Source organism: Cornus florida, unplaced genomic scaffold (genome assembly GCF_030987335.1).
Source record: "Cornus florida cultivar Cherokee Brave unplaced genomic scaffold, ASM3098733v1 CherokeeBrave_3.0.0_Hap2_Chr04, whole genome shotgun sequence".
Taxonomy (NCBI): Eukaryota; Viridiplantae; Streptophyta; class Magnoliopsida; order Cornales; family Cornaceae; genus Cornus; species Cornus florida.
Genome location: NW_026775574.1, coordinates 3674458 through 3726896, shown reverse-complemented (window position 1 = coordinate 3726896; position 52439 = coordinate 3674458). Strand labels below are relative to the sequence as shown.

The following is a 52439-nucleotide window of genomic DNA, read 5'->3' as shown; positions in this document are numbered from 1 at the left end:
TTTTTTTTCATTTAAAAATTGTTTTTTTATTATTTTTTTTTTCCAAAAAAAATAAAAATAAAAATAAAAAAACAATTTTAAAATGAAAAAAAATCATATTACAAAGCCTTCCATGACGGTTTTAAAATTAACAAGTCTAACATAGATATCATTAACAACTGTAGTCAATTGGTACTTTTTCACAGGGATGGACCTACATACAGATGAGAGGGATAATTCATCAACGGCTTTAGCCAAGTGGTACTTCCTCACAGGGATGGACCTACATACCGATGATGGAGGCAATTCTTGTAGTCAAATGGTACTTCATCACAGAGACGAACCTACATACAGATGATAGAGGCAATTGCCCCCATGAAATTTTATTTATTTTTATTTTTAACTAATATACCTTGCTAAATTGTTCTTTTTCAATTATATATCCCTAAAATATTACTATTGCCTCCCTTAAAATTACCTTTAAAAAAAATCATTCTTGAGTTAATGGTCTGAATCGTCCCTACTTCCTCACCTTCTAAAAGAAAAAATATAGGATTCAAGTCCCTATATAATTTAATTAGCAATGAAAGTGCCTCTGTACTAATAATAGGTAACAGTTCTTTCAAATTAGATCAGAGTCATCAGACAATGTGTGCTCCAAAATGTCAGAAAGAAAAGATGCTTGTTTTAGTATTTTAGAAAGGACATTACTACAAGCAAAAAATGTTATGTTGCAACTGTTTGAATGGGGTCCTAGGTCACATTCAAGACAGCCTCTTTTTCTTTTTCTAATTTTTTAAAAGAAGAAAATCATATTACAAATAGCTCCACCGACGATCTTAAAATTTTACATCAAGGTCTGTTGGAGTCTTAAGGAAGTTAGGCAGTCTAATAAAAAGATTACTAGGTCACAAGATGTGTTGGTAGACTTTTCAACATATAAAACAAAATAATAGAACTCTTGCGCCATCATTTGATATCACAATGGCAAAATTGCCCCTCCTAGAAATGAATTAATTTTATCTCCATTCTTTAAATTGTCCTTCCCAACTCCAAAATGTGGTCTGGTTTGAACATGATTCAATGCCAATTACAGTAACAAAAACAAAAACAATTAAGCACGGAAAGGGTTTAACTGGATGAACAGGCCCATGATACAAAAAAGACATATAAGGGCTGTTGGGCCTAATGTACTAGAAGCACTGAAATCCCCAAAATAAGGTTGGCCCACAACAATTGCTCAACCTTCCTTATTTGGATAGTGGACTGCGGTGACTTCTAAAAAAGAAGAACTCAAACAATGGCTTTCGAAGAGCAGAACTTGAGTCTGGCGCCTTAGACCACTCGGCCATCCTGACTTTTTGTGTATAATTTCTTCCTTAGAATTGGACTATCATTTTCTTATTAGCCCAATATCATTTTAGTTCTCTTAAGAAGTTTGATTGGCCCAGCTCTCCAATATGCTAGCCAAGTAAGGCCCGCTACATGATAATATTTTACATTTAAATAAACAGAGTCTAAATAAAAAAAAAACATGAATATGATCTAGTTGGTTACATATAAACTTTAGAGGTAGCTTAATTACAAAACTCTAATTGCGTCTTAGAGTTTGAAAGTTCGAATTCTTTTGGAAATACTTCCAGAAAATGTTTCAATAATTGGCACATAGAGGCCGGTGGTGAAATGCAGCATGTTCTAAGAAGTCTAGCTCCAACATTGTAGATCAAAAGAAGAAGAAAAAACATATATGTAGGTGCACAAAATCTCATAAGCTCTGGGTCTTACGCGTACAAAAGAATTGTTTCCTTAGAACTCCTATTTTTGCATTACAAACATTGTTTCCTTATCCTTGTTTGAATTGGCCAAGGAATACGTTTGGGCTGACTGGGCTTTATGGCTCTACCTGTCACTCCTCGGCACACTGGGCTGCTCTGGTTACTTGTTGTTGGGCCGTTCTTGGCCACCTATTCGTTGCTTTGTTTTGGTTCTTCTAACGCATACGCGTCCACTATTGATTGGAAGGAAAATTTTCTGACTCGTGTATATATTTAGGTCTCGTTTGACATGCGTTTTATTTTTTCTGTTTTTGTTTTTGAGTTGTTACCGTGTCGAATTTGGCAACAAAAACATGTTTGGTGTGGCTTTATTTTATTTTACACAGTACTAAAACACTTCGTGAATAGTGACCCAAAACACTAAAAAGTTGTTTTATTTTTTATTTTTATTTTTATTTTTATTTTTTACAATTATTCATTACTCAAAACTATATTTTGTATGTTTCTATTTCTGACATTTCTACGACAAAATATTATTCTTAAATATGTTTTTAATTTTTTTTCAAAACACTATTAAAATAAAAAATATTATTTATATTTTAATCAAAAATAAAATATTCTAAAACATAGCGTACGCGAAATGATCCGAAAATAAATTTTTTTTTTTTTATTAGATTCTCTCTTCATAGTTTTTTAGGTCTATATATTATGTTTTTGATGACTTTATTCAATTTGTTTTTGGTGAGACATATACTTTTGTAGTAATTATTGCGGCAGTAAGTAGGGGACCGAAAGAGAACTGCAGTTTTTTTCGTCATATTTGACTCACATGTGCAGGCATTTCTGTGCACCACCTTCACTCTGGATAAGAAAGCCAGAGAGAGAGAGAGGAGAGAGAGAGGGAACAGGAACTCTACGGTGGACCCCTCATTGAAAAAGCCTAATCAATAATATCACTTCCTATTCTAGCCACATGTTTGTGGGTCCCACTTGGACCAGCTAGCTAATTGGCCCCACACCATCACCAACATTTCTTCTGTGTGTGATGCGCGCTTTTACACACCACTGCTTATCATATACCAACTCTGTTATTTTATACAACAAAAAGGTTACCAAACTTACCATTCACCACGAAATGATTATGTTTAACGTATCAATTTTTAAAAATATAAAATACGTGTACAACATGAACACGATCATATATAAATATAAATAAATTAAATATGTTGAATATGGATACAATTATATATAAATATAAACACGTATGTCCCGACCTCATGCTTGGATCATACATGTACCAAAGGAACACAACTCTGAATGTGAAAAAACAAAAAACACTAAAGGGCCTATCCATTAGGACCGAGTAGTCTAGTCCTTCAATCAGTTAAAAGCCCACAAAGAAAATCATGCAATAGACTCATATATATATATATATATATATAGAAATGGACCAAGTTTGGAAAGTTGTAAAAGATGAAAGAAGCAAAAGGAGGTGCAATGAAGGATGAAGGAGATAGGGTTTTGACAAGAAAATGTGCGTTGTCGTGGCATGGTTTGTAAAAGGAACTTTCTTTAGCACTTTCTCTCTCTCTCCCAATCACACCCTTAATGGTCCCAGCACATTATTGGGCCCCTCGTACCAGGCCCATGTCCGTGGTTTGCCCAACACTGACCATGACTCTCTCCCATTCTCTCTCTCAAGCATTCATTTCTTCTTTGTTTCCATGTATTTATTCTCATCTGAACCACGGCTTAACTTGTCCGGGTAGAACTCCAACTTGCCAAAATTTTAATACAATCCAATCATGTTTTTTTTAGATACATGAGTTGGGTCAATGTTACTGCAAACTTACACCTGAATATAGTACATGTCCAGTTTATATATATATATATATACAGGTGCGGCTTTAGGAAAAAAAATAAAAAATAATCTTTTCATATCATAATATGTAATATATTAAGTATTAAATAATAATTAATTAAAAATTATTGTTCTTACTTTTTGAGATGTAAAATTACTAATTAAATTTTTATATTCAAGTGTGGTTAAAGTATCTTTTTCAATAGATAATATAGACAATCTATTTAATTTTCTTGTGACATAGTTGATCGTAGATATAATTTTATCAACTTTTTGCTAAGATTTAATTATTAGTTGTAACAAATTTATCAATAGCTCCCTTTTGAGATCGAATTAGTTTATCTATTCTTCTCATTTTTCTTTTTCTTTTTTTAAGTTTTTCAAGTCCTAATTCATACTTTTTAGTAAACATATTCAATTGTATAATATGAGTAAAAATAGTCACAACTCACAAAGAAATATACAAATATATGAAAAATATAGGCATATACAAATTTATAATAACAAAAGTTAGTAAAACTAAAAAATAATTAAAGAAAAAGAACAATATAACCTGATTTAGAAAGTCCCAATTCAATGCTGCAAATTCTTCAATACAAGAAAAGTGCGTTCAAATTGAGACTAAAAATTAAGTTGAGAAGAAAGAAAATTGTAAAGTTGTAATGAGAGAGAACTGAGAAGGAGATGATTTGAAACTTTTGAGTTTGCTGAGAAAGAAGAGAATGAATGTGGGGAATAAGAAATAAATAAATAAATAAAATAAAAACTAGAAAAAGAGAATATGAAAAGTTTCTTCACTTCCCTATACAATGACTAACATCTTTAATATTTACTGTGGTGTAATTTACGGATATGTATATATATATATATATATATATATATATATATAGTGCTGGTGTAAAAAAAAGTGTACAAGATATATAGAGAAATAAAAAAAAATATATTATTTAAGAATATAAATATTTGGGCCAAGTGTGTGTATTGGTTAGGGTTTACTAAGCAATCATGAATAAGGAGAGAGAGAAATTGAGAGAAAAAATAAGTTATTTTAGGAGATAAATTTGGTTAAAAGTTTAATTAAAAAGCCGTGAGATGATGAGGAGAGAAGAAGTTATTTTAGGAGATAAATTCTTTGAAATTAGTGTTTAATAATGTTAGGAAACAATTACAATATAACTTATATAAGGGACTATAATATTTTGGAGTCTTCTTATTGGCCGGGGCCTTTGGCGGCCGTTTAAGTCGTCTAAGAGCATCTCTAGCGGTATGTTAAAATTTTTTTTTGTGTAAAATACACGCTGCCACATATGATTTGTAATTTTTTTTTAATCTCCAACAGTATGATACACTGCCACATCACCAATGTGTAAAAGGGTTGTGTATTTTACACAGCCACATAGGCATATTTTCTCTCTCCTCCCTTTTTTCCACTCACAGTTCTCTTTATTCTCTATCATTCCTTTACACCTCTTTTTTTCCCACTTTTCTAGAGCACTATAGAGAAGAATCTATAACTGGCAGTAAGATAAGAACTGCTTGACCATCTTTTATTTTATTATTATTATTTTTTTAATAAACATAGTTTGATTCATCACTTTCGTTTAATCTTATCTTCTGCAATCATCGTCGTAGATTCTAGGGTTTTTTTAGATTTTTTTATCCTTTTACATTATATTCTAATGAGATAAATATGTACTAGCTAACAAAAGATTGGATATATATATATATATATATATATATATATATATATATATATATATATATATATATATATATTAATCACGTTTTTATATATATAATTGTTGATATAAAACTTTTGATTATGTAGTTTCTACATACTTGAATCTTATTTTATTATTTGTTATTAAGTTAGAATTCTGGTGGCGACAGGAAATGTTTGCTATTGGCGGGATGGGGAAGTAAAATATAGGGGAAAATTATTATTTTTTTCCTAATTGAGGAGGGTTGGGATGTGAGATTTAATTGCGAAAAAGTAAAGTGAATCAAGTAGGTTTGTAAAAGTTATGTATGGTTTTGGGTATGACATGTAGTTGGTTGTTATTAGGAGATTTTTTTTTTTTTTTTTATTATTATTATTTTTTTTACACAAAAGGTATAAAATAATCGCTGAAGCTAAAAATAAGCAGTACAAAATTTTTGTGTAAATCTACTATGACATATCAGATTTACACAAATATATACACAACGGTTTGAGATACTCTAAGGCTCGAGCCACTCCTACACACACACACACACACACACACACGTGCATTACAACTGTTGGCAATTGTTACATAAGGCCGGTATTAGTGGGAGGGGATTAAAATTAGGAAAATTATACTGTGTTTGGTGTGCATAAATTTAATGCTCATTTTCACCATTTATTTATTTGGTACGCAATTTAAAGTGGGAATGTTTATTTTATTGGACTGAAAATTCATTCCATAACTAAACCTACAGAATGATCATTCCATTCGTAAGTAAATTTTTTTTAAATTCAAATTTCTAAAAAACTCTCGTGTTTCAAGTCCAAAAACCACCACCACCACTGCCCTTCACCACTACCACCACTACCTCTAAATTTCTGCCGTTACCACCACCTTCCACCAGAACCACTGCCACCTTTATTACCTCCCACCACCATTGCTATCACTGTCACCATTGTTGCCGCCTTCAACCACCACACTGTCACATCCTCAACTGTCTTCCACCATCGCCACCGCCTTCCACCACCACCACTTTCAACCACAACCATCTTTATTGTCTTCCATCACTGTTATTGCCACCACCACCGCTGCTTCCACTACTTTCCACTGACTTCCACCACCGCCACCGCCTTCCACCACCACTGCCACCTCCATTGCCTTTCACTGCCACCGAATACTAGAATGGTAATATTATTATTTCATTCATACTCATTTCATATTTACAACCAAATAATAGAATGAGAATGATCATTCTATTCTATTCTCATTCTCATTCCATTCCATTCGTGTATACCAGCAGGATACTTAACACTATTCTTTTTTTAAGATTTGGACAAACTTCATATGAGTAAATCGTTTAGTCTTTATTATTTTGACCTTGAGATTTGCCACGAGTGCTCAACGATTCTTTCTATCAAACTTGTTGATCAAATTTTATAAAATGATCATTTTACCCTTCCTTTATATGAAAATCCAGGTATTATTGTCTTTTCATATTCAAAGTCAACCTTTGGTAGTTGGCGAACGGATTTAGGGGAGTCAAATTTTAAAGGAGGTCAGCATAGTTTATCCTTAAAATAAAAATGAGATGTATTAAAAATAATTTTAAAAAATTTAAAATATATAATAAAAAGAATGAAGACAAAAAATTCATGTGACCAACTCTACTAAGTATAAAATTAGAAGTATGATAAAGATGACTTAGTTAAGTCCTCCCATGCATGCACTGCATGATTGGTAACAAATTCATTTAAAGAACCCTCTTGGAATTACTTGCTAAACCGAATCATCTAATTGATTAGGCATGGTCCCCGCGCGAGAGGGAGAATAAAGCCACGCACACGGGGCCGACGTCGACCTGTGCTCTTCCTCTAGTTCGAAAATATCATTGTTAAATAAGCCCTCTAATGTTCCATGATTAGGATAATAATATATATGTATATGTATTTTTCATGTACGTGTATTAGCAGGCATTAGGTTCCTTAACATTGATTATAAAAATTAACGAAAACTTTTGTATGAAATTGATAGTTCTTAGCTTATATAATTTGTTAATCTTGTATATTTCAATGATGCAGACCCTTCACATGTTCACAACCTTCCACATTATCTGGTTCCTCACATGTGACCCTATCGATGCTTTGCAAAATAAACACACAAATATCCAAAATAAAGCCAATAGATTGGGCTTTATTACTTTTTAATGCAAACGTTTTCCTTTCTTCTTTATTATGCAATAGCATGGTCTACGCAACGGTTGGTTCGTAATATTTTTTTTTTAAAATAATTAATACTATTACACATCCGGGTTCGATGTAAATCATAATTAATTACTTCAATAAATGGATATTGATGGAATTTTCTGCAAATTTTTTCCAAATGGAACATTTTTCATAGAAGACCAAGAATCCTCATAAAACCATGTATTAAAAGATTCCAATCCTTGTCATTCTCTCATATCAACCTCACATACCCCTCCTCTCTTTTTTCTTTTTTTTTTTCTTTTTTTTTTTTTTTTCTTTTTGTGGGTAAACCACCCAAACATACCCTAGCTAGGTTGAAACTCTGCAAAAATGTGGGACCTAGGAGTAGTTAATTTCAAAATGCATGGGTCCATATATGTGTGTGTGTGTGTGTGTGTGTATATATATATATATATATATAGCTTTGTTTACAAAGAATAAAAAAGACTAAAAAGAGTAACTGCAAAGTCCACACCCTCTGCCAAACTTGCATCTCATATAGTCCCTACCTTGAGTTGGATCCTATCTTCTCCAACCTTCCTTTCTCTCACTGCACCCCACCTGCAATAATACACACTACAACGCCATGTTTGGCTCCAATCACCATTTTCAAAACCCTAATTACCACCACATGACCATGGTATGGGCATGCACATGAACATGGACCACTCAATGCAAGCTTTGGCCACGTACGTTGTGAGTCGATCTTCAACTGTGTGTACGATTATGATTTACCACCACGTGGACCAGACCCAATACCATTGTTTACGTTAAACTAGCTTGTGACACGTGGATCCGGTCCATGCTCATACACTTTTCGTGTTATAATATTGATTGATATATTAATCGTCCGATCTTTATCCAACGGTCACTGTTCCTTCTTTTTCTGTTGGTCAATGCGAATAAAGGGTATTCAAAGACAAAGACCATCAATGCCCTAACACATTGACTATTTTAGATGTTTGTTTCAATCTAAAATAGAGACATTTTGAAAGTCTAATAATGAATAGTTAATTTAACTACTTAATTTTCAAAAGTAAAAACAGTGAAATGATGATGTTCGGGTTTTAATGTGGATTGAATAATAGGATGTTAATTTCTTTTCTTTTTCTTTTTTCTTTTTTTTTTTTCGTTTTTTTCAAAGGACAGATGGTGTACGAAAATAAGAGCATAATGGTGAGACATTGAAAGGGACCATAGTGTCTCTAGGGCAAAGTACAATAGAGAGCAAGCCCAAAACATGGAAATCTAGAGATTATCCTCTTAGGGTTCAAATACAATGTACGTTGGGAGCTATATTAGCTTTGAGAATCAAAAAATGCAAAGGAGATAAATCACACTGAAAAAAGGATAAGAATAATGATGCGTAGTTCGAAAGTTGAATGTATACGACTAATTTACATAAATAAACGGATGATATTATCGTGACGTCTTTCTTCGCTTAACATAAAATTTTGAATGGATTTAGTTAAATTGATAATTAATTATTCTCTCCATTTCAAAAAGAGTGTTATGTTTGAAGAACTATGACTCATAAGAAAACATGTCATCTTTACATAACATTATAAGTTTACGACCTTTGTCATCACATTCAACCTGCGACAAAAAACTTAACACTTAGTTTAAAGTACTCATTTAAACTAATTTATTATTCTACCTTTCGAGTTTTGATGTAAATTTATAATATATATTTCTCTCTTGTGAGTTACTGTTCTCCAAACATAACAATTTTTTTTTTAGAACGAAAAAAATATATAAAAACATATCTTTACGTAGCATTATAAGTTTACGACCTCCTCCTTCATCACATTCGTCCTGGGATAAGAAACTCTAACACTTACAACCTCAATTAATGTATGTCAGGTATGTAGTCCTTTAAACTTGTTTATTGTTTTCTACCTTTTCGAGTTTTGATGTAAATTTATAATATATGTTTCTCTCACATTAACAACCATAATTATGTATATATATATATATATATATATTGATGGTATTATATAGACGTTTTGTCCGGATGCTCCTACAAACCATGTGAGACTCCGTACTCGGCCGTCGACTCGGGACGTCGTAACGCGCATCAACCAGTCGCTTTCTTCTTGCGAGGTATGTTGGTTTTCCCATATTTTTAATGGTCGGTCCAATGCCCGCCCTTTTTGCTCAACCATAAAAGTAAAAAACTTGGACCAATGCCATTGCTCATTTTACAAAAACCACCCTTTGTCCTTGCCGGAACAGTCCAATTAGTTACCGAGCCATTTGTCAAAAGTTCTGGATAAAACAGTCTTTAACACCATGAATTAACAAGTTCCCTTATCTTATCGGTTCTCTAAACCGGATCGTTCAACCGACCCGCTCGTGTGGACACCTCTGTTACGAAGTGATATGGTAGTGTATTGCGTATGTTCCCCTTTAATGGACACCAAACGTGTTTTCCCTTTCTCAAAATTGATTTTACCAAAAATTAAAACTAAAATCAAACACATTTCATTATATTTATGTAATATGATGACTTGAATGTATTTGAAAGTTATGGAGCGATCACACTTCAAAATTAGTTTTACCAAAAAAAATTAAGATTATGATAACACATTAAATTATATTTATATAAATAAGAAATAACGTCATAATAATGACATTTGAATGCTTACATTATTTTTTAAAAATTAATTATCAAATTTAATAAACAAATATTTAACAAATATAATTACTACAGATTAGAAGTAAATTTGGTACTAACTTTTAAACTCGATTCTAATCCGATTAAGTGAAAACTAAAAGTACTAATTTATTATTTTACAGAAAGAATTAACAAAAAAAAAGTTGTACTTTATTTTTCTTAGCTAAATCCACACAAAAAAGTGAGATATGTGTAAAAAGTAGATGTCGAGCATGATGTTTCCTCAACCAACATAAAATTCAATTTTTTTCCCGAATAAAATAAAAAGTAAAATTACAGAAATTCAATTCCTTGACACATAAAATGCATTTATTCTGTTGACTTATTAATCTATTTATTTGAGACAGCATATGTGTGTGTAAATAGTGTGTGTATACACACACACACTCACGGTTTTGAATGATGGAGGACAGTCTTTAAGGTGATGTCTTGTGATAAGTTTGGTAATTGAATGGAAGTGACTGTGATCACGTGGTAGCAATTTCCCAAATAAAGATGGCCTCTCAATTGAACGAACCACTCACTACTACACAGTACACATCCCCTACTTTTTGATTGACGGCTCTTGGTGTGTAGGGTATACCTAGAGTTGTGGGCACTTCAAAAGCCTAAAAGCAAAAGTCCTCAACTTTTGACTTCCACCTGCTTTCTCCTTTTTCACATCTCACGTTTTCTCAGCTGCTTTCCGCTTTTCTTCTTCTCACATTTCTCTCAACCCCATGACTTCTCTACTAAAAAGTACTTAAACCCATTAAGCATTTATAAAGATACTGTGCTTTCACAAATCCCCCAATCTGATCCCAAAGGTATTTTAGATGGAAAGAGTTCTCGGAACCATTAAATAGACGCGTTGCGCTACACTGCAGTAGACAACTTATGATCCCTCATATCGTCTTTATGGTATATCGTGCTGATTTTAAGTTCAGAGTGATTTCTTTAACTTTTTAAAAAGTTAAAATTACATAACGGTATGATTAAACCCTTTTGATGATCTAAAACTACTCTAAAGTAATTACATAAGCAAAGTAAAGAGAATACGACAAACGAAAAATCGGTATCAAAGAACAAGTAACATTAATGCTTGAAGAAAAAAAATAAATGGATGGACGGAATGAATAAGGTATCTCAAAAGAATAGATTATGTAATTTTTTCTTTTTGTTCTATTAAATTGAAGAAAAAAAAAATTCATAATTTATTATGTTCGTTAAGAGATAATGAAAGAAAAGATTTTATAAGAACAAAATAAGAAGGAGATACTTCCTTCCGTTCTATATCACTGACGTAAATCAGTTGATGTTGTCCCATTATAATCTACCAAAGTGAATTTTCAAATAAAACTTTACATTATATTATAAAAAGAGAATACAAATTAAATTAATGAGCACTTCTCTTTTCCCTGTTTTCCTCTTCTTTTGTCCCCCTTCTACAAGACGATCCCTCTTTCTTTTTGTTGAAGTAGCCATGCCTTTACTTTAAATGGGGGCATGATCCTCCAATTAGGGCTTCACCAAGTCAAAAATATGTGCACCAAATCTCTCGAATCCTTCGAAAATTCTTCGCTTAATCACCCTCTATCGTCTTCAAATCCACGGCTAGTTAATACAATATTTGCAGCCATCGATGCATCGAAGCTTGACAAACATCCAACATTCAATATTATTTTATTTCCTCTAGGTATTTTGGTTGGTTGCTTCACAATAATCCTCACAATCCAAGAGCAATGTAGTAGACTAGAGTTATTGGCAAAGCTATCAACATCCCAAAAATAACCCTGCAATATTTAAAAAAAAAAAAAAAAAAAAAAAAAAAAAAAAAAAAAAAAAATTAGAAAAAAAAAATTAATAGTAAATTAATTGGTTTGAATATTTTTTTTGGGGGTAAAGTTTCACTTACCCAGTGCTAAGAATTTGCGGGTGGACATTATATTCTTTGGCAAACACAAATGGAACAATCCCTTGTGGAAGTGCAGCCTATTGATAAGAATATGTCAGATAACTTTATAAGTGCTTTCAATCATATATACATACATACATACATATATATATATATATATATATATGTATGTATGTATGTATATGTGTGTGTACAGGTGAAATGTATCATATTATGTGAATAGAGTTTGATATGGAAGATTCATGTTATGGGACATAAACCTACATATATAAAGTGAAAGGAAATTGGTACCTGTACAATTGCGACATGGAGGAGCACACCACGCAGGCCAACAGCAATGGAGGCTGCAGCCATTACTGCTGGGCCAGTGAGGAACCTTACGGCCATGGCAAACGCGGCCACTGAGTTCCCGCATGCGATTATCTTAGGTTGAAGAGCCATAAACAGACCTTAATTTCACAACCGTAACAACAATTCAATCAGACAACCCAAAACGACAGTAATCAATTTAGTTTCAACTTTCAACTATCTTTGCCATTCTGTGCTTCTAGGTTCGGATGTCGACACAGTTGGGACCACTATTGACATTACTAGCGTTCTCACTGGTCGTGTGGTCAATCTAGCTATCTATAACCGATTTCTTTTAAGAATTGGGATCTCTGTAACATCTTATTTTTATTTTGCGCCACGTTTTGTGGCTCTGTGTCGTTATAATAACTTCACATTTTTTATACAACAACTACATTTGCACTAGTGATGTAATAACACATGAAACACGATGTGAATATGTTGCATGCACACCCTATGACTATGTGTATAAAAAAATGTATATTTGTATATATATACAATGTTAATATAAAAATTAACACCAACTATGGTATAATAATGTTATTAGATTCCAGAGTTGGATAACTAATGTTTATATTAAGATGGTAAACACCAGGGCATGAAATATGACCACTCACCTAAGCTGAACATAGCCATTCCAAGACCAGCATCAGATAGTATAGAAATTGACTTCACTATTATTTTTGGCATTGCCACATTCCACCTGCAATGTAAAGTGACAAAAGTGAACTTTTTTAATTAAAAAAAAAAAAAAAAATTAAAACAATTAAGTTTCAAAATTTTAATTTGCTTACCTAAATGCGACGAGAGACCAAATTAGACCAATGAGGCTGGAGTATGTGTTGGGGTTTCGGATAAGCTTACGCCAAACCATGATTAAGATCAGACGGGTCATAACGCTCGCCGGAGGCATCTGTTTTCCGGCACCGGAGTCATGACCTAAGGTGAGTTTAGGGTGCAGCTCAGCAGTGGAGCTGGATCCCAGCTTTGAGAGGGCAGTGGGTCCCTCCTTTCCTCTCTCATCATCTCCCTCTCTGCCACCACCTCCAAAGCTGAAGTTTTCCCCACCAAAGTCCTCACTTTCCGGAACAGCTTTGAAATATAATTCACAAACATATCAAAAAATTATATAATATATATATATATATATATATATTATAAAATATTCAATTAATGAATGACAATTTTAAGTGAATTGTACCTTTAGCTTCCCCATTTTGGGGGTGATCGGAAACCAACATCCTGATTTCCTTGGCGCCGTGATCGGACCGTCCTGATTGCTCGGTGGCACTGAAATCAGCCGCAGCGCCGAGTACGTGGAGGCCGCCGCCCTCCGAGACAGGCGACGCACTTGAGCTCCACACAAACATGTGAAGCTCCTTAGCATCATGGTTGGCTTTACTCTGCGACGTGTTTTGCGGTGGTTGTTGTGGCGGCGGCGGTGGTTGATTTTTGGCGGGTTTTGAAACAGTGGACGAAATTTCAGGATTCGGTGCCGGGTAAGAAGTGGGTACCGTCTGAGCCGGATAGAATCCGAATCTCGGTGAGCTCATATTCTGACCTACGGGCAGGCAGTTCTCTTCGCAATTCGATGGCCTCGCCGATTGAACCGAATAAGAATCACCCGCACCGAAGTTTGACAGCCTCCCCTGAAAACCCATCATCGAATAGAAGTCGGAGTGATTGAAATTTGAACCTCTCGGAGTCGGGTTTCTCGACGAGCTCAAGCTGTAAATCTCTGCTCCGGTGAGGTTCGACGGCCGAGGAGTCAATGCCGAGAACGAACCCGGCCCGAGACCGAGAGATCTCCTCGACGCGTTCGACTTCCTCACTGTCACGTGAAGCTTCCCGTCATCTCCGATTTCGGCGTCCGTCTCCAGAAAGTCTTGTCCGTCGAGCGAGACGACGTCGGACCCGACCTTGAACGAGACAATGGACGCGGCGGTCTCCGGGAACTGCTCCATAATGAGCATCTTCGCGCCGCGATATTCGAACAGGAACAGGAGGAGAGTGTACCAGATAATGCACTGTAACACCACCACCTGAACCATGAGGCTGCCGGAGTAGTCGCCGTACATGGCGATCAAGAGCGGGATACCCATGACCAGAGTGTTGGGCAGTGTAGAGACAGAAAATATCGTAATCATCCATTCGAGACTGCCGTTCTTGGTGAATTTGGTCCAGATGCCGAGCACTACGAGCATGATGATCTTCTGGAGGGTATCGGCAGCAATGAAGCGGAAGTTCATGGCGTACGGGTTGTTCTGGGAGATGAAGTGGAAGGACAAGAGAGGGACGGCGAAAATTGCCACGAACCGGTTGATGCCGGAACACTGGTCGGGAGAGAAAATCTTCCACCACCGGACTGAGCCGTAGGCCAAGATCATGGCAACGTAGAGCGGAATCACAGCCGTTAAGACGGTGTAAAGATCGTTCCAAGAAATCATGGTGGTTGAGCTGAGATGTGAAGAAGCCTAGTTTGTTTCAGATCCAGAAATGGAGGTTGTTTTGATGGGAGAGTCAATGGCAATCAAAACTAAATTTAAAAGGAAAAGAAGGGTAAAATGGGTATAGAAAACCGTTTATAACTAACTGATGGATATATGTCCTCTGCCAAGTTTCTGCTCTCAGCTTCTGCAACTCTCTGCTACTGTTGATGGAACTAAACAGGAATATCTAGAGAGAGAAAGAGAGGAATATCTAGAGAGAGAAAGAGAGAGAGGGGATATATGTATGATGTTTAGAGAGAGAGTGGGATTTACCAATGGCGTGTAACTTTGAGGTTTAGATATATAGGAGTGAAGTGATGCGTGTAATGGGTTATTGTACTGGGTTGGGCCTAGAAGTTGGGACCAGTGGACATGAAGTTGGATTCAGAAGTAACCACCTTCCATGGTTAAGTTAACCTTACACCAGTTACTTTGTACAAGTGGCAATCAAAGATGGCAAGTATTTTCTGATGACGTGGACTGTCTTTCTCTTCTCCTTTTGCACTTTCTTTTCAGTTCTCTTTTCTATCGAAGTTTGGAGCTGTGAAAGTGGAAAATCTGAACCTTCTAATGCTGATTTTGAGGGCAAGCAAGTGGGAAAATGACTTTGGTTTTAGATAAAAATGCTACACCATGTTTGAACCAAATATAATCCCTCCGTCATAAAAAGTGTTCTTTTTTAGGAACCTGTTAAGAGTGTAGTTTTAATATTTTATTTATTCATTTATTTACATTATAGTAGCGTGTAATGAGTTTTTTTTATACACTCCTGATAAGGTTACAAACCAGACGAATTTGAGATATAACTTGAACCCAACCCACTGTATGAAATATTAAACTTAAGTTCAATCTTAATCTTATCTTCAACTCTAACTACTTAACCCGATCCCAACTCGTCCTTCTACTTTTAAATTCGGGTTCGCAACTCGGGCTTAGATTTCGAATTAAAATTTCGGGTTAATTCGGGGTTACTCATGTGGCTAATCTTCACACCAAAAATATATGATTTTGGATTAGTTTTTGATTAAATTACTATTAAACAAGAAAAAATTTAAATATTTTTGTAAATTTTTAATAATTACAAACAAATTCTTAATAATTAATTCTCCTAAATGTTAACATATAATAAGTTAAGATTTGACAAACAAAGTTGAAAAGTAAAAGAGTAATCATAATTTAAATATTATATATAATGTACTTAAAATTAAAAATGTATATGAAAATAATATTATAATTCAGGTTCGGGTTAGCTCGGGTGGTTAGCAACTTAAACCAAGCTCATTAATCCTAATTAAATTTGGGTTTAAAATTTTCAATCCAGGTCTAACTTTAATTGTAAAAATGATTGCCCAAACCCTCGAAAAATCGAGCTCGGGTCAAGTTGAGTTCGAGTTGCCCAACCCAAGTTGCACCCCTAACCTTCAATGGTGAGTCAATATGAGATCTTATCAAATTTAGTTGCTTTTATAAGTTTAAGGCAAGGTGGGTAAATTTGTAATATTAAAAAAATAGTACATTGAATCTTGAAATTGGATAATTATTTTGGAACAACTAAAAATGGAAAGGTAGACATTTTTTATGAGATGGAAGAAGTAAGAAAAACAATACAAAATTAAACAAATTTAAGATAAATTTTGTGAAAAAAAAAAAAAAAAAAATGAGTTTAGTCAAATATTTAACAATCATAATTAATAACAAAATGTTTGAATAATTTAAAATTATCATAAAAAAATTAAAAAAAATTACAACTAATAAAAAATATTTATTTATATGTTAATTATTAATATGGGCTGATTCAGGGCTTTGAGGGGTTTTAACTCCCTCCCCCAAACTCCATTAGGACGATCCCAAACTTGTATAGGGGCAAACGGACAAAGGTTTAAATACAATATGATTTGTTTTTTAAGTGGTATAACATTTTATGCAAGTAATTTTATTATTTTTATTTTTTATCTTTTTCTCACCCGTATATCTACCCTATAACACATGCACCATTCAAGTCAAAAGTGAGATTCGAAAGCGAAATTCCAAGAACTTAACTCCCGATCTCTGTTAACGTCGCTATGCCCCTGGAGACATATTGCAAATATAAGTAGAGCCTATCATTATTCAAACTATAAACTTAAAGTTACAATTCAAATCCTACTCATTTAATTAGTAAGTCGAGAATACTCAATGAGCTAAGTAAAATTGTTGATGAATATCTTGATTTAGTGCATGGATCCATTTCTTTTGATTGAATGGACCCTAAGAAAGTGACATAATTAAATTTATTATGTCTATATGTACAGTACTTTTTCATAAGGTATCTATCACAGCCTGTTTCTGATACACAGAAAAAAAACGGAGTATATGTGAGCCATTCAAATTACAAGATTAAACGACGACAAGGGATAAAATGAATTGTATTTTAGTGTCCATATTTCACATGCAACACTTTGTTTGAATCTCTTTCGGTCCTTCACATTGCTAGGACCACAATTGTGGTGTTATGCTAGTTAAATATATAATATACCATTACCCAATTAATTTTTATTATATTTTTTTTATCGCTTTTTATTCCTGTCTTGAAACACTAGAAATTATTGGTTGGATGAAAAATTAACCTGCGTAGCTTGTCTTTATATATCTCTCTATATATATATTCATATACATATTTGCATGCATGTCTAATAATATAGTGTTCATTTGATGTTTTTATAACTCAAAATTCATCTACTCCATAATTTACAGAACTTAATTAAGAAGTATGTTGTTAGTCAACAGACAATAATTGATATATATATATTCAAAATTTCCAATAAAATACACTCACATGAACACACACTGTATTCTGTATACGAAGGAAGTAACTCTTCGTTCACACAGTCAATTGAATTGGAAGCAGAAGCAATAACCAATTGGAAGCATTTATATATCGATTTATGTAATTTCTACGCAAATTATGATAAGTCAAATTCCCCAAAATAATGGTATTTTTATATAATCTTAGAAAGCTGTAGGGGAAAAGAAATGAAAGGCAAAAGGTTAAAAACTTCTTAAAATGTGATCATTAATTTTTCTTAAATTGAGCATTACTTCCCAAATGAGAATGTAATTATATTTATTAATGTATTTCTGCTCCTTTTTGTCTCTTATTTATTTAATTACTTACTTTAAGCGGACAAATTATCTTCATTTTCCTTCATTACTATAAAGTTGTTGAGAAAAGAACATGCAATTAACATCACTTAATAGTTAAAAGAAAATAAAAAAACCAAGCATGGATAGTGATGGATGCTTTCGTGGAATGTAATGTCCCTCACTTTATTTAATAAAATATTATTCATTTTTGGCTCCTCTAACTTCGGAGTTTTGATAGGTGACTTTAAAATGCGTTGTATTATAAAAAAGTGATGAACCAACATATAGCACGTCGATCTCCTCTTTTAGGAATGTGGGATCATGATACCCTATTGATTGCTAGTATGGTAGCTCATTTAATGTCTTGCATCCACCCACATTACACCCACATACGAATGTCGTTACAATCTCTCCCCATGGGGCCAACGTTCTTGTTGGCCACACTTTTGGCTGGGCTCCGACTATGACACCTTTTGTAACAGTTGTCACTGTACCTGACACAATATTGTTGGCTTTTGGTCATTTTACCTGACACAATATTGTTGACTTCTGGTGCTCCCTTGAATTTTTTATTTTTTTTTTACTAATATACCATGTTATTTTTTCCTTTTTACGATATATATTCTTAAAATATTGCTAATGCCCCCCTGAAATTATTACAAAATTTTAGTTTTGCCCCCCTTACCTAAAGTTCTAGGTCCGCCCCATGTCACCCATCCTGATCCTACTACTCCAGGTTAAACACGCATAACTCTAGAGTTCTGATAGGTTCAGAGTTATCACGCTTTAAAACGCATTGTGTCATAAAAGGGTGATAAACTTATATATATATCACGTCTCCTTCCTTAAATGATGTTGGATCATGATACCCTATAACTTACCAATGTAATAATCCGTTTAGTGTCTTGCACCCTTGCCAACTTCCACCCACAGAAATCGTGCAATAAAGACTAGGCAAAAGTGTGAAGGCCAATCCCACTATGTTGCAAGCAAAATTTTATCTTTACATTCACATGGAGTAAACATTTCCTCTTCAACAAGATTAAGCTAAATTCTTTTTGTTCAATTCTTTTTTTTTTTTTTTTTTTTTTCTTAAATATGCTTATATCTCAATGATCACCCTTCAAGTAAATAAATCTCTTCTAAACGGGTAATTTATCACACAATATGCATTCAAAATGAAAATTTAGTCCAACATGCACGTAACATGTTTATCGAAAAATTAAAATTTATTACAATAAAGTTTTTCTTTCACTACTATCAATCGCTTCTTTTCATATGCAATATTTTTGCTTCAATTAGAGCTGCGTAACAAACGCTTATAATACCCTGTAAACTATATGATTTTTCTCCTCATTAATCAAATTCTATATATATATATATATATATATATATATCTTCTGCTGTTTTTATCCAAAATAATTCATTTTTCTTCCTCTTGCACTCATGAAAACTTAGGAAGATAGCTGATTTCCTTTCCATGATGATGATAGTGACTTGACTTAATTCATAAAGAGCCAAAGTGAAATCAGTCAAGAAAGTTGCATGAGTCAAATCTATATATATTGGGAAATCTCAGCCGCCCCAGCTTTCTCTACCACCTCTCTCTAACTTTCTCCCTCTAACAGCCAGCTTCATCTTTTTAGTGAGAAAATGTAGGCCGCCTCTCACCGTTGTAATAAACTCAGCGTGTTTTAATAAGTATATTTTGTAAATATCTTTTTGCTTCGCTTTTTTTGTATTTTCTTTAGCTAGATCTCTTCTTGTTCGATTCGTTTTCGAATCACATGGGCGGATGTATTATTTTCTCCGATTAGATCTCTGGTTTAGGTCAGTTATGGTTTTCCCCACCTCGATTTAATCTTTTTCTTCTTAATTTGATCTTGTGCGGGTTTTTTGGGTGTTGGAGTGCCTTGTAGTTGTAACTTTGGAGCGGTTACAATGATGATGACCAGACCTTTCGGTCTCTGCTGTTTGTTGTGTTCTCTCATGGTTGTTCCGTTTGCAGAGTGTTAAGCTTTATTTTCTTTACAAATTTAGAGCATGTTCTTCATTTATTTACTTTACTTCAAGATTTGTATGCCTTTCTGACTTGACTTTATGTCTCTGTATTGCCATCTTAACTATATGCCTTGAATGACACAAAAATAAAAATAAAAATAATAATTAAAAAAAAAATCTATATTGACCCACAGAAAAATGTTCACTAGCTAGGTATGTATTTATTTATTTTTTTGTCGGTAAATGATTAGCGGGGGTTGCGTAGAAGCAAAATCTCATTTCACTTTACCATCATTGTCCTCCTCCTCTTTTTTTTTTCGATTTAGTATTTTCCATCATGAAAAAACTGTTGATTAATCAAGATTTTTGTATTTGTTTTCCGATGACTGAACTGAGCTTCCCAACGGCGACATTGTGGTCGAAACATAACCCACGTCACATTCTAATTAATAATCATAGTTACACAATTTAATGGTGGTTAAAAGTTAAAACTTAAGTCATGTAAAACGCGAGCGATAGCGAAAAAGTGGCAAAATTAAGTCATAAATAGTTAGAACAAGAGTGAGAGCGCTCCTGAGCGACCCCAGTTGAAAAAATTTGTGTAATTTAGGCTAAAACATTGAATTTGGGGACATATATCTAAAGTTAGTTATGATCATTGTTAATAAAAAAATTCAGAATAGTCATAGAGATATATAATCGCATCGAACTCTTGAAAAATGATTAAGAACTAGTCTATACACTGTTACAACAAAAAATGATTCGATCATAAAGAATGAATAACATCATATACATCTGATTCTCAAACTATTTATTATTATTCTTGATGATTGAACTCCACTTCCAAATGGTAACATTATGGTGGAAACATAACCCACGTCACAATGGGTGGTTAAGAGCCGAAAGATGGAGAAATTAGCGAACATGGATGAAAATTGAATTTGGAGACGCATATATTAAAGTTAGTTATGATCATTATTAATAAAAAAAATCCAGAATAGGGCCCAAAATAATCTTTTTGTTCAAATGATTTGGGGATTCCTAATGATTGATTAATTTCGTAACTTTTGGTAATAAACACAATCAGTTGTTAGACGCCTAAAATATCAGTTATGTTTGGCTATGCATGATTAAATTAAATTATCGATTCCACGAATAAGTGATACCTTTTTGCAGTGAAGCTTACCCACCATAAAATTCCTCTAGAGGACGACAAACAAAAAGGTCTGTTTGGGACATCAGTCAGACCAATGCAGATTCTGCATAATTTACCACATTAAATTAAGGGATCTTTTAGATTACAACAAATCTCTCTGTCTTTGTCTCTGTCTCTCTCTATATTATATATTGGCATGTCCCAAATGAACTCAACGATTATAAATATGGGAGTCAAAGTATGTTTTAAAACATAATACATAAGATTATATATTTAGAAGTTTAATTAAAGCAACAAGCATGAGTACTAGTTTTTATAATTAGTTAAGTGATATTTTCATATCCCGGTAGGCTTTTAGTGCGAGCCAGAGAAGCAAATGTTGTTACCACAGTACAAATAATTCTAATTCTTTAAATCACATCTCTACCCGTTGCAATATTTTTCAAAATTTTGGGGGCCACGCCCCTTTATGTCTCCATGAGCGAATTTAATATCCGTTATTAATTACATTCATTCATTTGAAATCATATATTCAAAATAAGAAAATAATCTCTCTGCAAACGAAGATAGAACTACGTACATTTAATTCTTTTTAAACTCTACAATAACGGAAATTTCGTGCACTTAATTTGTCCTTTTACTAATTACATTCGTCACAATGAATAGTCCCAGCCATGCACGATGCTACCACCGTGAGGACAATGTTGGTGCGGGGAAGGTGGGTGGTGGTGACCAAATTGTGAGAGTGACAATGCCAGTGCTGATTGCAGTAGTGTAAGCATTGACAATGCTAAACATGGGTGTGGGCGATGGTGGTGTGACACAAACTTTACTTGGGACAAAAAATGAGTCCAGTACTTGTTAATGAACCATTAGACTCATAACTCATGAGGTTGGTCCAGTGGAGCAGATGCATGAAATATATATTTTTGAGGAGGAGGTTCATAGTTTGACACTCGAAAGACATATTAAAGATAACATTATTCTTGAATTGCCTATGACTTACCGGGGGACTGGCGTGGGGTTGCACCGTACCAATGCCCCCGTGGTTTATCACCTGGGGAGGGTTCCATGAATATTAGTCACTTCTCTTACCATATTTAATTCTTTAAAGTGATTTCTTATTACTTCATTTCAAATTACTTTGGCCTTTTTTGGATCTTTTTTACTTTCTATTCAAACCAATATACCTCTTCTTTCACGTAAGCAAAGGAACATTTTGAGATTCTACTCTTAATTTCATAACAGAATTAAACGAATTATTGTATTTGGCATTTGTCAATAGTGTTCAATCTCTTTTTGTGTTTCTTTCTTACAAGCTCGAAAATCATCATACTTTGCACAACCTCACATTTTCTATCTTTTATTCGATCAGTAACTTTACCCTTTCCTCCTTTCTTTCTCCTCTTTTTGGGGAGGATAAGGTACCAACCAAACTTCCCACTTCACGTTGTGTACTTAAAAAGGCTACAAAGAACTTTAATCAAAGAATCTAAGATCATGGTTCTCTTTAATGCAAGTGGAAAAGAGAAAGGAAAAGAGGAATGCAAAATTTGACTATACGTAACAGTTGACAGTTGGGTGTCTCACAATGTTGTTGTAGGACTTACAATATCGTGAGATATTCGAGGTGTCAGCTAGTGTATTACAGTGTTCACAACTTACAATTGTTACAACGGGGCTCACAACGTGAGACACCCGACTAGTTAGGTGTTAGCTAGTGTATTACATTGTTCACAACTTACAAATACTCCAACGAGACTCACAACATTTGTGAGGCACGCGACTAATCAGTGGTCTGTAAGTATATCACGATTCTATACACATACATGTATGTCCTTTTATGGGAATGTTGCCCACCAATGATCTTCATGTTTAGTATTTTGATTATTGGGCTTAGCTGAATAAGCCCATACTCTGTAGGAACACAATTGAATATGCACTCAAAAGTGTAGCCCAAGTACACGGGCGGCCCATGAAGACCACAACTCTTCTGTACTCTGACTTTTCTTGGAAAATGTTTGAATTTGGGTGCACCAATGTTTCAATCAAGATTTTGTGTTTTGGGCTTGTTATGTCATGATATAGATATAGATATACTTTACTGACTTCAAAGCCAACCATGTGATCAAAGAACATTCTTTGAAGATGATAGAGTATATGCTATTCTTCTCTATCTCTTTCTATCTCTAAATTCTCCAAAAGGTTGAGTTTCCAAAAGACAGCTAAGGTTGTATCGTATTCAACAATCTCATCTCATGATCTCTTTGGAATTTCTGAAGATCATCATTTTCAAAAAGGGAACACACATTTCATGGGCCTCTCAGACATGTTGAGATTATGTTCCACATTTCTGACAATTAGTTTAGTGGAATGGTGATGAATTTATTCTGGGTGTTGGGTGGTGAGGGAAGTCCCCTGTTAAATTATTTTTTGTTTTGGAAGTACCGAGATGACGACGACGATTTCTAGGCCTTCTTTCCTTCTATTTCAATATTTTCTTATGCACTTTTGATTATGAGCTAGGAATTATGGTTCAATACCGAAAATGATGGTGTCTGGGTCTCGTATTTTTTTTGCCATTTTGTTTCAAAAGACATGTTCCCTTCTATGGTTTTGTGCTGTTGGCTAATGGTATATATGTTACATTTGATCATTTTTGGTTTTGGGACTCAAAAAGAGTTGTAACTAGGTAGTATCATTTTCAAAATTAACATTAATTAAAGGTTAGCCTAGTTGTCGAGCGACATCAGCCCAACATTGACAGAGCCAATACTAAATATAATGTTTCTTGAGACATCAAAGAAGGATGAGAACATTAATACCATGGTCGATCATTGCACTTGCAAGTGATAAGTTGATAACGAGTAGCTCAATATTCTTGTCAAAAAAAGTTAAATAACACACAGACACAGCAGGGATCCATCATGTTCGTGTGGGCACCATGGTGCAGCAACATTATTTGCTGGCAAATTCACGGCTCTGATCGATCGTTCTCTATTTTTCCTTACTGAATCATGTAGTTCATAATAGCCTCAAATTTGTGCACGTGATTGATTCTGAGCCAAACATTTTTATCTATTTGATGTAGTGAATGAGATCATATTTGATTTTATACATACTATCACTTCTGTTAAACAAATAGGTTAAAATAGTCAGTGTAAATATGCAAAAGTCAAAATCCACACCTAATTAATTAATAAAATAAGTCGTCCCATGGCCTAAAGTTGGGAAGACTCCATTTAGGGCATGCCCTACAGAATAAGATTAGTTGTAAGGTATGATCCTTGTCTAAGACAGGAAAGAAGGTGTTCCCTGGGCTTATGTGAATGGGGATGATCGATCTATATATATATATATATATATATATATATATATTCCACACATCTCAAGTACATGCCTTGCCCAAAACTCTTTCATGATCGAAGAGTTCAGTGGTCCACCATTTTTGCTAATCTTTCTTCGATCTCCTTTCTTGTCACCATCCGACCTCGACTTTAAATTCCAGTCTGTAATGATGTTTGTGTATATGGCATCTAGGATCTAGCTAGCTAAAAAGGAATTAATATCACCAAATAATGGACGTCTCTTAGTTACTTCTTAAATTGTTTTCCATTTTCATTTTATTTTTATTTTTAAATTAAAATGTATGTTATTTAAGTATGCCTAGTATAATATTCGGTTTAATTGTTGAAATTCCAAGATCATGTAGATTGAATGCTTTTCTTTTTTCCCATCCAATAAATATATATTCATCTTACTTTCCAGGGATAAAAAAAGTGTTTATCTTTTAGAAAAATTCTAATTAAGTTCTAATCAAGAGGTTCAAGCTGAAGCTATGGCTCTTTGAAACGCTATGCTATGGGCCATGTCTTTGTGTTACGATCGAGTTTGGTTTGAATGTGACTTGCTGGTGGTGGTTTAGGCACTTCATGGTATGGATGCAGGTCTAGTGGAGATTCATTCGGTTTCTTTCGATATGCAAGTGCTTTTGGAGCGGTTTTCCTATTCTCGTTTTAGTCATGTCCGTATGCATGGCAATGAAATCGCCCATGCGCTTGCTAAGCTTTCTCGGCCTCATATTTCAAGTGATATTGCTCTTATTCATATTCCAGCTGATATCTTGGAGCTAGCAGCGAAAGATTGTTAGCTTTGTTTGTTCTTGTTTTTGTTTGCCAGGAAAATAATAATAATAATAATAATAATAAATTAATTAATTAATTAATTAATCATCTTGATCAAGTTAAGCAGTTGAATTAATTTAGCTTGCCCTAATTACAAACAAGGGACAATTACACTTACCTTCCTCAAGTTTAATTAGGCCTAATTACACTGGTTTCCCCTCCCTTCTCAGAGGTTCTAATTATGCATGCACCATTGAATTTAAAGCTCAATTCACTCAAGGCTCAAGGAGTTTTTAATCATTTGAAATATACGAATCTTTGGCCCCAAATTAGGTCGAAAATAGGTTGTATTCCGTCTTCATCCTTCCACTCTAGGCAAATTTGCAATAAGTTAAGTTACATTGACAATCTCCTTTATGTCAAACTTTTACCATTATGTCAACCAATGTGTGTAATTTTACTTAATAGCATATATAAACAAGACTAACCATACAACAAAAAAAATGTCTAATAATTGGCAAATAGAAGAGTACTATATATACAATAGCACCCATATGATGAAGTACTAGTACTAAAAATATATACAATCTAAATATATATACAGTACCATGTTAGTATCAAAAGTACATTGCAATGAACCCTATTACTACTTTGAACAATTCTTTAACCATCAATTCTTTTCTTCCATGGGGCCATAAGTTAGGCTAGAAGAAGCTAGCTAGTACCCGCCAAATATGTTAGACGACAAGGTGGTGGGGTCGGTTGTTGGTGGTGGTTTTGGTAGAGCCATTGTCTAGGGTGGTGGTGGTGATCCGCTCGCAGCAAGGACACATAGTAGTGTGGTGCGAAACCACGGAGGATGAGCCTACCTTCATGGCCCTCAGCTCCTCCACCTCCTTCTGTAGCCGCCGGTTTTGTTCCGTCAGTGATCCAAACCACCTCTTCAAGTACTCACACTCCATCTCAGTCTGCTTCAGCTTGCTCCTGTATAATATATATATATATATAACATTAATTCAATCAACATTATTGAACTAATCAACATGCCTAAGTCAAGTTTTCTTAAATAATTAATCAAAACGCGCAAACGTCTATTCTATTAGAACAAGTGGATCGATGCGACAAATTGCAAAGCCAAAAAAGACGGGCATATTCAATTTTTGGAAGGAAACCTAACTTCAAAATTTTTACTCCTTACTAAATAAGGAAATAGGTTATCACTTAGTGCGCTTAGTGATTAATATGAATTAATGCAACCCTCTCATGTTTTCAAATATAACATCAATCACTTTACAAATTGAAAGTCATGTATGACTATGATCATACTGTGTGTGTGTATATATATAGATAGATAGATGTATAGATATAGTAGAAAGATTTGACAAATTATAAAGGTAGGTAATTAATTATTAGTCAAGTAACATTATATGCATTCAATTATAGAACATGTTGGTGGTCTAAATAGTAAAAGAGCTAGTGTAACTCATGATCTGATGGACTTGACTTATAACCAATGAATTAAGTCTAGAAGAGTGTAATATTGATCTAGAAAGCTACCACATGAAACCAAAGAACACATGGGCATGAATGACTCTCTATCCATCAAAATTATTTCATACTATCCTTAATTATTGATAGAATATCTTGGGAGCTGCTAGTTCTATAGCCAAAATGTCTCCTGCACATGTGTAGGGACCAAATTAATATATCAGGTATGTATTTTTATTTTTTTATTTTTTATTTATTTATTTTTTTTTTTACCTTTGAGAAGTTAGAAGCTGATACCGCTAGATCACTGACCCATTCGTGATATGTGCTTCTTTCCGAATTTAGAAATTGTAATTTTTTTTTTTTTTTTTTCACTTGGTAAATATAGGCATACACACGTGCCCAAACATGTCTCACTGTCCCTTAAAAACTCCACCTTTGGGAGATGGACATAACAATTTCCAAACTTGACTAGCTATTTTTTTGTTTCTTTTTGGTCTTCCAGGAATTTAAACCTTATGTTATTGCTCCTTACAGGACACACACACACAAAACTATGTGATTGCTCATAGTGTTGATAGTAACAGTCGAAGTTTCCTCTACTAATGGTTTAGGGTATATAGCCAACTCAAATAGGTAGAGACACCAACCCTGTTTGTGACAAGTCTGAGTATATATATGTAAATACATAAACAGATTGTATAAATATATTGATAGACATACACATGCAATTTATAGGTTATGGATGTTGGTATAAAAGCATATATGGGCTCTTTGTGTGAGGCTATGTGCATGCTTTGACCCTTAAGTATTTGGACATACATCAATGTACTTTCCAAGTTTAGCACCAGAAATTTCGGATTCTTGCACTATAGTTTCAAAAACCATGGGGCTTAAGTGGGGTTACCTCATTCACCAAACAATATAGAGTTGTGATAGCAAGGAGAGTTGGACATATTCGATCGCCCAACTTCACGTGAGTAGCAAATAATGTCCTTTTTAATGTATAAAGATTGAATCATTGAAAGAAAATGAGAATTTTGAGTTAAACTTTTTCGAGTTTCCTTTGAGCCTCAATACCCATGACCGAGATTAGGTTGTCCAAAGCACCATGGCTTGAAAGGATCGAGATGAAGAGTGGTGGAGGAGGTGCGAGGGAGATAGAGATTAGGTTAGAGCTCGGGAAAAATGGTGCTTATGATGGCATCTTCCCCGTTCATATAAAAAAGTTAAATGCATCGGACTTTCAACCACTACTTATCATTATTCAACAATATATTAGTAGGAGCTTAATTCAAAATTCATTGCCCTTTATATTTAAATATCCCTCTTCTCGTCAACATGCTATTTGTGTACAACATCTGTAACAACGAAATAGCAACTGTTAATTAACTTTCTAATTTTGTTTCTAATGTGCCAAATACACTGCTCCTATATACTATATGATTTCAGTTATATTCGTGATTTCCTCGATATATTAATGAGTTATGATACAAACTCCAACTGTCATATTAATCCGACTAATATTGAATAGTCGGGCTATTTATATATATATATATACACACACACACAAAGGTATAATAATTCTACAACTAGCATGTGTAGAAAGCAGTGAGCTGTGATGTGGCCAAATGAAGGACGGAGCGTTTTCAACTCTTTGTACTTTAATTCAACACCAACATTATCATTAATGCCCCCCAAAAATTATGTTATACACCTAACAACACAGTCGAGCACTATTACCCCTTTCTCCCGAATAGGATGTCGGGAGTTCAAACCTCGTGGAAGAGGCAGTGTGTGCATAATTGTTTTAACTTAAAAAAAAACAAAACAAAACAGTACAAGTGGTCGTCGTACCTTGCTCTACGGTTTTGAAACCACACCTCAACTTGCCGTGCCTTCAGGTTCAATTGCATTGCCAATGCCTCTTTTTCCTTCTGCAAATTTTAAAATTAATTCCAAAATCATTAGATAAATTATACATAAATAGGCATAAATAACATGCACATGCTTGTTTAATTTTATTAATTAGAAAAGAGAGATATAGGGTTAATAATTAATTCAAGAGTAAAGTTATATATATATATATATTAAGATAATCTATCTCATGACAAGAGTTACGAGCTCTCTCTTATTTTTTATGGACGCTTACATGATTTAAGGTCTGGTTGAGTCGAAAACCTTCTTCAAGAAGACGAGATTGTTCCTTTGTGAGACGAAGTTTCTTACGAGGAGGACTCCCACCGTTGTAGTTGCTTTCATCATTTATGGTCCATTCCTCTTGGTCAACTCCTGATGATGGTATTTGATTTATGTCCAAACCTTTCACTAATCCACCATATTTGTTTCAAATGTTCACATAAAAATATATTAGTTGTATTAAATTTTCATATAATACACATAAATTCCATTTGAAATACCAAAATATTAGTTGTATCAACCTATAGTTATGGAAATATTATCCCTTAAATCAATGGCATCTAGTCCAGATGATAGAAGGAGATGATGAGTGTTCGAACTCTGACGGGTCAAAATATACCATGCATGTGTGTGTTTGCTTAAACTTTCCGTCAAAATTGAAGAAATCATATTCCTAAATTCCAGAGAGAGAGAGAGTCAGAAAAAGACCATACCAGAGGAAGGAAGAGATGAAGATGAATTCAAGCCTGGAACGGATATGGTTAACTCCAAACATGTAGAGTTTGTCGGTAAAACGGCCATGAAAGTTGCAGATGAACTAAGAATCACTAGAGGAAAAACAAGATATATATATATATATATATATTTATTCGTGTATGTATCGACTCAGAGAGAGAGAGAGAGAGAGAGAAGGGGGGGAATGTAAAATGGGAAGGTGACAAGAGAGAAGATGGAAACGGTGACAGGTGAGAATGAAAAAGGTCAAATAAATAGAGAGAGATAGAAAGGATGGAAAAAGTAGAGAAGGAACTTAATAATGGTAATTAATGAGTATTCATATAATTCTTGACTGTGGTCGTCAAGTCAAACATCTTGACCTGTGTATGTACAACACGTGTTTCTGACTGATGGATTCATATATGTATGTATATATATATATGTGTGTGTGTATAGGCAGGTATAACCAGGTCCACTGTTTGAATCTTAGGGTTGAGTCCAGGTTGTCGGTCCACAAGTCATCTGGCAAAATGATTGGAAAACCCTAACCCTCATTCTTCAAGTTAATGCACTCTTTTATTTTTCATTTTGAAAAATGATAAGTAATTAGAGAGTTGTATAAATTTATATTTTTATATGAAATAGTCACGACTTCAAATATATTGAAATGTGTCCAACATTTAAGCCTCTCTATAACAATTTTTTCATTTTATGTGCACATACAAGTTATACATTTGATAACTTAGACCTAAAAAAATAATTAGGTGTCTCACAGCATGTTCTAGATAGCTATCATGATTCGTCGTATTTGGTTTGCAATTTTTTTTAAAGAATCGATATCGTTAAACATCTATATAAATTGATTGGTTTACACTAATATTCGTTTGAGTTCGTTACATTACGATTGGAATCGTTATTTTAATCGATAATGTGACTCCAAATCATGATATATATATATATATATATATATATATATATATATTGTTATTATATAGTATATACATATATGTATATGTGTGTGTGTTTGATAGTTTCTCACACTCGATTCGATTCATTATTACGATTCACCGGATCATATACAGTGTGAAGTCATTTCATGTGGAAGTAATGTGCATTGATTGAGAAGTATTGACGGTTTGGATAATCAATAATGAAGCATTTAAGGCTACTTTACCTGCTTGAGGGTACAGAGGAATTGTAACGACCATTTAACATTAAATGCAAAGAAGAAGGAAAAAAAACACGTTAACTATGTTTGGGTATGTGTACACAAGTTTTATTAGGAGTTGTTATGTTGGTCCATTGCACTAATCACTATGCAATTAAACACGAGTTTATGATAATTAAACGTTTTTATTTATTGATTTTTAAGTTGTCTTCAATCCATTTCACATGGTTAATCTAGTCAAATTAAAGCAGTCAAATTGTTATTACTTTAGTGAAAAAATGATAAAACTAATTAGCTGACTTAATGTGACAAGTAAACGCATTCTATATAAATCTCTTTTAATCTGTCATTTTTTTTTTTTTTAATGACTGAAACGTTTCAATTTATTTAAACAAAGAAGTCAAATTAGAGTACACGGCATTGCTCCTGAAGGCATACAAAATGACAATCATAGCCTCCATCGTTAAATTGAAATAATGTGACTGAGATGTGATTTTGGGAAATCTATAGCTGCGTAAATGATAGGAGTGACAAATTACTACACGACTCACTAACACAACACGATATAAATAAGTTTAGGTTGACCTTAAACGGGTTTGAATCATAAACGGGTTGACACGATTAACTCGTTTACTTAACCGTGTTGGGTTAGAGTTGAGGGATTTAACTCATGTAACCTGTTTAACTCAACATGTTATAATCGTGAATATGATCTATATAATATGTTACTTGTTTAAATCCAATTACTATGAATAGTGAAGTCAATTTTAATATAAACATTGTCTACGTCTTATTATTATTTTTCTTATTTAGAATACTTGAGTTAATTGTGACAAAATTTTTTATTATTTATTATTTAATTAAATATTAAATGTCTTATTTTGATAAACATATAAACGGATTAACATATTTATCCGTTTAATAAGTGGGTTGGACTAGCGTTAAGGGTTCTTGACACAATTATTAAATAGGTTAAATTTTGATTTACTTATTTAGTATAATATTCTTATATCGACACCATACAGTTATACTTATAATCATGAATTGCCACCCCTAGTAAATGACCTATAAATCAATACAGAGATCAATAAAGTGAGACCTAAAACTCTATTTTCTTTGGCAATACTCTATATAGTTTAAACCTACATGACTGTATTGCTTTAATGATAACACAAAGTTTTAAGGGCTTGGGTTTGATTTTTTCGGACAAGTACCCGACTAGGGTGTGATTTTGTGGTTTGATTGACAATTTCAGTCCAGACAATCAATCATTCAATATACAAGTTGAACTATGGACCTTATGGTGTCCTAATCATTTTCCATTTATTTTCTTAGACTCCAGTGCAAATTACATAATGTATCCAGTGCAAATTACATAATGTATCCGGTCTCTTCGTGTAGTATTGTTATGTCTATTTAACTAAACGATATTTGAAGAGATATGATATATAGGTCAGAAGATTACATTCGAATGGAGAGTTGAATGCTCTCAATTTCAATAATCGAATATAATTATTTATTGAAACTTTTTAAATAAACAATAATAAAAAAATGATTCTATACACTATAATATTAAAAAAAAAAAATTCAGGGTGTGATTATCGAAACTTGATGAGTTGGGGTTATACTTGTCAATTTGTATTCTAATTGACAGTATAATTTTATATCTTTGGACTGTAGTTTTCTAGTAGTAACTTAATTGGTGAAGGAAAACTTAGATATATATGTTTGTTTGTCCCTGTTGTCTATTGTTGTCATATAAAAAGGTTTAAGGCTGTTGGAAGACAACTCTTGGACTTGAAGGTAGTTTCAAAGACTAATCTTTTAAGAAATTCTCAGAGAATTCTAAGGATTTTTTCCAAAACCTAAACGAACTATTTGGTTTGATCATCAATGAATGCAGTATTCTTGATTTTCACGAGTTAGATCATTAAACATAAAATTAAGAACTATGATAATCAGATGTATTATTTTATCTTGCATCCCACTTGAATGTATTCGATATTCGGTTAAATTTATAGGTGTAACTATCATTTTCTTACATGGAAAGACATGCTTCCCATAACCTCATACATAGGCACTATACCATTCATGATCAGTAATTGATCTACTGCAAATTTGCCCACAAATAGTTTGAGAAAAGAATCGGATTGAGAAACATTACTATTCTTGGGATTTTGTCATATGAAAATCAAATAATACATTCTTATGCTATTTATAAGTGGACCTTATGACTCGCCTTCACATTATATATTATTCCTTCCGTCTCAGTTTAAGTGTCGTCATTAGAAACTTGTGAGTCACAAAAATTGTGAGTCACATATCCCAGTGACGACACTTATAAACCGAGACGGAGGAAATATAATCTTTCTAATTTTATTTTCATAATAAAATTATGTAAGTGAGTCTAATTTACTAAAATATAAAAATAAATAAAATATGAAGGACCCACCTAAGCAAGAAAGGTGGGACCAAGGTTGATGAGTACATTAGGAACAACGCACGGAGACATTAAAGTAATGGAGTCATTATTGTACGAAGATTAGATGGGAACAACAACCGTGTGAGGCGCTTGTCCGATGCGTCGAATTGCTAGTCCATCATACACCATGCTGTGTAGTCTCGGTGGATAACACGTGGGTCCAATGTCCATTTTACCCATGCTGTTGGCATGTAAGATTTGGATATTCGTCACCTCATTCGAGGAGGGCATCAGTCTTACCTTCCGTTTGGTTGTATGGAAACGCTAGTGATATAAATAAAAAAGAGGGAGAAAAATATTAAAACTGGTCGTGGTGGGAATGGAGTTTGTATCAAATCCATTATCCTTTAATAAATCAAAGTAACTATTGATTAATACAGTGAGTCGATACCTCTGTCATGCTTGAGTCATTCATCATGACGGTGTCGACGACTCTCACAACTCTTACTCTACATCTTAGAGTTCATCTTTTTTATTATTGACCATGAACCATTTATAATAACACAAATCCTATAATTCATATACCGCATGTGACACTCTCATGTGCATATAAATTACTTCCTTAGTTAAGTGGACACCACGATTCAAATACTGAACCGATCAACACACATCATTCACTAATTGAATATAAAGTATCATATTAAACCACAAATTTATGGGACACAAAATGTCTTATATAATCCATAAATTTTTTATATTAGGACATACAAAACTAAGGGCGTATCTTGGTGGGCTTGAGCCCATCTTTTACTATAGTCAATTTTAGCTCACTCAAAAAAATAAATTAAAAAAAAATAATAATAATAATTATTATTACTAATATTAGTCCACACCATTGACAATTTCTGAATCTACCAACAAAACCAACCGTATATTCTTATAATATAATCATATCAAGAGTAAATATTCATTATATATTTTATAGAATAGTTCATATTTCTTTTCCTCCTCTCTCCCATCCAATTTTGGATCGGATAAAATACCTTACTTAACTAGGAAACTCTATTCTATCTTTGTTAAGAGCCTTGTAATCTAATAGTCTTTTTTCTACTTTAAAAAGTGAATGGTAAATATCCAAGTCTCGTAAACAGATATGTGAATTTCTTGTATCTTTCTTATCGGCCATTCTTCCTCAATGCTTACGGACGAGTTTACCTTCAATGTTTGCGGCTCACTCATTTGGGAACTCCTGGCCCAGAGTCTATAAAATTTTGGGTCAGGCCTAAGAATTGGAAGTAAACCCGGTGAGACTCAAGCTTGAGAAAATTGGGCCTCCTGGCCAGCCTGACTAGGCTTTGGTTGAGCCCGTTTCTTCATTACCCTACTTTGGTCACTATAAATACTTTGAGCTAGAGAGTCATCTGAAACATTAGGTTAGGAGTGTCTCTCTTTCTTCATCTCTCTCTCTCTCTCTCTCTCTCTCTCTCACACACACACACACACAAAAACACAGATGCGATTTTGAGCTTAAACAATACTGAAAAGGGCTTGATGCAAATAGGGGGAGAGTTTTATGCATTAGCATATCCATGGCTCTGTAAAAACTCGTAGGTTCTCTACTGGTTGCCCCGCTACTTTCAAGCCCTAAACACCAATTTTTTCCCACTTACTTTCTCGGGAAAATGATGGCATCATAGTACGGGTTTTGTGCTTTTAACTGGGTTTGTAGTTGTGAAAGAAGTCTTTGGTCTCGACCAAATTTCCTTTCGCCTACTGCCCATTTAGCCTTCGTCATAAACCCGCCTCCAAACGCCATTACATCTTTTTCTTTCATTTCTCTGTTTTATTTCTTGTGTGTGTTTCTATATATATATATATATATATATATATAACTTCGTTCTATATTTTTGTGTTTGAAAAAAATGTTGCATTTTGAGAAGAGATCTCAAAAATTAAGAAAGGAAAAATGAATTTGAAGGAAAAAGATGCTTGATTCAGAGGGAGAAAGGAAAATTGAATTTGAAGAACTTCAATCTAAAACCAATCCAATTCAACTTCCTCAATTTGGATCCTAACAGGACTCAAAAATTTAGTTGGTTTAGAGTTAATACCAATACATAGATGATTCTGTTTTAAAATTACAAATATTAAAAGAAATTCAACTAATAATTCTTCAATAAAGCCTTTTTACACAGTGCGTTACATTCTTATAATGCTGGTTTATTTCAAAATCAAAATATTTTCAGCATCTTGAACTAGCTATTTGTTAATTTGTTATTGATTCATAATTTTCTGACATTATTGATATATCACAATTAATTAAAATTAAAAAAATACTATTCTCCCCAAATTTTCATTTGTGATTTGAGAAGTGCTATTTAAAGTTGCGCAAACTAATATAAAAGACAATTAAAAAAAAAAAAAAAAAGAAAAAAAAGAGAGGTTAAATATACGTAACAAATGGAGCACCTGTAACAAATGAAAGAATGAAGGTTATTAGAGCACCTACACCGCCCTAGCCAAAAGCCCATTTTTATCGATTTAGAGGCCCAAATACAGTATGGGCCCACAAGGGCTATCGGACCGGCTCTCGGAAAAGCGAGATCCCGAGCCTGATTGCGGAATTTATTTTTAGCAAAATTACGCTGTTTTGGCGCAAACAAGTTTTTGTTTTTAACTCTGGCACCTAAGCCCCGAACAGGCACTGTTTGGCAGAATGAGTTTTTGGGAAAAAAAAACTAAAATAATGATTATTTTGAGCTCTTTTTTTTAAAATAAAAAATATAAAATTCATTGAATAAAAAATATATTGTTTTTTGTTGTTTTTTTCCTTAAAAATTGATTGTTTTTTTTTAACTTTTTTTTGCTTTATTTTTTTTAAGTTATGCACGTGCACTTAACGGTTATAATTTTTAAAAAAATTATTTTTTTTTTTAAAAAAAAAACTTAAAAAAATCATTTATGTTCTATAAATACCTCAACTCTATCGCACTTATAGCTGTCAGGAAAAAGTTAAAAAATAAAAAATTTTAAAACTTTTTTGGGGAGCGAAAATTCAGAGAGCCTAATGAAACGTTTATAAAGAGCCAAAGCTGCTGACGAAGCTCTGCGAATTGCTGACGTGGCTTTTAAAAAAGGTGAAATGACATTTTTTGAGAGTAAAAATTCGGAGAGGGAGGCTAGTGCGGATGCCCTTAGGTATATTGAAGGAGGAAATAATTTTAAAGGATAATTTTGTCTTAAATGTTGAAATTTATAGTTCCAAAAAAAATAAGAAATAAACATTAATTACAACTTTTTACACTAAAATTTATTTTTTCTTTCCTGATTGGATATGTAGAGCTACACTTCATTAGCTCTTACAGGACCCATTTTGTCTTATATATATATATATATATATATATATATATATATCACCTTGATTGATTTTTTTTATTGAGTTTTATATAATTTAATTGAAATAATATTATGAAATTGAGTTTTAATTGAGGTAATATTATAAAATTTGAATTTTAGTTAATGTGTGAAATGGTTTTGCATTTTTTTGTTTTTTTAATTATTTTAACCATATATATGTGTGTGTGAAAAATAAATAAATAAATAAATAAATAAGAAGAAGAAATCAATTCACATAAAGTTTTTTCATGGGTATAGAGAAGAGAGCGAGAAACAGTGAGAAAACCAACTACGGTTGGCGCGCGTGCGCGCGCGCACACATATATATATATAGTTAAAACAATTGAGCAAAAAAAAAGCTATGTAAGAAAGGAAAGAATGAAGGTTATAAGTAGGATAAAAAAGAAAGAAGAAATATGAAAGGGTAATTTGGTTTTTAAAATTTTAGTTTTAAAGTTTTAAAAAAAATAGAAAAGAGACATTAATTATAATTTTTATGATTAGTTTTTTAACCAATCACATGCGGGACACAGTGGCTCCTCTTGTGATTTTTTTTTTTTTTTTTTTTTTTTTTAATTAGGGGCTGTTTATTTGGCTGCTTTATATATTTTTAAAGTAATTTTTTAAATAAAGGAAAGATCTTAATATAGAAGAGAGGAAAAAAAATAGCAAAATTTATGATTATAACCAAATCCTAATTGGTCATTAAATTAGAGTACATTAATATCTTTTTGGCTATAGTCACATCAGATTCAACATCAAATCTAAAAATAAAAATAAAATCTACAGAGACAGCAATCATAGAAATATAATTGTCAATAGAACAAAAGGGGTACAATAATTGTCTCAATTCATTTGAAAATGGTTTTTGTTTTGATTCATTTATCAGCAATCAGCTATATTCTGCTAGGTCTAGCAACAAATCTAAAGAGCTCCAAAACCAACTTCTAAATAGCTGCAACGAACAGATTCATAGGCCATTGGCACATTGCCATTGACAATCCTTAATTTAAACACAACGTAAAATGATAACACCAATAATAATACAACAACAATGACATTATAAATTAGCATCACCTATAATAAGAATTAGGCAGGCACCCACATATTTGGGGAAATTATGGGGCCTAGCTAAGGAATCAAAGTCTTTTCACTCAAAGTGAGAGATAAGCTGCTAAAATCTTCAGTTGCTCCAAAATTGTCTCCTGTGGAATCATAGATGTAAATCAGACAAATGGAGCAGATATACCAAATGACATTGGGGAAATATAGTTTGTTAGGCCATTCTGCAAAGGTACCACATACCTGTTAGCAATTAATGACACCTCCATAACCTTTGATCAAGGGGTGCCGCGAACCGACAATCGAGCAGTAGCAGCAATCATATGTTTTTCCAAATTATTACTGTGGTCAGTAGCCATGTCTTTGGGTGCACAGACCCGCTCCCTGTGCAAAAGAAGGTCTGTAATGAGTATCACCAACCGTTAACCCAAAAAAAAAAAAGGTATCCCAGTAGACGAACACTTCACCTGGGCAGGGAGGCATATTGCCTCCGGAGAGGAGAGCTTCGTTCTCCTTTACTATAGTGCTCCTCAAGATGGGCGAAGTGTTGCTTAAATCGATCAATTCCACTAAGTTGACATAAAGTTCAAATTTTTTAGCAAGGATGCAATATATTCAACAGCTCATAAAGAGGAGGAAAATATATATTAATAAGTAAATAAATAAAACAGTCATTTGAAATGGGATAAACATGTCATTAATCTGATGACGAGATCTCATGAATCCAGATATTCAGATAAAAAAACGTTCAAACGAGAGTGGGAAAAACAAGAGAGAACATTTCACACCATGTTAAATGAGGATCTTATATGCAACAAATACGAAGGAAGAGGTGTGTATGTCTTAATATTGTAATTTGGACTTTCCCCCGTGGATATAACTTTTGTATGTACAAGATATACTTGAATATGAAAATTAGAATTTCTTTTATAAGACAAAATGATATTTTATAGATGAAAAATATCCTAAATAGAATTTTATTTGATTGATTCATTTTGTATGGAACAGTACTATGAGGAAATTTAAACAGGTTCACAAGCAAAGTCATAATAAGAGCCTCACATGATCAAATTTTGGTTTGAGTTGCGTTTTCATTTTATGTTTTCTTTGGATAAATCAACAGGTTATTAATTACAATGCTTTCTTAGGCTTGTTGAGTCGAGGCTATGTTGGAATTTCTATTTTTTACTGGACTTGGGTGGTAAATGGGATTTTCTCTTTTATGTATTGCTGCAAGTAAGCTTAGATTAGCCTCAGTAGTCAAACTGTTTATTAGGGAATTTGACATCAGCCTATGAAACTTTTGAATAATTGTGTGGTATAACCCTAACCCTAAAAGAGAAAAGTCTAATGTATTATTAAAGATTCCTATAATAATATTCCCTAACCCGAAATATTTTTCCTAATAAATTCTCCACGATGATGATTGTTGTCCTAATCACAACTAGACTTATTTTATTCAATTTCTCGTCCTAAAACTCTAACTCCATAACCTAACCTTTTTTTTCCTAACAATCAATCACCTTATATATGTCAGCAACAGTTTTATATTATTCCATCAACCTCTCCCGTTTGAAAACAGGCTAATTTTCTCTCTCATCCATAGTGCTCAGTACATTTATTTCAACTTTTAGGCCCCCTTGAGCCCTGAAGTTACAATCAGGACCAGACATGTGACCTAAGTGTTGGCAACCATGTTGCATTAATATGGCCCCACATAGCACCAGACAAAATCATCATGGACCTTGTGACAATTTAGAGCAATGACTCTAAGCCACCCTTTATGCGGATACATGAGCTGGGATAACCCACAGGACCAAAAGGCTTGGTCCTATATATCTCCCAAAATCATACGGGCTTTAATGCCCATCAGGTCAGAGACGAGGTCTGCGGGACCTAGGAGTTCGATGCCTGTCAAAATTACATCGAATGTGAGGATGGTTTTAGAGGGTTTGGATGGTGTTGGATTGGTGGCTAGGGTTTGGGAGCAAGCCGAGGTTGTCCCAACTGGGGATAGTGGGTGGCAAGCTCATTTTTTACCGGAAGTAGAAAATGAGAGAGAGCTGGCATCATATTTATAACATGTAGCAAGAACAGCCTCTCACAAGGACCTAACAGAAAATTGATCATTGTTCTCTCACCGGGCCAAGACTAGCAGGTCTAGTGATGTAGGTCCTGTTAGTCCCAGCCGCATTGTGATTGGCTCAGGGCTTAACCGGAGTTGCCCTCCACATCCCTAGGATCCTGTATAAGGGCCAGAGACCAATTCCATTGGGCTAAAAGTAGAGCATGAACCAACCTGAGCCTCTGGATTAAAATTCATGTCCATGGACCTATTACTCAACCCTTCTCTTTCCAGACCGTCCCTCTTGTCTAACCCAATTTATCATCTCTCCTTTCCTACGTGCATAAACATCTCTTTCCAAGAATTCCCATCACCAACAAACTCTAACCTAAATGCTATCCTCAACTTAAAAGGTCACAACATTATCAATCATAGACACTACTATTTTTGAATTTCAAGCTATCCTCCATCAAGAGTGATGCAGGGTGGTGAGGGGCTCTACGAGCTCTAAATTTCATTAAGGAAAGTGTATCAATACTATAAATGCATAAAAAAATTAAAAGATAATCTATTGAAAAATGTATTTACTTTACAGCTTACTACTTTGGGATAAATATGTAAGCATATATCTGCCAGAAATTACAAAGCACATATGAGAATTAAAGGGGGGGGGGGGGGGGGGGGGGAAGGGGGAAAGGGAAATATAAACAGTATACCATAAAGGAATCTCCAACAATAAGAATGAAGTGGAATATGAATAATTTCGCAGAAAATTATTGTTTAATATAACCTTGGATACATGAAGCTTGTGTGATCTACGCCATGAAGGTACTCCTGAAGCATCTGCGGATGATACTCCAAAATCTGTTTGCTTTAAATGAAGATACAAATGAGTAGTGGGTAACAAATGGGTTACACTTACACCTCTAAAGCAATTGTCATACCTCTCTATATATTAGCTCTCTTACAGTATCCTTGGTCAAATTCCTCCTTTCAAACTCAAACTCAAATTTTGAAATGGTTTGTCTGGAAGGTTCATGGTCCATGTTTGCCAAACCATGGAAATAGGGATCCGCTAATGCCTGTAAAGATAAAATAATCACCAATATCAGGAAACGGAAATATAGAATTATAACTAAAAAAAGTTCCGGCAAATGTCAGAGAAGTAAAATGCTTTATAATTGGTTTTACTAAATCTTATCTCTTCAGCAGATGGACGGTCTTTGGGATCAAATGCAAGCAACCGCTCAAGCAAACGAAGAGCCAATGGATCTGCATTTGGGATTTTTTGTGAGAAAGGGATGGGTGGTCTTTTCCTCATGCTATTTAAATATCTTCTAGCCTTTTCATTCCGAATCTGCAGAAATTATGACAACTCCAAATTAAGGGAAAATAACAGCACAAAGTACAAACAAGCTAAAACTAAAGCATCATAGAGAGACTAGGTGAAAAGTTGTGAAAAAATTTATTAGTATCAAAAGTGACTAATGGAAAGAGGACAAACCTTTGCCATGGATTCAGCAGAAGGAGTGCCAAGTAAATCAGTAATAAGATCCAGCTGGTGTGCCACATTCTTACCAGGGAACAATGGTTTCCCTGCAAGCATTTCAGCAAATATACACCCTATGCTCCAAATATCAATAGCAGGAGTGTACTGAAAAGAAAAAAATGAAAAAAATCAACTAAAACATTTTTGGAGTTATTGTCGACAATCAAATCCATACAAGTTATACATAACCCTAAGAATTTATAATAAACTACTTACAGAGTAAAAGAAAGCTGCACATTGAGTAATATTGAGACAAGAAACATCTTATTATATAGAGAATATACAAATATCAATAACAAGGCAATTACTGATCATTATCTGAATCACAATCATACATCACAAATAAGTTGAAATAACAGGTAATGCAGATTTCAAATCGTTATTGACTCCACAAATAGTTGATCACAGATTTTCCTCACCACACTGAATTGATTGATTGATTATAAGGTCCATCAACTCAGCAACCTCCTTACACTATCAATTCAATTAAGAATATTTCTAGTAATCAAGGATCCACCATAATACACTTTATCATAGTATTATACACTGAATATGCAACATCATCCTTCAGCTATGATTTCACAAGTATATACTATATACTATATACTCCCATATGTAAAATCTCGAATTTACAGATCATGTCCCTCTTTGCAACATGCACACATAACAGTAGCTCATAAAAATTCATTAAACCAATGCAACTCAGAAACAATTGCAGAAGCCACAAATGTCTTCACATAACCCCAAATGGGGCCACAAAGATGCGGAAGCTAGTCGTCAGCTACGCTAATTCACAAATTTCTGCATGCAAGACTCAAGGTATAGTAGAAGACAGAAATGCCAAAATTTAGAAGCGTATGTTTCCAATGGTAAGGCTTGCATGAACCCACTCAAAGAATTGCCTAGATATAGCCTCGGGGGTGCAACTGTGGTAACACATTCAAAGTTATCAAGATATCAGGAAGAGAGAAAACAGCTAAATGGTGTTAACCATATAAAGAAGCCTTGCCATTTAAAAATATTTTTAAAAAATTTGAGAATTTTCAAGAATAAGTAATATATATCTGTAACCCTCAGGGTATCCAAAATTTATTAAATCAATGATATATTTGGTCTGAAAATAATTCAATAATTTCATTAAGATGGTGCATCAAGACCACAAAATGTATTTAAACAATAGCAACATGATTGCTAAATCCTATTTGATTGTTTTTTGTTGAATGATTCTAACTACAACAGCAAAATGTCACAAGTTCATTTATATCATTCTAAATGAATGGTTGGTCGTGAACAATAAATCAGACAGAGGTTTAAAAGCTCACTCTTGCAACACAAATGGACGTGGAAATAATTAGAGAATATCATAGAATAGGTATTATAACAAGTGCACTTGCATAATGCAACCTCTGAAGCCATTGATAAAGTTAACATGAAAGATCAAGGCCAGCTGGTCAAACCTTTATGCAATGGCGCACACACACGAAAAGGAAAAAGAAAAAAATAAAATAAAATAAAAAAGTGCCAGATTGGACAACAAACCACAAGCACAGAAATAGAACCACAAGAAATGACTCCTACGTCATAACCTAACAACAAAGCAGAAGCAACAGGGTTATATGCCTATTATCATAATCAATGAAACAATTCGAAGGTAAGAAATAAAATCAGTGAACTACTCTGTGGCCCTGCATTACATGGGTGTTTGATGCACTTTAGGTCAGCTGGTTACCCACCCCTGCCATGAGTAATGCAAAGTGCATTCAGACAAAGTATGGCATATAAAATTATGAAATTTAGTAGCTTTTAATTGGTTAAATGCATAAAAGTTGAAGACAATTAACAAAACAGGCTTGGGAACAGAACATATTAGCATATTAATATATAAAAAGATAAGCACATTCCAAAGTGAATTGAATTAGATAATGCACACAGAACTACAATTTCTTTTATTAATTTCAAAATCTGAAGTACCAACATTGACTTCATCAAGGAGGTAAAAAGTAACCACATAAATTTGTCAGGATATATATATACATATATATAGATATATAGGCATTGCAAGCATGCTTGCCAGTGTGTTGTATATACTTACTTTGGAGAAGAAAGAACCACAGAGTTCGGGAGCACGATACCATCGAGTTGCCACATAATCCTTTAAAACATTAATATAATCAAAAGGATAAATAAGTACTTGTATAAGATAAATAATGCACAGTCCAGTAACAAAATTACCAAGACAAAAAGCGATCTAACTAATATTGAAACCACTACAAACTGTTAACATGAAACTAAGCTGCGCAATAAATGCCCGAGAGAGGCACATACAGTCCAAAAAATAGCTGAGGGGGCATCATTAAATGACACGCGAGCAAGCCCAAAATCACAAATCTTCAGTTTGCAGTCTGCGTTAGCAAGGATATTTTTTGGCTTTAGATCTCGGTGGAACACATTTGCTGCAAATAAAGAATCTTTAGTGAGCATCATCAAGTATTAAAGCCTAAAAGCACAATTAAAGAATTTTCAACCTGTATGTATATATTTTAGAGCTCTAAGAAGCTGGTATAAGAAAAATTGATAATGTTCAGGAGTGAGGTCATCATTTGCCTTGATTACTTGGTGAAGGTCAGACTCCATCAACTCAAAAACAACATATATATCTTTAAATTCTCTTCGACATGGAGGTAGCATTATATGCTTTATTTCTACAATATCTGGGTGTCGAAGTAGCCGCAGGAGCTTGATTTCTCTAAGAATACGAGTGGCATCAGAAACATGCTCAAAAACGTCATTGATTTTTTTTATAGCTACTCTCTCTCCAGTGTGAGTATCAATTGCAGACGCGACAACACCATAACTTCCCTTGCCAACAACCTCTTGTATTTCATATTGACTTGCCTCACCATATTCTGTGAAGAATTCTTTGTCAGGCATGTTCTGAGTTGAAACAAACGATAGTTAGCAACTTCTAGAAAGAAAACTAAGCAAAATATTAGGAAAAAAAAGGAGGGAAATGAAAAACAAAAAGCATTGATTTTTAAAATATATCTGGTAAGAGGGGAAGGAGGTAAAGTTTCCGTTAGAGTTAAGAATTATTTCATGGAATATGTCAGGTTCAAATGGTCCTGATCCTGAGAACCAGAAGGTGGTGAAGTCAATGATGAGGAGGTGGATACTTGACTTGGTACATATTCAAGATACTGAAATGGAAAAATGACTAAGTAGGTTGTGCAAGGTTTATGTTTGAACTGCTGGGTGAAAGGGATAGTAGGTCGGGTTCTTGTGATGTAGCACAGTAGAACTATGACTACGATTCAGTGACTCTGGGGACTTATCGACTTCATCTTTGTTGCAGAAAAGCAACTATGGAATTTAGTGGATCTTATCCAGATCTATGGCCCAGTGGATGAAAAGGATAGGATGAGTTTGCAGGAGGAGCTTGCTAGGGTGAGACAAACGTAATTCCCCCTGGTGCATTAGAGGGGACTACAGTCCTCTCCACTTTTGAGGGGTTAGGTTGCTAGAGGACCTCGAGGACCATGCATCAATTCTTAAACTTCCTTGACAAACATGGACTTGGTTGATTTCATACTTCAAAGAATGGGTAAAATAGACTGTGTGATGCATCAAAATTTAGTAGAGGAAAGCAAGCTGTGATAAAACACATATAGTGTAGTATAATCTTTAGGAGCATATTTCATAAAAAAAGTGTGTAATATGTCCCCTGCCCAATTGACCCCAAATAGAATTTAAAGGAGGAATACAAAAGAAAACATAGTGATTAGACCAACGGGATTCCACATCACTAAACAAAAAGTGTTCATAAAAAAATTCCAAAAACATAGATATACAAAGAATTAGCACACATTGTATACATATACAGCTAGAAACATGCAAGTGAAACTGACTTGCATCCATCCTAAAACCACAAGGCTTGTTTGGCTTATTTGTCCAACACATCAATTTTGAATAAATAAGAATATTATACAGATGTAAGGACAAAAATCCATTCCACTGCTTTGATAGGCTTCTCTGGTATTTTCTTAGTAGAATTCTTCACTAGAGAAATAAAATTCCTACCGATCACTAAAAAGGCCAGCATTGAGCCAGGGATAGACAACTAGATATCTACACAGACAAGAAACAGAAAACACAAATCCATCTTCTTGAACAAACTTCAACTTAACATTCATAACCACCAAAAAATGAGACAAAAACTCCAGTATTCTACAAGTTATATGCTATAGTAAAAGAAATAGTGGATACTTGATTAAATGATATATAGAATTTGTAATACAACACAACTCAAGATAAATGGATCAAAAAGACTTGTATAAATCTATGTAAAATTGGTCAAAGAAACAACTAATTCTAGGGTTCCAAAAAAATCATCAAATTGAAATGAAATGAAGGAGCAGTAAAAACTTAAAGATCAAATCAGAAACAAACCTTACTGTTTCTTTGCTAACAATTTGAGTCAGAACACGAAATTGCTTGAGGTGTTGCTCCACAACCGCTTTCTAAATAAATCTAAACATAGGCGTCTATGAAGTGATCAAAGTTAAAGTTTGAATATTGCATATATATATATATGTATGGGTGTACACGTGTATGTCATGATGTATACAAATATATATATATATATATATATGATTAAAGAGTGTGGCGAATCTGAAATTGTCAATTCAACATGTCATAAATGATTCTACAGTTCTTAAGGATTGCTTTTTCTTTATTTTTGGTATCTATGAGAAATTTTTAATGTTAATTTTTATCTTCTTTTTTTTTTGAAAAATATTACCTAAAAAAGAACAAAAAGTGAGATGACAAATCGAATCGAATAATCCAAAAGATCATAAATTTTATCCCATTATCAGCTCAAGAAATAAATGCAAGCGTGCCTCAAAATGCGGACCTTATCTTATCACACAGAAAAAAAAAAAAAAACACAAACACACACAGTAAAGCGGCTGAGCTGACCTTTTGATGATGGTCGGTGGAGATGAGTCTGAGATTGATTCGTTTGGGGACTTTTATAAGCTTCAAACCAGAGATGCCAAGGGAATCTGTGAAATTCAAGTCTCCTTGATCTTGATCTCTCTGTACGACGTCGTTGCTATGGAATTGATCTCTCTTATCGTCGTTGTCGTTACTCTGAGTATTGACGGCGGAAGAGTGACGTTGAAACCACCGCCGAATGCCTCCTACAAGAGTTCCCTTACCCATATCCACCGCAAATCTGTACAAACATTGTCCGCTTATAACTCTATCTCTCTCTCTCAAATATATATATGTATATTATATATGTATGTATGTGTGTGTAGTATATATATCACACTCAGTCGATGGTGCAGTGTATCTAGGAAGAAAGAAGAACAGGCGATAACTGCTGCGATGTCCGCGGGGCCGGTGTAAGTCTGGACTTCTGCGAATTGGACCACCAAATATGGACCATGTGGGACTTTGACTTTGTGGATCGTTAAATAATGGGCCTTCACACAATTTAAAGTGAAATGAAGGTTCAACTTGATTTTTTCAAAGTACTGTGTTGTTACGTGGTAAGGGAGAGAGTGATGGGATTGAGAGTTGAGACTCTTGTCGACATCTATTTTATTGTGAGATATTTTGGAAATGAATTTTTTTTTTTTCTTTTTTTTTTTTTAAGATAGAGGTAGGAGTGAAATGAAATGAAATTGAAATTAAACCATCTCGCTTAATTTATGAAATGGTACAAAATGTAGCACTACTTTTTTCCAAAAGTATTTGTTTCCAATTTTTATTTTTTATTTTTTATTTTTATTTTTATTTTTTGTAATGTAAACCATGACATGGGTAGAGGAATACATAAACACATCCACACTTTATGGGAAAAGGGAAATGATTAATAGAAAGAAACAAACAACGGAAGATGGGTGAATTGTTTATTGTGTCCTTGGATACATAGCCAAACATCAACATAGATCCCAACTTTCATGAATTTAAAGGGCTCTAAACCACTCTAACCGTAAAATTCAATTGTTTCTTTTGGTGAGGAAAATGACATATGAATACATCATCATTGAAAAATCACAACAATAAGTCAAAACTCACACATTCCACGTTTCAGATTTGACTTTAATACTTGGTGGTTAAACATTCAAACTACTATTTCTATTATTTCTTTATTTGATATACAAGTTAGAGTAAGAATGATCATTAAATTGAAAATAAAATTCATTCTTAAAAATAAAAAGGAAATGATATTTTTTACGACTTTAATATTCTGACTTAAAATCGATCTAGCTAAAAATATGACGTGTTATTATAAAATTTCAACTTAGATAAGCATCATTATTACTCCTGTTTGTTTCCATAAAATACGTCAATTTTTCTTTCTTTTTCTACTCAATTTTGTATAACTCCTTTCCTTATCTTTTTAGTTTTCCATAATCGTATCATCTTCTTTTTGGTTTTCACAATATCTTTCATGGTACTCAAATAGAAGAATTTGATTGGTACAAAATTTAGAACAAAAACTGCAATATTTTTCAATTTTTCAATGCTTTGCAATTTTTCTTTAAATTCCTCATTTTGTTTTTGTTTCTGGAGTCACATAGATCATTAATTTTGATCATTATATTAATGAACAAATGCCTATCTAATTATATATATGAGATGTAATCTTAAGTATCTATGCGTTAGAGATCCAAATGCAATGTGATATATATGTATAACACACACACACACATACATAAATATATATAACACATATATAATTTGATATACATGGTCATTGAAACTATAATAACCAACAAAGATATTATATTAAGATGAAACCTAAAAAATAGATTACAACTTTCCAAATAGTAGGTTTTTATTTTTTGGGCTAAATAGCAATACTCAAATGAAGAATCATTCTACAACTAAATTTAGGGGATGACCATCATTCTCAAGATTTTTTTTTTTTTTTTTTTTTAAAAAAAACAAGTTTAAAAAAAAACCTCATATTCCAAGTCCAAAAACTACCACCATCAGCACCTTAATTATCTTCCACCACCGTTATTGTAACCACCACCACTGTAGTTGCCTTCAACCACCACACTGTCACCACCTCCACTTCCTTCCACCATTGTCACCGTCGCCACCACCACCACCACCACCACCGCTACCTCTGTTGCATTCTACTACCATAATTGCTACCACCACCTATCACCATTACCGTCACTACTACCATTGTCGTCACCACCACCGTCACCATCCACTACCACCACCACATACACCACTATGGCCTTCCACCATTGTCACCATCGTCATTACTATCGCCGTTTTTCACTACCACTACACCACCGCCACCTCCACCGCCATCGGCGCCATTCTTGAATTCCATCACCGCTACATCCTTTCACCACCGCTATTAACTTGCACCACTGCCACCGCATTCCACCACATCCATTGCTTTCCACCATCGCCACATCCACCACCATTGCATATGTCACTATTGCCTTTCACCACCACCACACCACTGCCTTCCACCAACATCACCTACACCATTGACACCTTCCACCATTACCACCACCGCCTTCACCCACCATCATTATCGCCGCCTTCCGACACCACCACCTACACCACTACCGCTGTCCACCTCCACCACCATTGTCACCACTACCATTTTTAAACAAAAAATTATAGAAAAGTTTTATTTTGTTAATTTAATTTATTTGTCACTAAGAATGGTATTTTAGATAATTCAATTTGAAATTCATTCTATTCTAAATTTTAAACTAGTCCAACCATACATTAGAATAGTTATTATCATTTGATTCCTACACATTCCATATTTGTAACCAAACAATAGAATGAGAATGATCATTTCATTCAATTCCCACTTGCATTTCATTCCATTTTTGCATACCAAACGTAGCATAAGAGCACTCGATATCATTGTTTTGTAGCGAAGTAAAGTTTTGTTTAGCGAGACAAAGCTTTGTTTAGCGAGGCAAGGCAAGACATATGTAACTCGTCACATGACGGCTCCCAACACAAAATTTGTTTAGCAAGCTTGCTAAAGTGAGCGAGTTGGCTTAATGAGTCCCACTTTCTCTCCTCTCTCTAAAATAAATTAAAATATAATATAAGTAGCGAGTCAGTCAGAGTCAAACCAATTGGCTGGACTAGCCACTTTAAGTACAGAGACATGTTAGTATATTATATTCACAAAGGTTAATATAATTTGAAGTCCTAAAATCAAACAACTCTAGCAGATTTATACGAGTGGGGATGATGTCATTATAATGTGATTAATATCCTTAATATCATGATTTCTTTTTTTGTTGGTAAAAACACACACGCATCACCACTCACACACCCACTTTACCCTTTTAGGAACTTGAACATCACCATCCATTTTGTTAGGTTGTGAAGATAACACAAGACCCTTGGTCTTAATGTGATGATAACATTAGCTCATTCTCACGTAAAATTAGTTAGATTTGTCCAACCGTCGAACTCTGTATTAGGGGAGCCAAACTTGACTCTCTATACCAGATCGCTCTAACTAGTAAGATAATTACAAGTCTACGTTGTCAGCCACAATTAACCAGTACAACATTGGTGACAACTAAAAAGGTGGCATGAGGAAGAAGAGTGTCAAATTGCTATCATCACCATTGTCATGTTAGAGATTGGAATTCCCATGATTGCAGTGTGATCCACAGTGTTGATAGTTGTGGCTCAAATTATGCCAACTCACCATGCAATAGCTCATCACTTACATCATCATGCAATAGCTCACCCATGACATTATTTAACTTGCCCTCCAAGTATATGTGTTCAACAAGCATTATGCTTGGTCTCCAAGTCCACGAACAGTGATGACATTTTGGCTATAAATAGCCTTGATCTCCATGGTTTAAAGCATCCAACAATTGAGTGAGTTTGCCTAGTAAAGAAAAGCAAATTATGAGAGAATTTTGGGTGTAATTGGGTTTTGGGTGTGAGTCACTTAAGTATTATATTTCTTTATTTCTATAGTAAAATATTGTTCTGTCTTCTCCCCATGGATGTAGGTATAGCCGAACAATGAAAATCCTTATCTTGTTTGTGTGTACACTATTTTATTTTTTCTTGTCATTTATTTTTCTCTTGTTCTCATAAACTCATACTCGATCATTATTTCGTAACACATAGCTAACACAGGAAAATCAGTGAAATAGCATAATGGAATAAATGTGAAATAGCATAATGGAATAAATGTGAACTAGCTGTGATAATTATGTTCATCAACCAGTTGTTTCATCACTCTTTCCATCAAACTTCATATGAACCAAAAAAAAAAGTAGGAAAATGGAAAAATAAATGTGAAATAGCATAATGGAATAAATTTGAACTAGCTGTGATAATTATGTTCATCAACCAGTTGTTTCATCACTCTTTCCATCAAACTTCATATGAACCAAAAAAAAAAGTAGGAAAATGAAAAAATAATCAGCCGTGGGCGGCAGGATTCGAACCTGCGCGGGCAAAGCCCACATGATTTCTAGTCATGCCCGATAACCACTCCGGCACGCCCACCTGACGTTTAAACGGTCTCTGATTCCATTATAACTTAGTATGAATTTGAAGAATACCAGTTTTAGCATATAGGCTGGCCCAAGCCCTATAACCATAACCAAGCCTGTATGCAGGCAAGACCCAAAAGCCCTAAATAGCAAAAACCCTATCAAAACCCTGAAACCTAGAATCTTCTACAACCATCTCCTCAGCGTTTAAAAGAGGGCAATCTCTCTGTTTCAAGAGCAAAAAACCCTAGATCTCTTATCTGCACACAAAAAGTCAATGGCGAAGCGTCTGATTCCAACCCTCAACCGAATTCTGGTGGAGAAGATCCTCCCTCCGTCCAAGACCACCGCCGGGATTCTCCTTCCCGAGAAGACCGTCAAGGTACTCTTATACTTTCTCTCTCTAAATCGATAATTTTTTGATTCCCCATATGTTCGGGGTTCTAAAATTGGTTTTGGGTGCGTGTGGATGGGACTCGATACAGCTGAACTCCGGCAAAGTGGTTGCTGTGGGACCAGGGATGCGTGACATGGCGGGAAATGTGATACCTGTGGCTGTCAAGGAAGGTGACACAGTCCTCTTGCCTGAATACGACGGCACCCAAGTCAAGCTCGATGAGAAAGAGTATGCCTTTGTTCTTCTCTCTCGTATATACACACACATACACAGCACGTACACATATTTGCTATTATCTTTATAAAAAAGTTTTTGATTTTCTTGTTCTGTGTTCTTTGTTGTGATTATTATTTTTTGGTGGGTGTTTGTACAGGTATCATTTGTTCAGGGATGAGGACGTTTTGGGTATTCTGCATGATTAATGATGATGTTATGGAATGAGATCGATTTGGGACAATTGGTAATGAGTTTTAGTTTATGGACATCAACTTATAAGTGATGGGATTTTTGCTTTTTATGTTACTCTCTGAAATTGAAATTTGCTAATGAAGAGCTTTTTAACTTCTTTATATGTGAGCACTAATGCTTAAGTTTTATACCTTTTACTTGCGAATATATGGCTTAATTTTCCTTTTCTAGTCAACATTTTCTTAGACAATGATCTTTTGAGACACACACATTGATGTGTCTTTAGCAAGGTGAGAATGTAATTGCCAAATGAACTTGCAGTTTTGCTTGTTGACAATTCCAAACAATTGAAAGGAAATTGTGACCTTGATTTTAATTGTAATGTGGATTTGGAATATCACGTAGAAGTGTGATTTAAGAAAGTTAAATCTTACTTTTTTTTTTTCTAGCTTTCTAAGCATTCTACAGCCTTGACATTGATGTTGTGTTTGCTTAGATGCTTTTTTGCTACGATGTTGTAATGAGTTGTTGATGCATTTGCCATTGCCACTTGATGTTTGGCTTACCCCTTAGAGAGTAAATTGCTCCTCCATTGCTTTCTTTTGGCAAATTTGTGCCAGTTTTTGGTATGGAAACTGAGGAAACATACAATAATAACCGTGTTGTTAAAACCCCGATCTGGATATCCCATCACAAGAACCTAACTGGGTAGGATCGGTAGGATAGGGAGTAGGTTCCTAAAATTTCATAGGATTGCATGATCTTACCAATTCTATTAAATTGTGTTTTTGTTCTTTTCTTGATTTATTTGAGCCTCATTTTGGACAAATAAATTTAATCTTCATTAAACATAATACCCAACTTTTTAGTCTAATTGCATTGAAAAATAAAAAGTCAATGACCCGATGTCTCTCAAATGTAGAGACCAACAATGAATT

The 52439-nt window shown here is 34.0% G+C and overlaps 4 protein-coding genes and 1 non-coding gene across 7 annotated transcripts; 1 reads left to right on the top strand and 4 right to left on the bottom strand.

Annotated features, from left to right (window-relative positions):
* Nucleotides 1-11454: 11454 nt before the first annotated feature.
* On the bottom strand, nt 11455-15256 carry LOC132302525 (auxin efflux carrier component 3-like). Its single transcript, XM_059799412.1, has 6 exons — nt 13685-15256; nt 13278-13575; nt 13101-13186; nt 12427-12584; nt 12136-12212; nt 11455-12013 (listed from the first exon to the last, which is right to left on the bottom strand). The coding sequence occupies exons 1-6, from the start codon at nt 14928-14930 to the stop codon at nt 11947-11949; spliced, it is 1932 nt and encodes a 643-aa protein (XP_059655395.1). The 5' UTR covers nt 14931-15256; the 3' UTR covers nt 11455-11946.
* A 10636-nt stretch (nt 15257-25892) lies between these two features.
* On the bottom strand, nt 25893-29710 carry LOC132305556 (homeobox-leucine zipper protein ATHB-17-like). The gene is made up of 4 exons (XM_059803185.1): nt 29498-29710; nt 29017-29192; nt 28722-28801; nt 25893-26360 (listed from the first exon to the last, which is right to left on the bottom strand). The coding sequence occupies exons 1-4, from the start codon at nt 29583-29585 to the stop codon at nt 26114-26116; spliced, it is 591 nt and encodes a 196-aa protein (XP_059659168.1). The 5' UTR covers nt 29586-29710; the 3' UTR covers nt 25893-26113.
* A 7706-nt stretch (nt 29711-37416) lies between these two features.
* On the bottom strand, nt 37417-46541 carry LOC132302523 (mitogen-activated protein kinase 9). Of its 3 annotated transcripts, none has more exons than XM_059799410.1 (12): nt 46141-46275; nt 45610-45690; nt 43689-44097; nt 43489-43616; nt 43256-43315; nt 41119-41268; nt 40818-40971; nt 40559-40698; nt 40405-40478; nt 38017-38118; nt 37793-37933; nt 37417-37692 (listed from the first exon to the last, which is right to left on the bottom strand). In XM_059799410.1, exons 3-11 carry the CDS (start codon nt 44092-44094, stop codon nt 37828-37830), a joined length of 1320 nt encoding a protein of 439 aa, XP_059655393.1. In that variant the 5' UTR covers nt 44095-44097; nt 45610-45690; nt 46141-46275; the 3' UTR covers nt 37417-37692; nt 37793-37827. The 3 variants fall into 3 exon arrangements, with proteins under 3 accessions (XP_059655393.1, XP_059655392.1, XP_059655391.1); XM_059799409.1 differs by having other exon boundaries at nt 45610-45704; nt 46141-46273; XM_059799408.1 differs by lacking the exon at nt 45610-45690 and having other exon boundaries at nt 46141-46541.
* A 4086-nt stretch (nt 46542-50627) lies between these two features.
* TRNAS-AGA (transfer RNA serine (anticodon AGA)) lies at nt 50628-50709 on the bottom strand. The gene has a single exon. It is a non-coding gene; the product is annotated as a tRNA-Ser (tRNA).
* Nucleotides 50710-50823: 114 nt separating this feature from the next.
* LOC132302524 (10 kDa chaperonin, mitochondrial-like) lies at nt 50824-51662 on the top strand. Its single transcript, XM_059799411.1, has 3 exons — nt 50824-51078; nt 51182-51321; nt 51467-51662. The coding sequence occupies exons 1-3, from the start codon at nt 50974-50976 to the stop codon at nt 51513-51515; spliced, it is 294 nt and encodes a 97-aa protein (XP_059655394.1). The 5' UTR covers nt 50824-50973; the 3' UTR covers nt 51516-51662.
* The last annotated feature ends 777 nt before the right edge of the window (nt 51663-52439 follow it).

Excerpts from the sequence above, each read along its gene's own strand:
- LOC132302523 (XM_059799408.1), bottom strand. The coding sequence starts at position 46,386 with ATGGGTAAGGGAACTCTTGTAGGAGGCATTCGGCGGTGGTTTCAACGT. Across the intron at positions 40,972-41,118 it reads CTGCTGAATCCATGGCAAAG|ATTCGGAATGAAAAGGCTAG; the intron begins GTTTGTCCTCTT and ends TAATTTCTGCAG. Across the intron at positions 37,934-38,016 it reads CAATATGCCTCCCTGCCCAG|GGAGCGGGTCTGTGCACCCA; the intron begins GTGAAGTGTTCG and ends TCTTTTGCACAG.
- LOC132302524 (XM_059799411.1), top strand. The coding sequence starts at position 50,974 with ATGGCGAAGCGTCTGATTCCAACCCTCAACCGAATTCTGGTGGAGAAG. Across the intron at positions 51,079-51,181 it reads TTCCCGAGAAGACCGTCAAG|CTGAACTCCGGCAAAGTGGT; the intron begins GTACTCTTATAC and ends GACTCGATACAG. Across the intron at positions 51,322-51,466 it reads GTCAAGCTCGATGAGAAAGA|GTATCATTTGTTCAGGGATG; the intron begins GTATGCCTTTGT and ends GTGTTTGTACAG.
- LOC132305556 (XM_059803185.1), bottom strand. The coding sequence starts at position 29,585 with ATGGCCGTTTTACCGACAAACTCTACATGTTTGGAGTTAACCATATCC. Across the intron at positions 29,193-29,497 it reads TTCATCTCTTCCTTCCTCTG|TGAAAGGTTTGGACATAAAT; the intron begins GTATGGTCTTTT and ends ATGGTGGATTAG. Across the intron at positions 28,802-29,016 it reads TCAACCAGACCTTAAATCAT|AAGGAAAAAGAGGCATTGGC; the intron begins GTAAGCGTCCAT and ends TAAAATTTGCAG.
- LOC132302525 (XM_059799412.1), bottom strand. The coding sequence starts at position 14,930 with ATGATTTCTTGGAACGATCTTTACACCGTCTTAACGGCTGTGATTCCG. Across the intron at positions 12,213-12,426 it reads TCCATGTCGCAATTGTACAG|GCTGCACTTCCACAAGGGAT; the intron begins GTACCAATTTCC and ends TCTTATCAATAG. Across the intron at positions 12,014-12,135 it reads CCGCAAATTCTTAGCACTGG|GGTTATTTTTGGGATGTTGA; the intron begins GTAAGTGAAACT and ends TAAATATTGCAG.